This window comes from Drosophila yakuba, chromosome 2L, assembly GCF_016746365.2.
Source record: "Drosophila yakuba strain Tai18E2 chromosome 2L, Prin_Dyak_Tai18E2_2.1, whole genome shotgun sequence".
Taxonomy (NCBI): domain Eukaryota; kingdom Metazoa; phylum Arthropoda; class Insecta; order Diptera; family Drosophilidae; genus Drosophila; species Drosophila yakuba.
In genome coordinates this window covers 27,250,775-27,322,863 of record NC_052527.2, presented here as the reverse complement: position 1 = coordinate 27,322,863, position 72,089 = coordinate 27,250,775, and the positions used below count along the sequence as shown (strand labels likewise).

Sequence of the window (72,089 nt, the reverse complement as noted above, 5' to 3'; positions counted from 1 at the left end):
GTTTTCTCTAAAATGGTTATTAGTTTTGTTGCCAGTGTTGGGCTGACGATATTGAGAATTGGGGATTGAATAGTGATTTGGGTGTATAATGAGTTACGGTTGTTACGGTTTGTTCGGTGTTGTTTTGCGTTGGGGGGTATGGGTTTATGTTATGCTATCGAACCCTTTTTATCTGGCATAGCTCGTAGGCTGCTTCAAAAGTCTTGGGGTCTTTCAATCTGATGATAGTTTTAAGTGATTCTCAAATTCCTGAATAGAAGGCAATTAGACAAACTTCACCATATAGTGTCTCCTTGGCTTCAATATTGTGGCCGAGTGTTCATTATTGGAAATAGTGGATATAAGTTGACTTTTAATCTTCGATAAGCCGAAGAACAATTGTCCTAGGATTAGGTTATTCGGAAAGGATTGAGAGGCTTAAGAGGCTAGCTTCGCTTTTCTTGCTAGAATATAAACGTAGCAAGATACTCTTGATATAGTCCCATATAAGTTTTGTGTTGGCTAAGTTATAAGCTTCGACTGCTCTTCAAACTATTTTATTCCTTATTGCCCTGAGTGTCAGAAGTCCGTATGGTGTTTGCTCGGTTCCCTTAATAAGCATGATTATTTCCCAAAGGCTATTTCTATACTTGTCGAGTTTGCTTGGAGTGCCTTCGAATGTCAGCAGATCTTTAACGAAGGCTAAAATATCGGTGGCACTAAGTGCCGTAGCAATACTGCTAAAGCCATTAAAGCAATTACTTCCGGAGGCGTTGCCCGAATCCATATTTATAGGTTGGAGAGGGGGTACCTTTTCTAATTTTGGGAAGGGTGTTCGTTAGCAACTGATAGTGTGACTCTCTTTGGTAATGTGTGTTTTCCTAATACGGAACGAGTTGTTTGTTTTATAGTTTGGGTATGGGAATATGGACGCATGGTCAAATTTTTTATTATAATTTGTTTGCAATAAGGTGTGCAAGTTATATGTAATTTTGTCGTTTTGTACACGGCCTTAAAAATCAATACCTTCACTGTTTATATTATATTTATATACCCGTTACTCGTAGAGTAAAAGGGTATACTAGATTCGTTAAAAAGTATGTAACAGGCAGAAGGAAGCGTTTCCGACCATATATCTTGATCAGGTCAATAGCCGAGTCGATCTGGCCATGTCCGTCTGTCCGTCCGTATGAACGTCGAGATCTCAGGAACTACAAAAGCTAGAAAGTAGAGATTAAGCATACCGAATCCAGCCCAAAGCTGCCACGCCCAAACTTTTAAAAAATGTTTTGATATTTTTTCATTTTTGAATTGGTCTTGTAAATTTCTATCAATTTGCCAAAAAACTTTTTGCCACGCCCATTCTAACGCCCACATACCGCCAAAAACTGTCAGTGTTGAAATTTCTTGTTCGCACATCCACTGGCTGAGTAACGGGTATCAGATAGTCGGGGAACTCGACTATAGCGTTCTCTCTTGTTTGTATTTGGAATGTGTGTATGTTGCTTGGTTTGCATATACAGGGTCCGCCACGTTTTTTTTTTTTAATGCACTATAACATCATCCGATCATCAAATTTATTTTTTTTGATATTTTTTCATTTTTGAATTGGTCTTGTAAATTTCTATCAATTTGCCAAAAAACTTTTTGCCACGCCCATTCTAACGCCCACATACCGCCAAAAACTGTCAGTGTTGAAATTTCTTGTTCGCACATCCACTGGCTGAGTAACGGGTATCAGATAGTCGGGGAACTCGACTATAGCGTTCTCTCTTGTTTGTATTTGGAATGTGTGTATGTTGCTTGGTTTGCATATACAGGGTCCGCCACGTTTTTTTTTTTTTTAATGCACTAAAACATCATCCGATCATCAAATTTATTTTTTCATATTAAAGTACAATCCTTCGGGTTACTTATGGAATACAAGTTCGTTTAAATGGCTGCCTCGGACGTCCTTGCAGTACGCCATACGGCCGACCCAATTTTTAAGGAAATTTACGGTGATGTTTATGTTGCAACTTTGTTTGATGGTATGACAAAGCTTCCCGGTTCAATGTCTTCTCTGTGTGTGAGCATGGTGGGGAGGGGTTGTGTATGGTACCGATGGGTCCGTAACTTGCGCCTCCCAAATCCACGCCCACTCAACCTTTGCTGACGGCATTTCTCCGTGCGATTGTGGCCATCAGCAGCGTTCACTTTGAAATAGGGCACCATCGCTGCCTTTTCTTAAGTTTCGACAGTTGGCTGGAAGCTATGCCAACTGGCCGGACTTTTATTTTAGGTTTAAGATGATAAAAGATAGTCATCTCGCCACACAACCATTGAGTACAGAGGTTTTCAGTTTCAATGCTTCGCGAGCTGTCGGATAAATTCAACGCTTATATTTGTCCGCTAAATAGAACGGGTTCAACGAAACAAATCTGAGGACGCATTATGGGCCAAGTTCTTGTCTAGACGCTAAATCCGGGGAATCCAGCGAAATAGGAGGAGCATTTAGAGATCCAGTCTTTTAAAATGCATTTACTACGTGGGAATCAATGGAATGCGTAGGTCAGCGTTTCTTGCTACAAGTCTCAGCCCTTCGATTTTTGCGTTTGGCAATGATTCTAGCCACTCAATATATTGTTGCCAGAGCTTAATAAATCTGACCACAGCTAACCGATTCAGTGAAGAAAAAAGGCTCGCAGTTTGAATAAATTGCCTCAAGACTGGTCATCAACTGAGACAGTGCAATTAAAGCAATTGAGAATGAGCTTCGTGTGCTGCCCCTTTAGAATTCTGTTGAAAGCCACGCTTCCATTATATCGGGTCTCGCAGCTTTGCAATCAAGTCGCTCTGCTTTCAATCGTACCCCAAGCATGCACATCAAATATAACACAAGAAAAATAAAAATAAAAAATAAATAACACAAAATAAAATAAAATAAATCGCTTGATTTCGCTACCATAAAAATCATATTTCATTTTGCAAAAAAAGGCTAATAAAGAGGCTTATTAGCTCAACAATTGTATATACGTATCCAGCGTATATAAACATAATAGTACTAAAAGTATAAGCCTTTTTAAAGGCTTGCTCCTATAATACTATTAATATTCTACTATATTATTATACTTTTTTAAAATAATAATTATTTAAATCTTATTATTGTTGTTCTTATTGTTTTTTTTTCACATTTAATCATAGTCTATTACATAAACTGTTCCATTAATATAAATATTAAAATAATACTTTCTAAAAAAATTATATTTTTATACATTAATGAATATAATTTTAATAGAGCCACAAGCGTATGTCTTTTTAAAGATCTAATACTATTTATTTATTGATATTGATGGATTTCTTTGACTGATAATTAAAAAAAAAATTATATTATTTTTTAATCTTTTATTTTACTTATTCTTATCATATTATCAGCCGATACTCGGAGCCGTTTTATAAGACGGCGAATCAGCGAGAATTGTGCTGAGAATTACAATATCTCCAGGTGAGGGCCAAAAGCCTCTCGACGTAATCCACGAAGCCTATTTTGAAGAACTGGCATTCCCTATATATGCATATATGCTGGCATTAAAAGAACATCTTCAGAAAGTTACACAACCATAGTTAGATCTGAATTTAGGAATGTAGATAGACAAGGTTGTCGAACTGATAAGTTATTCTTTAATTCTACGAATTTAGCATTGATACAAATTCGAAATAATGTCAACTTGCTTACGTAAGCGGAGTGATGAATGGAGATTTTCCTTAGAGATATTCCTTAGAGATAGATACTGGAAAGAAAAAAGCTGTTAACTATTTTCATTACTCTATCGGCCGCTGTAACTAGGTGGATAGAGGTGCTAGTACTGATCAAATGCAATCTGGATAGCGTTAATATTAAGGAAGAAGAAACCTAAAATTTGCAGTTTAGGGAAAAGGCGCACCAAGACGGACGGACGGACAGACGGACATGGCCAGATGGACTCGGCTATTGATCCTGATCAAGAATATATATACCTTATATGGTCGGAAACGCTTCCTTCTGCTTGTTACATACCTTTCAACGAATCTAGCATACCCTTTTACTCTACGAGTAACGGGTATAAAAATCGAGACTTCCTACTTTTCAATCATGCAGATGATATGATAAGCCATTTAAGCATATTTGAAAATTTTCATTCTGACAACTATTTGAAGCTCAGTTACGAGGACTTCATAAATGCTTTCAGGTCTAGTTTGAAAAACAACAGATTTTTCTGAAGAGGCATTTGCAGAAATTCAAATTGGTGGCGCGCATACGAAAGATCCAATTGTCCATGACTCTGGCGCACAAATCGGGCTATATTTGATCGATTGCGTGGCGCATGTTGACTTTAAAAGTATCAATATGTTTGCGGCTTGTTGGCATAGTATGTTGACTTTGAAGGTATCAATATGTTTGCGGCTTGGTGGCATAGACAATTAAGAAATTGCTCGTGCAGAACATCCATCGTTGCGTGTGCTGTGTGACACTTAGTGCCGTCCCGTTAAAACCACATGTTGTCCAGATCCATATTCTCGATTTCAGGCTAAAAGACGTTGGTTATTATCTACCGGTATCGCTCACCATTGACGGTTATCGTTTTCGAAAAAATATGGACCAATCGCGCCTCCGCCCCAAAATCTTCACCAAACAGCCACTTTCTGCGGAGGCATTGCCACTTGGTAAACTTAGTGTGGATTGGTCTCGTCCCAAATACGGCAATTTTGCTTGTTGACATAGCCATTCATCTTAAAATGCGGATGATGAAGATCATTTTTTTGCCAAAATCGGCGTCAACTTCCAACTGCTGTAATGCCCAGTCAGCATTATTAGTTTTCTAAAAGCCATATAAGTATTCGCCAGAGGGCAAATAATGACGATGAAGCTGAAGAAGGGAATAAAATTTAGGAGATGTATATTTTCCGTTTCGATATGGAATCGGTTTTATAAGGGAAAGGCCATTTAATATTAATACAGATAGGATTTTAGATACTTAGATTTTTAGTAATTTTGTATTCTCCGTGGAGAAACGAAAAAGTGGAGTTACTTCTAAGAAATTGTGAAGATTTGTACAAGAATACTGAGGCTTTTTAAGTAAACTTTGAATATGCCATAAATGATAAAATGCCATAGAAAGTTTAGAAGACGCGTTTAGAAGGGCCATGAAGACAGATCCTAGAGAGGAAAATGAGGAAGAGGAGGGCGAACTTAATGAGGAGTTTATAGAAATATCCGGATAATAAATATAATAACCTTATATAACCTTTAAACTTAGCAAATTTATTTAGATCTTTAAATTTGGAGCGAAGAACACTTCTTACCCATGTCTGGCATAATGCAAGGACAAATGGAACCTTTTATAAGTTCGTAGGAGGCGGAGCAGGTGTCGGCAAACGTAGACTTATTATTCTTATTTCAGTCCCAATCCAACTTACTAATGGTAGAGTAGGATGCGAATTAATTTCTGATAAAATTTTATGGTGTGCTCCTACAGGCAAAGCAGCTTTCGGAATCGGAGGATCTAATCTTCATTCCATGTTTTGTCTCCCTGTAAAAGGCTGGGTCCGCATTTAAAAGTTTAAGCCCTGATTGGTTAAAAACCAATTTATTGATCTTCAAATTCTTACACCAGAGGAAATTTTTATGGTCGGTGCAACAATGTTTTCTCATTTGGAATAACTGCTTTCAGAGGTAGTTCGGTTATCGTGTTCAGCGACCTAGACAATTGCGGCCGTATGTGATCGATGGATCTTTCAAGACCCGTCTATGATCCAAGCGGTGCTATATTTGAATCATATGTATGGAGTCCTTTTAGGTTTTTTGCACTCACAGAAATAAAGCGACAGCGAGATGACCAAACTATGTCTGATTACGTTTGCTTGCATAGATCTAGAATTTCCGATGAAAGTCAAATTCCAAATGACATAATTCACCTTTTCACAAGTAATCAGGACACAGATCGGTATAAAAGGGAGAAGCTTAACTCGATCCCTACTGCTCAATTTCACTCGGGAGCTATAGTCCTCTCAAATAAGCAGAGGAACAGATGTCTGGAACAAGCTAAGGCCTTAAAAATCTCTGAAACACAAGGTTTGTATACTTCGCTGATTTTAAAAACCACTGCCAAATATACATATGATGATGAAGTGAATAGGTCTTTGGTTCTTGGGTAAGCTCTTTTCGAGTGTTGATGTCGGAAGTGAAAACTGAACGACGCAAACACCTGTCAATTTCACTGCATGCGCCAGTGTAATGGACAATGCCATTTGCTCCACACTCAGCGTATGGTCGTTACACATCTTGTTATTCTAATGTCTTTGGTGCAGCCAATATTGAAATTATGTATCACGGCCTGACTGATCCGTGACTACGCCAATGGAAGGCAACCTGGACATATCAAGAAGGGCAGATTGACCAGGACAGTTGCATTGCGATACCGATAGAGTAAAGACTTTTTAAGCTTTTAAAATATTATATTTGTTATCCACATAGATATAAACAAGTGTAACCGTGAAATCAAAAGTGTTATTAGAAGCCTCGTAATTTAATGGTATGCTGCAATAACACAATTTAACTGAAATAAAAACCTAATTTTCGGCTGAGATACACCAATACATAAATTCGTAAAAACAACATAAACTCAAACCGAAAATGCCAAAAACGTAAATTACCATTCAAGCTACAAAAACGTACAAAAAACTATACGAACAGTTTGGCAAAGTCAGTTTGGCTATCGATTTATTGGGCTATTTACTTAATTAGCAATTGATGGACTTTAATTTATTTTATTTACGCCAGGGGATAACTTGATTCTTACCTGGCTACTTAAAAAAGCTTGTATCCTACATATGAAATAATTTGCAAGTTGTTTTTAACTTCAAGCTTATCAGCTCTCCAGCTAAAGGCAATGCTTGCAGAGAAAAAAGTGTTTGCCACACCTACTCTAACGCCAACAAGCCTCCCAAAATTGCCACGCCCATAGTATTAATTGAAATTTTTTATTTTCTTATCTGTCTATCAAATTTTTATGTGTATGTCAACAATTTTTTTTTCCCCCACACCTACGTAGTGAATTTTTATTTGATGTTTTTAAATTTTATTTTATTTTTGGCCAATTTCTTTCGATATGCCATAAAGATTTTTAAATTTCCTCGTTCCTCGACATCACTTAAAATTTTTACGTATATACGTTAAAATTTCAAAAAAAAATATTTATTAACTTTTTTTTTTTAATCTCTGCAAATATATAAGATTCTTTTGAAGCGGTATAGTATAATGTTTAAGAATATCATCGGAGGGTGAGCCATTATTCAACTCCGTTTGAAGTTGTTTTTAGTGGTAACGTACATATATTCACAAAAACTAAATTTTTTTAATGCATTCCAAAACCAATGCATTATTAAAATTCACTGGGCTCGATACATCCTAGAATAAACAAAATAGACAATTTGGTACACGCCTAGACCCGCGAAATATTCCCAGAACGGTGGAGATCGAATGTCGTATTTCGTACGTTCATTTCTATCAAAGCTTTTAAGCGACTTTAGAAAATTTTAATTATGCTCCTTCTCTATTAGCCAAAAATGATTAAGGCCCTGTGTTCCATATTCAAACATTCCTCAAACACCGCCATGTTAATGACGCTAGCCTAACGCTCACTACTCATAGATTCATGAAAGCCTAACATTTTTACTTAATATGTTTCTCTGATCACTCTCTGTTTCTTTTAAACAACGATGTGTGGAATTTTATGTTCAGTCGTGGACAATGATCACTCCTTCAATATTTCGACCGCGCAAAAAGGAATTCTCAAAAACCGTGGACCTGATGTGCAAGATGAAATGGTTATCGATTATGGTTTCGGAAAAATTTTTTTTGCTGGCTGCGTGTTATGGCAACAAGGTGAAAGCGTGCAAAAGCAACCTGTGGTGGAGGACGATTTTATATTTCTTTTTAATGGAGATATATACAATACATCAAAGCCTGAATCTATATCTGACACGACTTGGTTGGCAGAGAGACTTGCTGAATGCCGATGTGAAGAACAAAATATTTTGAAGATGCTTAAGCGATTGGAGGGACCACATTGTTTGGTAATTTATGACAAACGAGATCAAATCCTTTATTTCAGTCGCGACGCACTGGGAAGAAACTCATTAATTATTGAACGCATTCCAAATGGATTTCAATTATTGAGCACATCACATTTTGAAAATGAAAAAATATCACTGGAATTACCCCCATTGGGTCTTTATCGAATTAAACTAAATGATCTGACTTCATGTGTATTGCATCCATGGCAGCATCTTAATAATTATGCTACTCAACTTGTACGCAATCTTGATCTTGCGATTGGGTGGAAGACTACAGTGGAAAGTCCAATATTGCCAGATTGGATATTAAATTGCAAACTCCAATTTAGTTATAACTTTTATCACTTTCCTTACGTTAAGAATAACGAGGACCTTTATAAAAACTTAATAGCTCAGTCAGAAATAAAGGAAACTCTTTCTATAATTCATACACTGCTATCGGATTCGATAAAAAATCGTGTTAAAAACACTGCTCCCCTTTGCAGACTCTGTTTACAACAATTAAATATATCACTTGCATGCAGACACGCCAAATTGTGTATTTTATTTTCGGGTGGCATAGACTGTACTATTTTGGCCTTGTTGGCAAACCAATATGTACCAGTAAATGAACCCATCGAACTTATTAATGTAGCTTTCGAAAGCGTTAAGGGCCAAAATATATCGGAGAAGCTATGGGATGTACCAGATCGAATAACGTCATTGGTGTCTGTTAATGAACTAAAACAGCTTTGTCCCGAAAGGCGCTGGAATCTGCTGGAAGTAAATGTAACTCGATTTGAATTGCAGCAGCATTTAACATCGCGTATAAAGCATCTTATTTATCCGCTAGATACGGTTTTAGACGAGAGTCTTGGATGTGCCTTCTGGTTTGCTTCGCATTGCTTTCAATCTACTGCAAGAGTAGCACTTATCGGAAGTGGGGCAGATGAGCTATTTGGAGGGTATACCCGCTATCGCAACAGTTTCAAGCGTTGCCTGGGCAACGATCTGGACCACCAACTTGCCGTGCAAAACGAACTAGAAGTGGACTGGCAACGTATTTCGGCTCGTAATTTAGCCAGAGATGACCGAGTCATTGCAGATAATGGTAAAACAGCAAGATCCCCGTTCATCGAAGAGAACTTTGTTAAGTTCATAAGATCTTTAGAAGTGTATCAAAAATGTTGCTTTGGTTTCCCCGAAGGAGTCGGTGATAAATTACTTCTGAGACTGTATGGCTATCAAATCGGTTTGCGAGATGTTGTATATCTAAGGAAACGGGCTATTCAATTTGGGTCCCGAATCGCAAACAAAAAGCAAAATGCTACCCATCAATCTGATTATCTTTAGGTTAAGCTTGTAAATGCTTTGTCTATGTCATGATATCAGTTCAACCAATAAAAAATTTAACCGCTGAGCCCGTTATCATTTTGATAATAATATAATATTTGACGGATAATGTGGCTACATAAAGTAATCATTTGATGATCAAAGTAAGCTAAAAGACAATTGCGTTTATTCAAATAGCAGTGCATGGGGAACTATGATATATAAAGTCCCTTTTCGTGAGCGTTTTTTTTTAACTGCAAGTTGCGCAGGATGCATGGCGCAGATTCCCCCAAATGTGGCCAGGCCTTTGTGGACTCCATGCCGCGCAGGTGTAAGACACTGATAAGCAACAAAGGATATAAGACCCCAATAAAAAAGTATGAAAAATAAAGATATTTCTAAGACAGGTGGAATTTTGTTGATATTTTTGACACTTATTTTAGTGAACATCAGAATTTAGGCATTTTATGTTTTTTTGTCCATATTTTCAAAACTATTAAAAAAAAAATTAAACATTTGTTGAATTGTTTAAAATTAAATACCTAATGATATTATAAATAAATGTTTTCCATTAAAAGTTTAAATCATAGATTAAACTAGCAGGTCATATGCATTGCTATTTCAATGAGCACAAAGGTATTGTAATTTTTTCAGCGTTTTGTGAGTTTGGTAATTTATGACAAACGAGATCAAATCCTTTATTTCAGTCGCGACGCACTGGGAAGAAACTCATTAATTATTATATAGATTTCAACTATTGAGCACATCACATTTTAAAAATGAAAAAAATATCACTGGAATTGCCACCATTGGGTTTTTATCGAATTAAACTAAATGACCTGACTTCATGTGTATTGCATCCATGGCAGCATCTAAATAATTTTGCTACTCAACTTGTACGCAATCTTGATCTTGCGATTGGGTGGAAAATTACAGTGGAAAGTCCAATATTGCCAGATTGGATATTAAATTGCGAACTCCAAGTTAGTTATAACTTTAGTGGGAACCTGTACCAAACAGCGACGCTACGGGAGCGGGAGAGACGTGGTGATGAGTGGGCAGCGAGAGAGGGAGACTCAGTCAATTGTGAACCACCGGATTGATAAGTCGTATTACCGAAGAACGAATAAAACAGATCAATAACAGAAGCTCAGCGTGTATCAATTGTGTATTTTCGGGGTCTTTACATTGGCGACGATGTAAATTATAACTATTATAAACGTCGTGTGCTAAATAAATAACAGGCAAATAAATGAAAATAGCAAACAGTGTAAACAGCAAGCGCATAAGACTCCTGTAAAAATACTCTTGTTGGTGGTTAAAATATAACTATATACAAATACATATATGGAAAACAGAAATTATATATATACATATGTGTTCAAAAAGTGTACAGTCGGAGGAACAAGAAGTTAAAATCTAAAGTCTAACATAAAATAAGTATGTTCATGCAAAAGAAAATGAAAAGAAACGAAGAAACCAAATAACGGTGAATAGATGCTGAGTCAAGAGAGAGAGTGAGATCTCTTGACAAGCTGCTATTACGAAAGGGTGAGTCAAGAGAGAGAGTGAGAGATCTCTTGACAAGCTACACTGACAAAAAGCAGCGTAAAGAGAGTTCACTTTACAAGTTGCATTAATGATAAAGAGCCGAGTAAAAGAGAATTCTCTTTTGCAAGCTATTAGAAAGAGGCTGTGCAGAAGAGTATTACTGCTGCAAGCTGGAAGGCTGCGTAAGTTATTCTTACAAGCCGTACTAATGAAAGGCCGTGCAAGAGAGAACTTCTTTTTGCAAGCTGTTGAAAATAAAAGACTGTGCGCGTGAAGAAAATTCTCTTGGCAATTTTTAATATATATATTTAATATTTTTATAATATTTTTAATTAATATTTAATTATATATATATTTTTTTTGAATTTTAGATTGCAAATGAAACATGGCTGAGCACAATTTGAAACCATTCTTATGTGAAGGCTTAGAGAAATCAATTCTGCGAACCGAATGGGGAAAATGGTTACGAGCGTTCGATATATTTCTCGAAGTCGAGAACGTAACATCGCCAAGGCAAAAGAGGAATAAACTGTTACATATTGGAGGAGTGCAATTGCAGACCAACGTAATGTATAAATGCTCATTTGGAGAATCTAAAACCGAGATAAAGCAGACTTGCCTCAAAGATAAAATAATAGACTCGTTGAAGAAAAAACTTCTGGCCAAAGAATATTTACTAGATGAAATAATTTAAGTATGCCAAGTCGAAGAGCAGATTAATAAACAGTCTGAGGTGATGGTGTCGAAATCCGATGTCGACGCAATCCGAAAAATTTCTACTCGGAAGACAAAGCCACAAGGTGAATGTTCAAGATGCGGACGTTTTGGTCACGCTAGTTATGACTCATCATGCCCAGCAAGGCAAGCAAAGTGCAACAAATGCTAAAAAATTGGTAATTTTTCACGAAAGTGTAGAACCATCCTTAAGAGACGGAATTCTCAGTCTAATTTTGAAAACGTTAAGAAACGTAAGACGAATGTTCGTTCTGTGGAGGGCGAGAACACAGAACCCAAATTGGAAAAGGATAACACAAACTGTTTCAAAATAGCAAGTGATGAGGAAGAAGAGCTTATATACTGCCGGGTAGGAGGCCAGAAAATTCCCCTAATTATTGACTCAGGATCAAGATTCAACCTCATCAGCAGTTCGGATTGGCAACTGCTACAAAAGAAAGGCACTATAATATTCAATGGAAGATCATATCAGAAAAACAGTTTCGAGGCTATGCTTCTGAACAATTGCTTGAGGTAATCTTGTTTTTGAGGCACCCATTTCGGCTGGAAGAGATAATGAAGTGAGCGCGACATTTTACGTTATAAAAAAATGGTCGACAATCATTACTAGGGCGAGACACAGCTATAAAACTTAATGTCCTTCGCCTGGGTTTGAATGTCAACCGCATTGAAGAGCCTACACCGTTCCCGAAGTGGAAAGACGTCAAAGTAAAGCTGTGCATAGATGACGAGATTAGACCGGTACAACAGCCGGTAAGAATTCCGGTAGCGTTAGAGGAGAAAGTTCATGCTAAGCTGGAAGAAGCCCTTAGACGTGACATAATCGAACCGGTTATGAGTCCAAGTTCATGGATCTCTCCCATCGTACTGGCATTTAAAGAAAATGGAGACATTCGGCTATGCGTGGATATGCGATTGGCAAATAGGGCAATTCAGCGAGAGAACTACCCTTTACCCATTTTTGAATAATTTATGACAAAGTTAAAAGACGCGAAGTTCTTCTCCCGCCTTCATCTTAAGGATGCCTATCACCAATTGGAATTGGAAGAGTATAGTAGGGAGATTACAACGTTTATAACGTCAAAGGGGCTCTTCCGATATAAAATATTGATGTTTGGGGTGAATTCGGCTCCTGAGATTTTTCAGCGCCGGCTGGAACAACTGCTAGCTGCAATATCGAATGCCATGAATAACATCGATGACGTGATAATTTTTGGGGCCAATGAATTCGAACAAGACGAAACAGTAAAATCAGTTTGCGAAGTGTTTAACGACAATAATGTTTTGTTAAACAAACAAAAGTGCACTTGGAAAACAATAAGTCTAAAATTCTTGGGACACATTTTGTCCGACTCGGGAATTGAAGTTGGCCCCGAGAAGATAGAGGTTATTAATTCTTTTAGAGTCCCCAAGTATAAGGAAGAAACCCGCAGTTTTCTCGGTCTCATTACCTATGTTGGGAAATTTATTCCTGATTTGGCCGAGAACACGGAACCCCTACGCCAATAATTACGAAAAGAAAAAATTTCAATGGGGCGATACCGAGAAAAAGGCTTTTCAAAACTTAAAATGTCATTTAGCACATGTTGCCTATTTTTTTTTTCTTTAATTTTTATTTATTTATTAAGGCATACGGGGAAACTTGGAGCCCCTTTGTGTCCTTATTTTCTATTAATTCAGCCCATTTGGGCGCGCCTGCTAACTACAGTTAGCTTTTTCTATTTTACAATGATTTTACTACAATTACATAACAATCACAGATAACATATAGGAATTAAGATAAGCGTCAGCTTCTGCTGACCCTTGTCACAGGAGATCGGGATATGAGATCCCTCGGTTGTCTTCTATTCAGCCTTCTTAGTGGGCGAGATCTATTTAGAGCGCTGGCCAGCCGATTTCTGTGGCGCTCCAACCTGTCATGGTATCTGCTCGAGTGCTGGTTTATCTCGTCAAATACCGTTACGAGTTTCAGGTCTCTGTGTAGGGTGGTGTTTCGCACAAACCACTCGCATCCGGTGATGAGTCTTGCGACCTTATTTTGTATAGCCTGGATCCTTTTGATTTGGCTGTCGCATGCCAAGCCCCAGATTTGGCACCCGTACTTCCAGTTTGGAGCTAAAATCTGCTTGTAGATTGTCAGCTTGTTGGAAAGCGACAATTTACTGCGCGGACAAAGTAGCCAGTAGTGCTTCGCCACCTTAGCACGTAGGCGCGTTCTAATGTCGGTCACATGCTTGGCAAATGTGAGTCTGCGATCCAGAAGCACTCCAAGGTATTTGGCTGCATTCGGCTGTGGTACAGGGGCTGCCTCGATGTAGACGGGCGGTGGCGTTCTCCGCTTTAAAGTATAGCAGACGTTGTTGGATTTACTGCTATTTATGCCAATGTTCCAACGTCTTGCCCATTCCGAGAATCGATCTGCAAAGTCCTGTATACCATCCGCTGCGTCGTGCTCGCATCGGGACCTGTAGGTGACGCACACGTCATCGGCAAATGTGGCCAACATTGAATTCCCGTAAAGGCTTACATCCGGCTGCGGCATGTCGTGGCTATATAGGCAGTAGAGCAGGGGGCCGAGGACACTTCCTTGTGGAACACCAGCTGCCACATTGTGCTCGGTGGAAATTGCTGAATGGAAGCGCACAGCGAACCTCCTACCTTCCAGGTACGATTTTAGCAACCCATAATATGGAGCAGGCAGCGTCTGCTTAATTTTTAGCTGAAGTCCAATGTGCCACACTCGATCAAACGCTTCTCGAATGTCCAAGAAGAGGCTGTTGCAATATTCCTTGCTGTCGTAGGCAGTCAGAATTTGCTCGACGACCCGATGGAGCTGCTCGACATTACAGTTGCCAGCACGAAAGCCGAACTGGTGCTCAGGGGTAATCCCCTGGGCTTCCATAATCCTTACAATCCGGACAGCAATCATTCTCTCAAACACCTTCGAAATTGAAGGGAGGAGACTGATCGGCCGGTAGGAGGCGGGCTCCCTTTCCGGCTTGCCAGGTTTGTGGATCATGGAGATTATCCCGAGCTTCCACTGATAAGGGAAGTATTGCAACCTCACAATAGCGTTGAAAACCAACGTTATGTAGAGGATCGCTTGACTGGGCAGGGCCTTCAATGTGGCGTTGCAGATGACGTCATGTCCTATGTTGGGAAATTTATTCCTGATTTGGCCGAGAACACGGAACCCCTACGCCAATAATTACGAAAAGAAAAAATTTCAATGGGGCGATACCGAGAAAAAGGCTTTTCAAAACTTAAAATGTCATTTAGCACATGTTCCTAATCTTGCCTATTTTAACCCGAAGAGCCGCACCCGCTTAATAGCGGACGCTAGTCCTGTAGCGCTTGGATCGTTCTGCAGTTTTATATGGATGGCGATCCGTGGATTATTTCATTTGCCAGCAAAGCCCTGTCTGAGGTTGAAAGGCGCTATTCTCAAACGGAGAAAGAGAGTTTAGCACTTGTCTGGGCAGTAAAGAAATTCTACTATTACCTAGCTGGTCTACATTTCGAGCTGGTAACAGATCATAAACCCTTAGAGGCTATCTTCAAGCCGACATCGAAGCCTCCGACTCGTATTGAGAGATGGTTACTACGCCTTCAATCATACAACTTTAAAGTAATTTATAAAATATATTGTCCCGACTTTGCCAATCATCGTCAAGTCCAGCTACCAATAGAATGGTGTATAGCATTTTGCGAGTAGTGGAAAGCGCTATTCCCAAGTCAATGACCATCTCCGAGATTGCTGAATCGTCATTGCGAGACGAAGAAGTTGTCGATGCTATACACAGAGAACGACTCCTAGAGAACGACTCCTGGGAACGAGAAACATCAACGAAATTAAATCCATTTCGATTTGAATTGTCGACCATAGGACCTCTCCTGCTGAGAGGAAATCGCATTGTAATCCCAACAACTCTTCGCAAACGGGTAGTTGAATTGGCACATGAAGAACACCCAGGAGAATCAGCTATGAAACGCCGCTTAAGATCCAAGGTATGATGGCCGTTGATCGACAGAGATGCGGAAGAATTTGTCAAAAAGTGCAAAGACTGCCTTCTGGTATCCCAGTCAATAAGACCAGACCCGATGTACAGGAATCCATTTCCTACGGGACCGTGGATATGGGTTGCGTCAGATCTGTTGGGACCCCTTGCATGACATGCGGCATAGAACAAGTAAAAACCCCACCATACTGGCCTCAGGCTAATGGGGAGTTGGAAAACATGAATAAATCCTTAGTCAAACGGCTGAAAATTGCCTACTCAAATTCAAAAAACTATAAGGAGGAGATACAAAAGTTTGTGCTGATGCATAATGTAACTCCCCATGGAACCACAGGCACTGCCCCAACCCAATTAATGTTTAATAGAATAATACGCGACAAAATACCAGGAATTGAAGAATTAAATGAACAGTTCACAGACTCTGCGGAAAGAGATAGAGATATCATGCAAAAAGAAAAAAGGAAAGGAAGCAGCGGTTATAAAGAGAGGAGCTAAGAAGATCGATATAAAGATTGGCGTGTTGTTAAAGTGTTGTTACCAAACGTAGTTTTTTCAAATAAACTAACACCGACTTTTGACCAAACTGAGTTTGAGATATTAGAGATATTAGAGAGAATAACATAGTAAAGATAGCAGGTGGCGGCAGAACATTAATGTGGAACGTTGCGCACCTAAAGAAGATTCCAGGCGACGTATCTGTCTAACCGGCGCCCGAGTTGGGTATTCTCCAAACCATTTCAGCATCTTTTCAGGAGGCCCTAGAAGACCAGCCGTCGCAAGCACCTGCTCAACCCTCTCCTTCGAAGGTGAAACCCCTGAAGCTCCATTTCATAAATAAAGGAGGGATGTGGGAACCTGTACCAAACAGCGACGCTACTGGAACAAGCAGCGACGTCACAGACGCGGGAGCGGGAGAGACGCGGTGATGAGTGGGCAGCGAGAGAGGGAGATTTATTCAATTGTGAACCACCGGATTGATAAGTCGTATTCCCGAAAAACGAATAAAACAGATCAATAACAGAAGCTCAGCGGATATCAATTGTGTATTTTCGGGGTCTTTACAACATTTATCACTTTTCTTACGTTATGAATAACATAAAGCCCCAACCCAACTAATGTTTAATAGAATAATACGCGACAAAATACCAGGAATTGAAGAATTAAATGAACAGTTCACAGACTCTGCGGAAAGAGATAGAGATATCATGCAAAAAGAAAAAAGGAAAGGAAGCAGCGTTTATAAAGAGAGGAGCTAAGAAGATCGATATAAAGATTGGCGTGTTGTTAAAGTGTTGTTACCAAACGTAGTTTTTTCAAATAAACTAACACCGACTTTTGACCAAACTGAGTTTGAGGTATTAGAGAGACATAATAACATAGTAAAGATAGCAGGTGGCGGCAGAACATTAATGTAGAACGTTGCGCACCTAAAGAAGATTCCAGGCGACGTATCTGTCGCACCGGCGCCCGAGTTGGGTATTCTCCAAACCATTTCAGCATCTTTCCAGGAGGCCCTAGAAGACCAGCCGTCGCAAGCACCTGTTCAACCCTCTCCTTCGAAGGTGAAACCCCTGAAGCTCCATTTCATAAATAAAGGAGGGATGTGGGAACCTGTACCAAACAGCGACGCTACTGGAACAAGCAGCGACGTCACAGACGCGGGAGCGGGAGAGACGCGGTGATGAGTGGGCAGCGAGAGAGGGAGATTTAGTCAATTGTGAACCACCGGATTGATAAGTCGTATTACCGAAGAACGAATAAAACAGATCAATAACAGAACCTCAGCGGATATCAATTGTGTATTTTCGGGGTCTTTAAAACATTTATCACTTTTCTTACGTTATGAATAACGAGGACCTTTATAAAAACTTAATAGCTCAGTCCGAAATAAAGGAAACTCTTTCTATAATTCATACACTGCTATCGGATTCGATAAAAAATCGTGTTAAAAACACTGCTCCACTTTGCAGACTCTGTTTACAACAATTAAATATATCACTTGCATGCACACACGCCAAATTGTGTATTTTATTTTCGGGTGGCATAGACTGTACTATTTTGGCCTTGTTGGCAAACCAATATGTACCAGTAAATGAACCCATCGAACTTATTAATGTAGCTTTCGAAAGCGTTAAGGGCCAAAATATATCGGAGAAGCTATGGGATGTACCATATCGAATAACGTCATTGGTGTCTGTTAATGAACTAAAACAGCTTTGTCCCGAAAGGCGCTGGAATCTGCTGGAAGTAAATGTAACTCGATCGCGTATAAAGCATCTTATTTATCCGCTAGATACGGTTTTAGACGAGAGTCTTGGATGTGCCTTCTGGTTTGCTTCGCATTGCTTTCAATCTACTGCAAGAGTAGCACTTATCGGAAGTGGGGCAGATGAGCTATTTGGAGGGTATACCCGCTATCGCAACAGTTTTAAGCGTTGCCTGGGCAACGATCTGGACCACCAACTTGCCGTGCAAAACGAACTAGAAGTGGACTGGCAACGTATTTCGGCTCGTAATTTAGCCAGAGATGACCGAGTCATTGCAGATAATGGTAAAACAGCAAGATCCCCGTTCATCGAAGAGAACTTTGTTAAGCTCATAAGATCTTTAGAAGTGTATCAAAAATGTTGCTTTGCTTTCCCCGAAGGAGTCGGTGATAAATTACTTCTGAGACTGTATGGCTATCAAATCGGTTTGCGAGATGTTGTATATCTAAGGAAACGGGCTATTCAATTTGGGTCCCGAATCGCAAGCAAAATGCTACCCATCAATCTGATTATCTATAGCTTAAGCTTGTTAATGCTTTGTCTATGTCATGATATCAGTTCAACCAATAAAAAATTTAACCGCTGATCCCGTTACCATTTTGATAATAATATAATATATGATGGATAATGTGGCTACATAAAGTAATCATTTGATGATCAAAGTAAGCTAAAAGACAATTCAATGAACATACAGCTGTGTTTATTCAAATAGCAGTGCATGGGGAACTATGATATATAAAGTCCCTTTTCGTGAGCGTTTTTTTTTACTGCAAGTTGCGCAGGATGCATGGTGCAGATTCCCCCAAATGTGGCCAGGCCTTTGTGGACTCCATGCCGCGCAGGTGTAAGACACTGATAAGCAACAAAGGATATAAGACCCCAATAAAAAAAGTATGAAAAATAAAGATATTTCTAAGACAGGTGGAATTTTGTTGATATTTTTGACACTTATTTTAGTGAACATCAGAATTTAGGCCTTTTATGTTTTTTTGTCCATATTTTCAAAACTATTGAAGAAAAAATTAAACATTTGTTGAATTTGTTTAAAATTAAATACCTAATGATATTATAAATAAATGTTTTCCATTAAAAGTTTAAATCATAGATTAAACATAGATTAAACTAGCAGGTCATATGCATTGCTATTTCAATGAGCACAAAGGTATTGTAATTTTTTCAGCGTTTTGTGAGTTTAAACATAAAATCACATAAATCATATAAAACACAATAGAGAACGCTATAGTCGAGTTCCCCGACTATCTGATACCCGTTACTCAGCTAGTGGAAGTGCGAAGGAGAGTCCACATTCTGTGGTAATTTATGACAAACGAGATCAAATCCTTTATTTCAGTCGCGACGCACTGGGAAGAAACTCATTAATTATTATATAGATTTCAACTATTGAGCACATCACATTTTAAAAATGAAAAAATATCACTGGAATTGCCCCCATTGGGTTTTTATCGAATTAAACTAAATGACCTGACTTCATGTGTATTGCATCCATGGCAGCATCTAAATAATTTTGCTACTCAACTTGTACGCAATCTTGATCTTGCGATTGGGTGGAAAATTACAGTGGAAAGTCCAATATTGCCAGATTGGATATTAAATTGCAAACTCCAAGTTAGTTATAACTTTAGTGGGAACCTGTACCAAACAGCGACGCTACGGGAGCGGGAGAGACGCGGTGATGAGTGGGCAGCGAGAGAGGGAGATTCAGTCAATTGTGAACCACCGGATTGATTAGTCGTATTACCGAAGAACGAATAAAACAGATCAATAACAGAAGCTCAGCGTGTATCAATTGGCGACGAGGTAAAGTATAACTATTATAAACGTCGTGTGCTAAATAAATAACAGGCAAATAAATGAAAATAGCAAACAGTGTAAACAGCAAGCGCATACGACTCCTGTAAAAATACTCTTGTTGGTGGTTAAAATCCAACTATATACACATACATATATGGAAAACAAAGTATATATATACATATGTGTATGTGTTCAAAAAGTGTACAGTCGGAGGAACAAGGAGTTAAAATCTAAAGTCTAACACAAAAGAAAGTGAAAAGAAACGAAGAAACCAAATAACGGTGAATAGATGCTGAGTCAAGAGAGAGAGTGAGATCTCTTGACAAGCTGCTATTACGAAAGGGTGAGTCAAGAGAGAGAGAGAGAGATCTCTTGACAAGCTACACTGACAAAAAGCAGCGTAAAGAGAGTTCACTTTACAAGTTGCATTAATGATAAAGAGCCGAGTAAAAGAGAATTCTCTTTTGCAAGCTATTAGAAAGAGGCTGTGCAGAAGAGTATTACTGCTGCAAGCTGGAAGGCTGCGTAAGTTATTCTTACAATCCGTACTAATGAAAGGCCGTGCAAGAGAGAACTTATTTTTGCAAGCTGTTGAAAATAAAAGACTGTGCGCGTGACGAAAATTCTCTTGGCAAGCTGTGTTGACATATTTAGAAAATATAAATGGCTGAGTAACTTATACATACATAGATGCTTATAAATAATACAAGCCAAAGCTAGATCAACAAAATGTTGGTCATAAAAAGGAAAAATTTAATTATATATATTTTTTTTTTTGAATTTTAGATTGCAAATGAAACATGGCTGAGCACAATTTGAAACCATTCTTATGTGAAGGCTTAGAGAAATTGTTGGAAAGTATGTATGTGTGCAAAAGTCACATAGCTTACATATACTCCTGCATAGCAGAGAGTAGGATAGAGAGAAGATGAATTGCTTATTGTAGCTTATCTTCATTCTGTCTTTTGTAGCTTTGTGGTATGTGGCTTTGTGTGTGTACTCATGATCTACGCGTCGTCAGTCGATTTATGAAAGCGAGCGTGTGCAGTTCTTACAATAAAGTGACACAGAAAATAAAACATCAAAGTGCCTATTTATTTCATGCTGGTCTGACAATATTTAAATATATAATTGAATTCCACAATAATATTAGCAAATTACCATAGGTTATGGGCCCAGACACAAAATAGCATTGAAATAATTAAGTCTTTGATTGTTAATAACAAGCTACAATAAAAAGTGAAGAATAATACATGTGTATATATATGTACATACATATATGCATTGAATTGCTAATATATGCATATACATATTTAATATAATTACATACATATAGTTGTATGGCAGTTTAATATGTGCGCGTCTTAAACGTTTATAATAATTTCACAATTTCGTCGCATACACATAAGCGTTTTTTTTTTTTTTTCGCGCGAAAAACCGCGACGCTGTAGCTGGTGTCGGTACCAAATTTTTTTTTCTCTTCTTTCTCTCTTCTTATTCATGCTGTCACCGCATTTCTAAGAAGACAAACGAATACAAGTTGTGTGTATTGAGTAAAAAGGAAGAATGGATAAAGGAAAGAGAAATATTAAACCTTTTGATGGGGAAAAATATTCAATTTGGAAGTATAGAGTGAGAGTGCTTTTAGAAGAAAATGATTTATTGAGTGTAATAGATGACGAACAAAATATAGTGAATGATGATATTAAAAAGGCACAAAGACAAGCAAAAAGCATAATTGTTGAATATCTGAGTGACTCGTTTTTGTTTCATGCAAATAATGCATGTACACCTAAGGAGATTTTTGCTAAATTAGACGAAATCTATGAAAGAAAAAGTTTAGCTTCACAACTCTCATTAAGAAAACAACTATTGGGGTTAAAGTTAAAGGGTGATACTTCGCTACAAAATCATTTCTATTTGTTTGATAATTTAATAACTGAGCTCATTGCGTCAGGTGCAAAAATAGATGAAATGGACAAAATTTCACACTTACTTCTAACTCTTCCCACATGCTACGATGGGGTCGTAACTGCAATAGAGACACTATCTGAAGCAAATCTGACTTTAGCATTTGTTAAAAATCGACTACTTGACCAAGAGACAAAACTAAAAAATACAAGCAAGGACACAAGCGCAAAAGTTCTTCAAGCGATAGGCAATAACCAAGTTAAAGAAAATAAATATAAAAACAAAGGAATGCACAAAAAACAATTGAAGAATAAATTTAAATCGAAGCCGAAATGTTTTCATTGTGGAAAACCAGGACATTTAAAGAGAGATTGTTTCTTATTGAAACGGCAGGCAGGAAATCTAAATGTTGGTAGTAATATTAGTGGACAAGAGAAGCAAGCTCAAATTGCAACAACCAATTCTCAACGAGGCTTTGCATTCATGATTAGAAAGGAAAACATAAATAAAAATATGGGGCTGATTGAATTCATCCTGGACTCCGGTGCATCAGATCATCTCATCAATGATATGTCGTTGTTTTCTGAACATGAAAACTTGCAAAATCATATTGCCATCGAAATTGCAAAGCGTGGAGAGTACATACATGCAACTGCAAAAGGAGTGGTTAACCTTACCAGTAGTGGAAGGAAAATAACGCTGAAGAATGTGCTGTACTGTAAAGAAATTCCACATAATCTATTATCAGTGAAGAAGATGCAAGATGCTGGAATGACGGTTGAGTTTAACCCGGATGGCATCAGAGTAACTAAAGATGGTAATCTAGCGTTTGATGGAACATGTGAGTACAATGTACCAATAATAAGATTTAACATGAATAGTAGAGTATACACATCAAAAGTTAGAAATAGTGCTGAGTATCGCTTGTGGCATGAAAGATTGGGTCATATAAGTGCAGGCAAATTCTTAGAGATAAAACAAAATGAACTATTTGAAGATATAAATATATTAAAAGACATAGAGCTAAATCAAGATCTATGTGAGGCTTGTATAAACGGCAAGCAATCTAGATTAAAATTTAATAAATTTAAAAACAAAGAAAATATCCAGAGACCTTTGTTTGTAGTCCATTCCGATGTCTGTGGGCCAATCACACCCTCTACTATTGATAATAAAAACTATTACGTTGTTTTTATTGATGAATACACACATTACTGTGTGACATATATAATTAAATATAAATCAGATGTTTTCTCTGTATATAAAGATTTTATCGCCAAGAGTGAGGCTCATTTCAATTTAAAATTAGTAAACCTTTATATAGATAACGGTAGGGAGTATCTTTCAAATGAAATGCGTGATTTCTGTGTTGAAAAAGGCATAAGCTATCATTTAACGATTCCTCATACTCCACAATTGAATGGTGTGTCAGAGCGGATGATTAGAACAATCACAGAAAAGGCTCGATCAATGATTAATAGCTCTAAGCTTAATAAATGTTTTTGGGGTGAAGCTGTTTTAACAGCAACATACTTAATTAACAGGTCCCCAAGTAGAGCGTTGAAAGAAAAGAAGACACCATATGAAATGTGGCATAATAAAAAGCCAATCTTAAAATATCTTAGGATATTTGGTTCAACAGTATATGCACTTAATAAAATGCATAAAAGAAAATTTGATGACAAGTCAATTAAAACAATACTTGTCGGTTATGAACCAAATGGGTACAAATTGTGGAATGAGAAATCGAGACAATTTATGACAGCTAGGGATGTTGTGGTGGATGAAATAAACATGTTAAAGTCTAAGTTGGTACATGAAGAAGACTCGGAGGTTCAACTTGAAAGTGTTGATGATTCTTTAAATGAAGAAAATGAAGAGTCAGATTTTCCAATGGTGGAAAATGATGAATCTGTTGATTCAAGGATGAATGTACAACATAGTGAAAATTCCACATGTCTAAAGAATGCCGATCCAGTTATAGAAACTGGTGATGAAATAAAAGATAACAAATGTGAGCAAGAAATCAGACGCAGTGAAAGAAATAAAGGTAAACCTAAACTATCGTATAGATTTTTAGAAAAATGTCTAATGAATACTCAAGTCTGTTTAAATGATATTCCCAGTACAATTGACGAAATTGAATTTCGTGATGACAGATCTTTTTGGGAAAAAGCCATACAAGATGAACTTGATTCACATTCAGAAAATAAAACATGGAGTTTGGTGCAGAAGCCTAATAATAAAAACATAGTAGATTGTAAATGGGTTTTTAGTATTAAACAAGATGAGTTTGGAAACTTAGTAAAGTATAAAGCAAGGCTAGTAGCACGAGGCTTTACACAAGAATATATGACTGATTATGATGAGACATTTGCACCAGTTGCACGAATTACCAGTTTTCGATTTTTGTTGGCCCTTTCAAACCAATACAATTTACAAGTCCATCATATGGATGTGAAAACAGCATTCTTAAATGGAACACTAAAAGATGAAATCTACATGAAGGTTCCAAAAGGGTTGCCATACTGCGATGAGAATGCAGTATGCAAGCTTAATAAAGCTATTTATGGCCTTAAACAAGCCGCAAGATGCTGGTTTGAAGTTTTTGAAAATGTGCTTAAAGATGTTGGATTTGAAAATCTAAAAGTTGATCGCTGTATCTATATTTTAGATAAAGGAAATTTCTTAGATAATATCTATATTTTATTATATGTGGACGATGTAATAATTGCCACTAGTAAATCCGAAACAATGTCTAAATTCAAATCATACCTTCTAAATAAATTTAAAATGACTGACTTAAAAGAAGTTCGATATTTTATCGGAATTAAAATTGATAGAAATAAAAGTCAGATATGTCTCAGTCAATCTGCATATATAAAGAATGTGTTAAGAAAGTTTAATATGGAAGACTGCAATGCAGTTAGTACACCTCTCCCAAGCAAACTAAACTATGAGGCTCTACAATCTGAAGAATCATATGAGGCACCATGTAGAAACTTGATTGGTTGTTTGATGTACATCATGTTATGTACTCGCCCAGACTTAAGTACATCAATAAGTATTCTAAGTCGATATACGAACAACAATAATAAGGAATTATGGCTATGTCTTAAAAGAGTTTTAAGGTATTTAAAAGGAACTGTTGATTTGAGATTGAAGTTTGAGAAAAATGTACAGTTTAGTAATATTCTTATTGGATATGTTGATTCTGATTGGGCAGGAAATGAGACAGACAGAAGAAGTACTACTGGTTATTTATTTAAAATGTTTGAAAGTTGTTTAATTTCATGGAGCACAATGAAACAAAAATCTGTTGCAGCTTCATCCACCGAAGCAGAGTACATGGCCTTATTTGAAGGTGTTAGAGAAGCCTTATGGCTGAAATCTTTATTGGTTGAAATTAAGCTAGAATTAAATAGTCCAATAGATATCTATGAAGATAATCAAGGTTGTATTAGTATTGCAAATAACCCAACTTGCCACAAGAGAACTAAGCACATAGACATTAAATATCATTTTACAAGAGAACAAGTTGAAAGTAAACTTATTTGTATTAAGTATATTTCTACAGATTTACAACTTGCTGATATACTTACTAAGCCGTTACCATCTGCAAGATTCATTACATTGAGAAGTGGACTTGGACTCTCAGAATGAATTAAAACATAATATTTTTGGATTAAACTACAGAGGAACCAGACTGAACTGGGGCTCGTGAAATAAAGTAACATTTAATTTAATTTAATAAATAAAACTGTTTATTTTATAATTTTGAATTTCTTACAAAGACGAAATAATGTTAATTTTTAGTTAAAATTGTTTGCAAAACTGAATTAATGTAAATAATATGTTCGATTGATCTGATTGGGTTTTACTGGGTTTCCCCAACTCCTCGCAGCGAATGCTGGATCAAAATTATTCCCCAGAAGGACATGCACAGTCTTGTTAGTAATAAAAGTACAGCAATGTAACTTTTGTGGTGGCGTGTTGGAAAGTATGTATGTGTGCAAAAGTCACATAGCTTACATATACTCCTGCATAGCAGAGAGTAGGATAGAGAGAAGATGAATTGCTTATTGTAGCTTATCTTCATTCTGTCTTTTGTAGCTTTGTGGTATGTGGCTTTGTGTGTGTACTCATGATCTACGCGTCGTCAGTCGATTTATGAAAGCGAGCGTGTGCAGTTCTTACAATAAAGTGACACAGAAAATAAAACATCAAAGTGCCTATTTATTTCATGCTGGTCTGACAATATTTAAATATATAATTGAATTCCACAATAATATTAGCAAATTACCATAGAAATCAATTCTGCGAACCGAATGGGGAAAATGGTTACGAGCGTTCGATATATTTCTCGAAGTCGAGAACGTAACATCGCCAAGGCAAAAGAGGAATAAACTGTTACATATTGGAGGAGTGCAATTGCAGACCAACGTAATGTATAAATGCTCATTTGGAGAATCTAAAACCGAGATAAAGCAGACTTGCCTCAAAGATAAAATAATAGACTCGTTAAAGAAAAAACTTCTGGCCAAAGAATATTTACTAGATGAAATAATTGAAGTATGCCAAGTGGAAGAGCAGATTAATAAACAGTCTGAGGTGATGGTGTCGAAATCCGATGTCGACGCAATTCTAAAAATTTCTACTCGGAAGATAAAGCCGCAAGGTGAATGTTCAAGATGCGGACGTTTTGGTCACGCTAGTTATGACTCATCATGCCCAGCAAGGCAAGCAAAGTGCAACAAATGTTAAAAAATTGGTAATTTTTCACGAAAGTGTAGAACCATCCTTAAGAGACGGAATTCTCAGTCTAATTTTGAAAACGTTAAGAAACGTAAGACGAATGTTCGTTCTGTGGAGGGCGAGAACACAGAACCCAAATTGGAAAAGGATAACACAAACTGTTTCAAAATAGCAAGTGATGAGGAAGAAGAGCTTATATACTGCCGGGTAGGAGGCCAGAAAATTCCCCTAATTATTGACTCAGGATCAAGATTCAACCTCATCAGCAGTTCGGATTGGCAACTGCTACAAAAGAAAGGCACTATAATATTCAATGAAAGATCACATTCTGAAAAACAGTTTCGAGGCTATGCTTCTGAACAATTGCTTGAGGTAATCTGGTTTTTGAGGCACCCATTTCGGCTGGAAGAGATAATGAAGTGAGCGCGACATTTTACGTTATAAAAAAATGGTCGACAATCATTACTGGGGCGAGACACAGCTATAAAACTTAATGTCCTTCGCCTGGGTTTGAATGTCAACCGCATTGAAGAGCCTACACCGTTCCCGAAGTGGAAAGGCGTCAAAGTAAAGCTGTGCATAGATGACGAGATTAGACCGGTACAACAGCCGGTAAGAATTCCGGTAGCGTTAGAGGAGAAAGTTCATGCTAAGCTGGAGGAAGCCCTTAAACGTGACATAATCGAACCGGTTATGAGTCCAAGTTCATGGATCTCTCCCATCGTACTGGCATTTAAAAAAAATGGAGACATTCGGCTATGCGTGAATATGCGATTGGCAAATAGGGCAATTCAGCGAGAGAACTACCCTTTACCCATTTTTGAATACTTTATGACAAAGTTAAAAGACGCGAAGTTCTTCTCCCGCCTTCATCTTAAGGATGCCTATCACCAATTGGAAGAGTATAGTAGGGAGATTACAACGTTTATAACGTCAAAGGGGCTCTTCCGAGATTGATGTTTGGGGTGAATTCGGCTCCTGAGATTTTTCAGCGCCGGCTGGAACAACTGCTAGCTGCAATCCCGAATGCCATGAATAACATCGATGACGTGATAATTTTTGGGGTCAATGAATTCGAACAAGACGAAACAGTAAAATCTGTTTGCGAAGTGTTTAACGACAATAATGTTTTGTTAAACAAACAAAAGTGCACTTGGAAAACAATAAGTCTAAAATTCTTGGGACACATTTTATCCGACTCGGGAATTGAAGTTGGCCCCGAGAAGATAGAGGTTATTAATTCTTTTAGAGTCCCCAAGTGTAAGGAAGAAACCCGCAGTTTTCTCGGTCTCATTACCTATGTTGGGAAATTTATTCCTGATTTGGCCGAGAACACGGAACCCCTACGCCAATAATTACGAAAAGAAAAAATTTCAATGGGGCGATACCGAGGAAAAGGCTTTTCAAAACTTAAAATGTCATTTAGCACATGTTCCTAATCTTGCCTATTTTAACCCGAAGAGCCGCACCCGCTTAATAGCGGACGCTAGTCCTGTAGCGCTTGGATCGTTCTGCAGTTTTATATGGATGGCGATCCGTGGATTATTTCATTTGCCAGCAAAGCCCTGTCTGAGGTTGAAAGGCGCTATTCTCAAACGGAGAAAGAGAGTTTAGCACTTGTCTGGGCAGTAAAGAAATTCTACTATTACCTAGCTGGTCTACATTTCGAGCTGGTAACAGATCATAAACCCTTAGAGGCTATCTTCAAGCCGACATCGAAGCCTCCGACTCGTATTGAGAGATGGTTACTACGCCTTCAATCATACAACTTTAAAGTAATTTATAAAATATATTGTCCCGACTTTGCCAATCATCGTCAAGTCCAGCTACCAATAGAATGGTGTATAGCATTTTGCGAGTAGTGGAAAGCGCTATTCCCAAGTCAATGACCATCTCCGAGATTGCTGAATCGTCATTGCGAGACGAAGAAGTTGTCGATGCTATACACAGTCTAGAGAACGACTCCTAGAGAACGACTCCTGGGAACGAGAAACATCAACGAAATTAAATCCATTTCGATTTGAATTGTCGACCATAGGACCTCTCCTGCTGAGAGGAAATCGCATTGTAATCCCAACAACTCTTCGCAAACGGGTAGTTGAATTGGCACATGAAGAACACCCGCTTAAGATCCAAGGTATGATGGCCGTTGATCGACAGAGATGCGGAAGAATTTGTCAAAAAGTGCAAAGACTGCCTCCTGGTATCCCAGTCAATAAGACCAGACCCGATGTACAGGAATCCATTTCCTACGGGACCGTGGATATGGGTTGCGTCAGATCTGTTGGGACCCCTTGCATGACATGCGGCATAGAACAAGTAAAAACCCCACAATACTGGCCTCAGGCTAATGGGGAGTTGGAAAACATGAATAAATCCTTAGTCAAACGGCTGAAAATTGCCTACTCAAATTCAAAAAACTATAAGGAGGAGATACAAAAGTTTGTGCTGTTGCATAATGTAACTCCCCATGAAACCACAGGCACTGCCCCAACCCAATTAATGTTTAATAGAATAATACGCGACAAAATACCAGGAATTGAAGAATTAAATGAACAGTTCACAGACTCTGCGGAAAGAGATAGAGATATCATGCAAAAAGAAAAAAGGAAAGGAAGCAGCGGTTATAAAGAGAGGAGCTAAGAAGATCGATATAAAGATTGGCGTGTTGTTAAAGTGTTGTTACCAAACGTAGTTTTTTCAAATAAACTAACACCGACTTTGGACCAAACTGAGTTTGAGGTATTAGAGAGACATAATAACATAGTAAAGATAGCAGGTGGCGGCAGAACATTAATGTGGAACGTTGCGCACCTAAAAAAGATTCCAGGCGACGTATCTGTCGCACCGGCGCCCGAGTTGGGTATTCTCCAAACCATTTCAGCATCTTTTCAGGAGGCCCTAGAAGACCAGCCGTCGCAAGCACCTGCTCAACCCTCTCCTTCGAAGGTGAAACCCCTGAAGCTCCATTTCATAAATAAAGGAGGGATGTGGGAACCTGTACCAAACAGCGACGCTACTGGAACAAGCAGCGACGTCACAGACGCGGGAGCGGGAGAGACGCGGTGATGAGTGGGCAGCGAGAGAGGGAGATTTAGTCAATTGTGAACCACCGGATTGATAAGTCGTATTCCCGAAGAACGAATAAAACAGATCAATAACAGAAGCTCAGCGGATATCAATTGTGTATTTTCGGGGTCTTTACAACATTTATCACTTTTCTTACGTTATGAATAACATAAAGCCCCAACCCAACTAATGTTTAATAGAATAATACGCGACAAAATACCAGGAATTGAAGAATTAAATGAACAGTTCACAGACTCTGCGGAAAGAGATAGAGATATCATGCAAAAAGAAAAAAGGAAAGGAAGCAGCGTTTATAAAGAGAGGAGCTAAGAAGATCGATATAAAGATTGGCGTGTTGTTAAAGTGTTGTTACCAAACGTAGTTTTTTCAAATAAACTAACACCGACTTTTGACCAAACTGAGTTTGGGGTATTAGAGAGACATAATAACATAGTAAAGATAGCAGGTGGCGGCAGAACATTAATGTAGAACGTTGCGCACCTAAAGAAGATTCCAGGCGACGTATCTGTCGCACCGGCGCCCGAGTTGGGTATTCTCCAAACCATTTCAGCATCTTTCCAGGAGGCCCTAGAAGACCAGCCGTCGCAAGCACCTGCTCAACCCTCTCCTTCGAAGGTGAAACCCCTGAAGCTCCATTTCATAAATAAAGGAGGGATGTGGGAACCTGTACCAAACAGCGACGCTACTGGAACAAGCAGCGACGTCACAGACGCGGGAGCGGGAGAGACGCGGTGATGAGTGGGCAGCGAGAGAGGGAGATTTAGTCAATTGTGAACCACCGGATTGATAAGTCGTATTACCGAAGAACGAATAAAACAGATCAATAACAGAAGCTCAGCGGATATCAATTGTGTATTTTCGGGGTCTTTAAAACATTTATCACTTTTCTTACGTTATGAATAACGAGGACCTTTATAAAAACTTAATAGCTCAGTCAGAAATAAAGGAAACTCTTTCTATAATTCATACACTGCTATCGGATTCGATAAAAAATCGTGTTAAAAACACTGCTCCACTTTGCAGACTCTGTTTACAACAATTAAATATATCACTTGCATGCAGACACGCCAAATTGTGTATTTTATTTTCGGGTGGCATAGACTGTACTATTCTGGCCTTGTTGGCAAACCAAAATGTACCAGTAAATGAACCCATCGAACTTATTAATGTAGCTTTCGAAAGCGTTAAGGGCCAAAATATATCGGAGAAGCTATGGGATGTACCATATCGAATAACGTCATTGGTGTCTGTTAATGAACTAAAACAGCTTTGTCCCGAAAGGCACTGGAATCTGCTGGAAGTAAATGTAACTCGATCGCGTATAAAGCATCTTATTTATCCGCTAGATACGGTTTTAGACGAGAGTCTTGGATGTGCCTTCTGGTTTGCTTCGCATTGCTTTCAATCTACTGCAAGAGTAGCACTTAACGGAAGTGGGGCAGATGAGCTATTTGTAGGGTATACCCGCTATCGCAACAGTTTCAAGCGATGCCTGGGCAACGATCTGGACCACCAACTTGCCGTGCAAAACGAACTAGAAGTGGACTGGCAACGTATTTCGGCTCGTAATTTAGCCAGAGATGACCGAGTCATTGCAGATAATGGTAAAACAGCAAGATCCCCGTTCATCGAAGAGAACTTTGTTAAGTTCATAAGATCTTTAGAAGTGTATCAAAAATGTTGCTTTGGTTTCCCCGAAGGAGTCGGTGATAAATTACTTCTGAGACTGTATGGCTATCAAATCGGTTTGCGAGATGTTGTATATCTAAGGAAACGGGCTATTCAATTTGGGTCCCGAATCGCAAACAAAAAGCAAAATGCTACCCATCAATCTGATTATCTTTAGCTTAAGCTTGTAAATGCTTTGTCTATGTCATGATATCAGTTCAACCAATAAAAAATTTAACCGCTGAGCCCGTTATCATTTTGATAATAATATAATATTTGATGGATAATGTGGCTACATAAAGTAATCATTTGATGATCAAAGTAAGCTAAAAGACAATTCAATGAACATACAGCTGTGTTTATTCAAATAGCAGTGCATGGGGAACTATGATATATAAAGTCCCTTTTCGTGAGCGTTTTTTTTAACTGCAAGTTGCGCAGGATGCATGGCGCAGATTCCCCCAAATGTGGCCAGGCCTTTGTGGACTCCATGCCGCGCAGGTGTAAGACACTGATAAGCAACAAAGGATATAAGACCCCAATAAAAAAAGTATGAAAAATAAAGATATCTCTAAGACAGGTGGAATTTTGTTGATATTTTTGACACTTATTTTAGTGAACATCAGAATTTAGGCATTTTATGTTTTTTGTCCATATTTTCAAAACTATTAAAAAAAAAATTAAACATTTGTTGAATTGTTTAAAATTAAATACCTAATGATATTATAAATAAATGAATTGACAAACTTGCGCTTCGTCTATGTCTCTGAAGTCTGTATGCTTAATCTGAACTTTCTAGCTTTGTAGATCCTGAGATCTCGACTGTCATACGGACGGAGTGACGGACGGACAGACGGACAAGGCCAGATCGACTCGGCTATTAATCCTGATCAAGAATATATATACTTTATTTGGTCGGAAACGCTTCCTTCTGCCTGTTACATACTTTTCAACGAATCTAGTATACCCTTTTACTCTACGAGTAACGGGTATAAAAATTCTCTATATATATGTATATAGTTGTAGCAAAATGTAGTAGAACTGGCTTTTTCGTTTCTTGCAGCTGACAACAGATCGACAATTTATTTGTTAACACATGCCTTTAACACATACCTTGGAATTAATTATGCTCCACCATAGCTGTGTAATTATATCGTTCCATATCTACTTAATTATGTAGAGGAGCATCTAATTTCATTTTTTTTTATCTCATGTATTCTCATGTTTTCACTTTTGGCTTAGCGTTTTGCAATAAAGGGTCTTGTCCGCTTTCGTATTGGTTACAAAAGCATACATACGCAAACCGATGGTCCATTCTTGTTACCAACCAAAAATTAACTAAGATCATTGATAAATAACTACACATGAATAATTAAAAAATAAAAAAAAAATCTTTTTAGCTCAGCACTCTGATTTGTTTTGTGCATGGGCAATGCCTAGTGCAAATCATAAAAATTGATTTAAAGTTACAAATTTGATTAATTTGCTTTTGTTGTACTCAGCTGGGCTTTCTTTCAGACAAATTTGATGTTAACTTTTAGATAAGGATTAAATGCAATCAACATTACAAATGACTTCTGTTGATCACGCAAGATATATATGTCGGATATTAAGTTCTCTGAAGTATTATTATTTGAAAATAACCGAAATTGTTATTATTAAGACTTGTTAGGAATAAAGAACTGGATACATCTATAAGGAGAGCGTTCCGTTATTGAGAGAGCATCAATTGATGGTATACTCAAATGAGCATGGCGCCTGTGGTTGCAGCTTTGTAGAGTTGTGGTAACGTAAAAAGAAAGATGAAATTATTAAGAAGTGGCGATATCGAAGAAAAGCTTTGAGAGAGAGCGACGCTCACATATGATCTGGTGATAACGCTCGAAAGGAGGCAGGCGACTTGCTGTGCTAATCAAAAAAAAGAAAACCGTACCCAAGATCTGACATCAGAAATGCGATCGGCCTACTCCCAATATTTCTCGAACGAACAGTGGCGTGCATTATTTGAATATCAATACAAAACTTTCATGGAGTTATTCAAATCCATGCCGGCCTCCAAAATGAAGGCGCAACCCAACAAAGTGACGCTTCCGAAGCTTAACCCAGACGATAAATTTATGGCAGAAAATATGTTGGAAGGTTGGTTATGGCACTAAGCAGCTCGTTAGAAGGAGGAGCATCCCAATGGTTATCCCAGATTTGCTACGTTGGAATAAAGTGACCAGAATTCAGAGAATTATTTACTCAAAGATATGATAGTGCAGAGACGCCGGCAGCGATCTTGTTAAACATGTTTCATAGTGGCTAAGAGACGAGTGGATATTTGCGCCGTTGTTAATCCAAGAGGGAATTTGTATCAATTGGGTGAGCCCGTTCCATACTTTTTTGACTCGGGGGCTGAGTGTTCCCTATTAAAAGAAAAATTAGCAGATAAGTTCATGGGAAAGATAAGTGCCGTATTATCAATTCTAAGTGGTATAGGTGAAGGCTCCGTGACAAGTACAATGCAAATTCTAGCTACCGTGAATATTTGTAATTTTTCCTTACAAATCCTTTTCCATGTAGTCATGGACAAATATTTGAAGTACGATGTGTTGATTGGCCGTGAAATTCTAGGTCAAGGCTTTGGTGTGACAATAAGTGCCAGCGAGTTTGTTTTATATAAAATTAATACCGTTAATACACTGACTAGCGTTGCCAATATGAATTATATGGATTCCATAAATAGAGATGATAAACTAAGTCAAACCGACAAAGCTGAACTTGCAAAAATATTGAAACCCTAAGCTCCAAAATTTATAAGTATTATGCCAAGTAGCCGTTTTACCACAGGTGAATTAGAGATCCGTCTTATTGATGCCGATTAAACCGTAATGAGACGTCCATATAGGTTAAGTAAGGAAGAGAAGTTGTTAGTGAGAAGTAAAATTCAGGAACTTTTAGCTACAAATGTTATTCGCCCAAGTTGCTACCCGTTTGCAAGCCTATGTTGTTGGTAAAGAAAAAGGATGGCAGTGATCGTTTGTGCATTGATTACCGCGAACTAAACTCAAATACGATCTCCGACAAGTATCCTTTGCCCTTGATATCAGACCAAATTGATAGATTGTGTGGAAGCAAGTATTTTACAAGCCTCGATATGCCGAGCGGTTTCTATCAGATACCAATAAAGCAAAATCGATAGAACGCACAGCCTTCGTCACAACAGAAGGACAGTATGAGTTTATAGCCATGCCCTTTGGCTTAAAGAACGCCTCATCTGTGTTTCAGCGAGCCATAATAAAAGCCTTAGGTGAGGAGGCATACTCATATGCTGTAGTGTATATAGATGATGTTCTGATCGTAGCTGGCACAAAGGAGGAGGCTTTTGTTAGATTAAAAGACGTGCTGCAAAAGTTATCAAGTGCGAAATTTTCGTTTAGCATGAGCAAGTGCTCATTTCTGAAAACGAGCGTTGAGTACCTTGGTTACAAGTTTGGTAATGGCGAAATAAGCCCAAATCCAAACAAAATTCAAGCATTGGCTGCATTGTCGCCGCCACAAACAGTTACACAACTGAGACAGTTCATTGGCTTATCGTCATATTTCCGACAACTTGTGCCACGCTTTTCCGAGCTAATGAAGCCATTATACTTACTTACGTCGAAAAATAGCCAATTTAAATGGCTATGAAACATTTCCGCCGGTATCTACATGGCCGCCCATTTGTGATTTACACAGACTGCAATTCGCTGAAAGCTACGCGCCATAAGGTAGATTTGTCACCAAGAGTTGACGCTCTGATGTCACCAAGGTAACTGAAGCACGTGTAGAATTGGCCGACATAACTGTCAACCGGTTGCTTGCGGAACAGCACAGGGATGAAGAAATTTTCTGAACTAGTAACAAAACTGCAAATTAACGAATTGTAACACGAACTAGCAAAGACGTACGAACTTAGATCGGGCATGTTGCATAGAAAGATACAGAGAAATGGCCGAAATAGGTGTCTACCAGCAATGCCAAGAGCACTTAGGTGGTCCGTAATTAACCATGTCCTTAAAGCCATTATGCACTTGCGATGGGAAAAGACCTTGGATAAGGTATACACGCAGTATTGGTTTCAAAATATGTCCAAATATATGCGAAAGTTTGTAGAGAATTGTATTACATGCAAATTGTCCAAGTCAACATCGGGCAAACCCCAAATAGAATTGCACTCCATACCTAAAGTCTCCATACCTTGGCATACAGTGCACATAAACATTAGTGGCAAGTTAAGTGCTAAAAATGATATCAAGGAATTTGTGATAGTTTTAATAGACTCTTTCACTAAATATGTTCATTTGCATAACGCATTAAGCCTTGACACTAACAGCTGCATTTAGGCGTTAAAATCTGCTATGTGCATGCTCGGTGTACCAAGTCGTTTAATAGCTGATCAGGGCCGTAGTTTTACCAGTAGTGACTTTAAACAAATCTGTTCATTCCAAAAAATTGATTTACATTTTTTTTTTTTTTTTTTTTTTTTTTTTTTTTTTTTTTTTTTTTTTTTTTTTTTTTTTTTTTTTTTTTTTTTTTTTTTTTTTTTTTTTTTTTTTTTTTTTTTTTTTTTTTTTTTTTTTTTTTACTCTGTTGCATTTCCTATAACAATTTTTTTCGCAAATCGGTCGTTTCTGCTTCAAATCAATATCGAATCTGTCCAAAAGCTCTGAATAATATTCGCCGGTGATCGTTTTACCCTTTTCAAGGTAATCGATGTGAATGATACCTTGTGCATCCCAAAAAACTGTGGCCATGACCTTGTTGGCCGACAGACCCACCTTGGCCTTCTTTGGTGCACGTTCACCCGGAGAAACCCACTGTCTTGATTGTTCTTTGGTCTCTGGTGTGGTGTGGTGGATCCATGTTTCGTCTACGGTAACGAAACGGCGCAAAAATTCGTTTGGATTGCGGTTGAACATCGCCAAACACTCCTTTGAAATGGTCACACGGTTGCGCTTATGGTCGTGTGTGAGCAATCGCGGCACCCATCGCGCGGAAAGCTTTTTCATGTCCAAATATTCATGTAAAATGTGATGTACCCGTTCAGTTGAGATGCCTACAGCCTCAGCTACCTCACGCACTTTCATTCTCCGATCATCCAATATCATTCCATGGATTTTGTCGACGATTTCTGGCATGACGACCTCTTTTGGGCGACCTGAACGTTCGGCATCACTTGTACTGGTACGACCACAACGGAACTCAGTAAACCATTTCTTAACCATTGAAATTGATGGTGCAGAGTCCCCATAATATTTATCAAGTCTTTCCTTGGTTTCGGTGATGGATTTTTTACGCAAAAAATAATGCTTAATTAGCACACGAAATTCACTTTTTTCCATTTTCGTTAAAATTCACGAGATCGTCTGCTTTCAATGCCTATAAAACGCAAACCAAAAAACGCAGCTTTCTCAAAATTTTACAGTCAGCTGTTAATCGATAACTGCTGACAGGAGCAGTGTTGTATTTAGAGCAGGTGCGCGGCAAATACAAAAAGTCACGGACTTATCAAACGACCCTCGTATTATTGCAACGGGTGCTAGTCGCGCAAACGACCAGGTTGAGCGCGTAGTGAGCACTCTGAAGGCTACGCTTACAGCTGTTGAGACGAGTAAGAGATCATGGCAGGAAGCGTTAAAGGAAGTTCAATTGGCTATGAATTGCACGGCTAATCGAGTCACAAAAATGAGTCCTTTGGAACTACTGATTGGCAAAGAAGCTAGACCAATGGGTATGATGCCAATAATAGCAGAAGAAAAAGTTGATGTAGAATGTGTTAGGGATACGGCCTTGCAAAACATGAAAAGAAATGCTGAATATGATAAGTGTAGACTTGATGAAAATAAAGCCAAAGTGGTGCTCTATGGCGAAGAACGGCACCAAACACAGCTAGACCCTAGTCTTAGAACTCCCCACAAATCCTGGTGCAGGAGATCGGCGTAGCAACAGCAAAGACGGCTGGAATGCGATAGGAGTCAAGAGCGGTCAGGTCAAACGGGAAATAATGGACCTTGGATCCCGGCAAAGCGGAGAGACCGTGAAATAACGGTACCGCGCTGGACCTTGGACCCAAACCCGCTGAGGGCGTAGAGGTCATACGGTAACGGTGCGGACTTTGGACAAGCACAAAGAGGACGCACCGTGAACTAACGGGACATGTTTGGACCTTGTACCCGAGCGAGCCGTGTGCAAAAGGGGAAATAACGGGATTCCCGCAACCGATATAAGGGACGGCGCCGGCGCAGCTCGGGACAGTCAACAAGAAGTACGCGAAAGGCCATACAGCCCCATAGTCGATCAGAAAAGTTACGCGAAGTACACGGAAAGTCAGTGAAAGTACGCCAGGCAGACAGTCCATACCGAGAGACAGTGAAGCAGCGAAAACAGAAGTGCGTCAAGCGAGCCTCCAGAGAGGATATCCGCAAGTAAAGACCAGCGAAGGACGAGCGAGCACCAGGACCTAACGTGGTTAGAAAGGGACGGTGGAGTCAGTGGTCGCAACGGTGGCTCGGAGAGAAGCGCTTGCTTATCTCACGGACGATACACCCTGCCCCATAACATCCTAAGTACCGGTCGAGCCCGCAGGTTATCCTTCGGCAAGGGCGACAAGTGCCTGGCGTACGCAGGAAGGGACGGTGGCGAGCCGGTACGGATCCGCCATCGGAAGCGAAGCAGGACGGCGAAGGAAGGATGGCGAAGGAGCAACGACGCGCATCCGACGGCGATGGTCACTGGATTCTTTTCAGCAAGTGACACTGAATAAAGGTGGTTTAAATCTGAAACTCTGTCTTCTTCTTGGTCGGGCAATCAGACAAATCATAAATTTGGTGGGACGAACAAACAAACTCTCTGAGCTAGCCGTTGCAATTCGTAGCGAGCAGAAACTAGGAAATCAGTTCGTTACATCAGGCGCCCAACCGTGATTGTCCTGGCCAAAATAACAGAGAAGAAGATGGGGAAATCGTGGCTTCAAAGATTATATGGTGGACATGCAGACCCTAATGCGACCTTTGGGGATGTCCCAGAAAGAGACCTTGGAAAGGATAAGAGAGAACAGCACTCCAGCACTCTACGAGTGCCGACACCTGGATGCTCTGATGGCCCTGGCCGACGAATTCGAGGAACTTGACTCCCAAAAGGGATCGGTTCGAGTCAGAGCGGACCCACAGAGAGGGAACAGCACGCGGTGTGCTAAGCGGAACCCACAGGACCATCGAGGCACGAAACGAATGACGAGGGCCATCCCCGGTGCGGCGGGGGCTTGTGTTAAACCCAGCACAAGCCTGCCATAGGTGCGGAGGCCAGGACCACTGGATGCGGGAATGTCGGAACCGACCGATCACCTTTTGCTGGACGAGCGGGAGAATCGGCCCGAAGACCGCAGAGTGCTGCCCAAGATCGGGAAACGCCACGCGACCGCAGCCTCAGAGGGGCAACCAGGGTTCGCAAGGTGCTGCCCCTCAATGGGCAAGCTAAAGGCGGAAGAAAGGCAACTGTCCGCCACAGTGCTCATAGACGGAATGGAAATTACGGCCACGATGAACACCGGAGCCACAGCGAGCTTTATTAGCAAAGAGTTCGCGGACAGGTTGCGGACAGTGGGAGAGGTCGTATCCACGAGAAGAGAAGTGCGGATGGCTGATGGACGGTATGAAGAGGTCACATCGCTGCTCGAAGTGGACGTAGGACTGGGAGAGGGGACCGTAAGAATGCAACTGCTAATCCTCCATACCATCATCGACGCCCTAGTAGTGGGATGGGATTTCTTAACAAAGTTGGAGCCAGGATAGAGTGCGCGGGTCTAAGCACAGCGATACCAGCGGGACAGGTGTTTCGAAGCAGTGGACGCGAGAAGGTGCCAGTGGCAATCGTGGAGAGGACGACAGACTTTGCGGAGAAAGATATTGACGGCTTCCTGAAGGCAGAGCTAGCAGAGTTGGGAAGAGTCCAAGGGACGTTAACGGTGGCGGTGCACAGAATCACGATGAAAGACGATCAACCGGTCAAACAGCGCTACTACCCGAAGAACCCGAAGATGCAGGTGGAGATCAACGCCAAGGTCGACGAGTTGTTACAGAAAGGGTGCATCAAGCCGTCTAGGAGCCCGTACAGCTCTCCCATAGTGATGGTGAAAAAGAAGACGGGGCAGTGGCGGTTGTGCGTGGATTTCCGCCAAATAAACGCGAAGTCCGTGAAGGAGGCGTACCCAATGCCAATGATTAGTTACATTCTGGATCGCAGTCTGGATTTGAAGGACGGGTACTGGCAGATTCCGTTGGCAGCGGCAAGTCGGCAATATACGGCATTTACGGTGCCGGAAAAGGCCCTATTTCAGTGGAAAGTAATGCCTTTCGGACTGCACTCCGCATCGGCAACGTTCCAGCGGGCGTTGGACCAGGTGATAGGACCCCAGATAATGCCACACGCATTTGCGTACCAGGACGACATAATCGTGATCCGACGGACACTACAAGAACACAAGCGCAACTTGAAAGAGGTTTTCCGGAGGCTAAGGGCGGCAAATCTAAAAGTTAACGCAGATAAGTGCAAGTTCTTTCGAAAGGAGCTACAATACCTGGGCCACCGAGTGACGGATCAGGGCATAGGAACGGATCCGGAGAAAGTAGCGGCAATAGCTCAGCTTAAGCCCCCGGGAAACGTGAAGGAGTTGCGACAGTACCTAGGAGCGGCGTCGTGTTACAGACGTTTTGTACCGGTTTTTGCGACGTTGGTACAACCGCTGAACGCACTTCTCAAGAAACAGGCAAGGTGGGAATGGACAGACGCCCACCAAGAAGCATTCGAGGCCGTCAAAACAAGGTTGGTCGCCGACGCGATCCTGGCATGCCCCGACTTCACAAGGACCTTTGTGCTACAGACGGACGCCTGCGACTACGGGCTGGGCGCTATCCTCACACAGCACTCCGAGCAAGGCGAGCGGGTCATATCCTATTCCAGCCGAGCTCTGAACGGAGCGGAAAAGAATTATTCTGCCACAGAGAAGGAGTGTTTAGCGATAGTGTGGGCTCTCAGGAAATTAAGGCCGTACCTGAAAGGCTACCATTTCAAAGTGATAACAGATCACATGGCCCTGAAGTGGCTGAACAGCATCGAGAGCCCGTCCGAAAGGATCGCGAGGTGGGCGTTGGAGCTCCAACAATTCGACTTCGAAATCAAAGGGCCAGCTGAATATCGTCGCGGACGCCCTGTCGAGAAAGCCGCTGCGAGGGTGGCAGCCAGGTACCACTGGTCAGGAATGCACCGAGACATCAGAAGGTACGTGCGAAACTGCGACAGCTGCATGAAGTACAAGCCCAACCAGCTGCAAGCAGCCGGAAAAATGCTGACCCAGGTCCCGGAAGAACCATGGGCCACCGTGTGTGCGGACTTTGTGGGCCCCTTGCGAGGTCAAAGCACGGTAATTCGATGCTGCTGGTCCTGGTGGACAGGTTCTCCAAGTGGACCGAAATCGTCCCGATGCGTAGGGCGACCACCGAGACGCCACGAAAGGCCGTGCGAGAGCGAATAGTGGCCAGATACGGGGTGGCAAAAGTCATGATCACGGACAACGGAGTCTAACTCACGAGCAGGGCGTTCAAGAGGTTTTTGGAGGAGCTGGGTGTGAAACACCAGCTCACGGCTTCATATACTCCACAAACACGACAGAGATGGCCAACAGGACCGTGAACACAATGAACGCGCAGTCCACAGGGGCCGATCAGTGGACATGGGACGAGAACTGGCCGGAGCAGCAACTGGCACGAGCGTGGCGGAGACCACCGGATACTCGCCGGCATTTATAACGCAGGGAAAAGAACCAAGGCTGCCGAATGTGTTGTTCGACGAACAGACGGCCGGAACGGGCAGATGTCCCGGCAACTTGAAGCCGGGAAGCGCGGGCGCCGGCGGGCCAGAGGACATCGAGAGCGAAAAACAACAATAAAAACCTTTCACGTAGAAGGGGGGAAGACGGTACAGGGTATCGAAAAGTCGCAAGTCGAGTGTCACTCAGATAAACACACACACACACAAAAGGCCTGTTGGAGCGCGAGAGCGGGACAGGGTGGGTACACAGCCGGAAAACCGCTAACGCCTAACGCACACAGTTGCGAATTCCGTGGGAGGCAGGTACACGGAGGAGAATCCCGTTACCGGTACAGGCCCCGCGGAATAACGGCGGAAAGGAGCAAAGTGAAAAACGAGGTTTCGTCGTGCCGGAAAAAGCGAAAGTCGGTCTTTTGAAATCAAGTCGGCAGGATGGCAACACGCAACACGCAAAACAACCGGAGGTGAGGGAGACAGGCACTGGGGAACAGCCCGGAGCGATATGGAGGGCGGATGTTGAGTCCTATCTCCAGCTTCTGTTCAGGAGGATACGGAGGAAGTGCCCGACTTGGAGCTGTCGGAGGAAGAGACGGTGGCCGAAGGGCCAGTCGCGTATTTGTCCCTCTCTTCGGAGAGTGAGGAGGACGACGGGGGTGAGACCGTCACCCCGGTGGTGTCCTCGAAAGAGGACGAAGGATGCCGGAGCGAGAGGGCGAGGGACGCCATGCCGTCGGAAGACCTGCAGGAGTTGCGCGAGTTCGCGGACGCGCGGAACGCCACGCTGCGACAGTTTGAGCGGATGGTGGTGGAGCGGAAGGCAGCCGCTGCCAAGGCCGCGTGGCAGAAACGCCTGTCAGAGTGGCAGAAGGAGGAGAAGGCGCTGTGGGTACCACACCCACCGTCGTCGTTGCCATCCCGGCAGCCACCGACACCACCGCCGCCGTCGCAGCCACCGTCACCACCGATGCAGCAGCGACAGGAGCAACCGCAGCCGCCGACTCCGGAGCCGCAACACCGAGAGCTGCCGCAGCCACCGACGCCGATGCCGCAGCCGCAACCACAGCCGCCGTTGCCGCCGACGCCGCCGCCAGCACCACCGACGCCGCCGCCACCGCGCACACTGACACCGCCACCCTAGGATGAGGAGGGGCCCCGGTGCGAGAGGCAACAGTCCTGGGACGTGGACCAGGCGCACGTCGCACAGACGCTGCGCACGTCGCACAGACGCTGCGCACGATAGGCATGGGCGGCCGCCGGTGGCACCAGCAGACGGTGACGTGGACATGGCCCGCGGCCCAGGCGGGCAGACGACATAAGGACCGCTGGGCCAAGCTTTTTATACTGGACGTTTCCGTTTAAAAGTGCGTCGCGCCGCGGCGGCGAGGTAAGGGTCTATGTGCCCCAATAAAGGAAGAAAAACCAAAGCGAGAAACGAGTTGTTTGGGACAGGAGAGGGCGAGGGCACACACATTGCTCACATAAAAAAAAGACGATGTGAAGTCATCCGCAGCAGCAAACAGGCACGCGGGCCAGCAAACGGACGCGGGCCAGCAAACGGACGAGGGGCCAGGCACGCGGGCCGGCAAGTCGACGCGAGGCTGCCGCAGGCGCGGAAACGAGAAAGAAGGCCTCCAGGGCGCTTGGGGGCCAGGGACAGCCGCCCGGACCATGCAGGCGCAGTCATCATTGGATGCCCGCAGAAGCGCCTAAAGGGCGCCTGGGTCCAGGACCAGCAACCCCGGAGCATAAAGGGGCATCGCATCGAGTGGGAGTAGCTAAAAACAAAAGACAGGATTAGTAAACACGGCGATTTTTACGCAAAAATCCGCAACTTACCTCCATTGAGCTGCAACTCCGAAATACACGTGCTTAGAGAAAATCCCTACGATAATAGCGGTCGATCGATAGTGAGATCGATAGGGAACAAAAAATACTGGATTTTATATTGATTTTCAACACGCTGTCACACTATTGAAAGCAATCGGCACGACATCGGAACATCGGAATATCGGAACATAAAGCGGCAACGCCGGTCGCCATTATCGATAGCTCGATCGCGTAATCAGCGATGGGACAACATCGATAGGAATATGTAGTGGCAACGCCGGTCGCCAACATCGATAACTCGATCATGGTGAGTATCGGTGGAGTTGCCAGAGATGAGAAGCGATGAGAAGGCGGGAAATTTGAATGCGGAGTTGGTGACCAGAAGCAGACGGCAACAAATACAGGAAACTGGAGATCGAGATGTCGAACGACAGGGTCTACTAGGCTGAGTCTGCCGAGCTGAGATCAATGAGGCGCAGGTCGACGTGAGGAGTAAGGAACGACACAGTTCGAGGATCAAGATGCCACATCGAGATGCTGAAAGACAGGGTCGAATAGGCTAAGACGTAAAGGTTGCGATCAGGAAGGCGCAAGGATGTTAAAGATGCCAAGTCAAGACGCTGAACGACGGGGTTCAATAAGCTGCGACTGCCAGGCTGAGAACGAAAGGCGCAGGGTCGACTAGAGGAGATCGAGAAAGTTGCCTATGCAAGGAGGAACCCAAGCAGAGGACCGCCGGAAGCATCATCTTTTTCAGAAATCATAAATTTGGTGGGACGAAAAAACAAACTCTCTGAGCTAGCCGTTGCAATTCGTAGCGAGCAGAAACTAAGAAATCAGTTCGTTACACTTTATACTTTAACATCGTCTGCGTACTTGAGTACACGCGAATGTTGTATTACTAGGGAGCGGAGCAAGGTGGCTCCCTTGTTGAACACCGGATGTGACTCGGAGATTACAAGAAAAAGAATTTTTAAATAGGACCCGTTGCGTCCTGCCATTCAGATCCATGAAATCATTTAAGTCCCACTTAGAAGATCAACAGGGAAACCTATTAAATCAAGTTTTCTTATTAGAAGAGAATGAATAACAAAGTCAAATGTTTTACTAAAGTCAGTGTAAAAAGATTTCTGGACTTATGTTTGATAAAGTGAACCTTGTAAATTGTGCAGCCTATGTGGTTTTCTGTGTGATTGCCACCACAGCTTCCGCACCTTTGCCTGAGGGGTATGTTCTTGCAGTGTGCAGAGACGTGGAGATCTCTACAAACTATGCATATTGTGCGTAGTGAACAGTAAGAATAGACGTATTCCAGACTGTTTGTACATTGTACAGGAGTCTTGCGCTTATGCGTCTCTTCTAGTGTGATTCTACGATGCAGAATAGACTGTAGCTTGTAGATTGAATGAATCACGTATCTTTTTAGGGGCTTGGTTTCAGGTGCGATCTTAAAAAGTAGTTGCGGCTACTTGTTCAGAATATTAAAAACTGAGATAGCGGAAAGCCCCTTTTCCTGTAGCGCCTCCATAATTTCTTAGGGCGTCACCTCGGGCTCAATGCCCTTAAAAGCATCTTGTTTAGCTGCTCTTAAACTGGTTGGTGTAATAATTATATCCGTTACTCGTAGAGTAACAGGCAGAAGGAAGTGTTTTCGACCATATAAAGTATATATATTCTTAATCAGGATCAATAGCCGTGACGATCTGGCCATGTCCGTCTGTCCGTCCGTCTGTCCGTCCGTCTGTCCGTCCGTCTGTCCGTCCGTCTGTCCGTCCGTCTGCCCGTCCGTCTGCCCGTCCGTCTGTCCGTCCGTCTGTTCGTCCGTATAAACGTCGAGATCTCAGGAACTACAAAAGTTAGAAAGTTAAGATTAAGCATGCAGACTCCAGAGACATAGACGCAGCGCAAGTTGCCTCATGTTGCCACGCCCACTCTAACGCCAACAAACCGCCCAAAACTCACACGCCCACACTTTTGAAAAGTGTTTTCATATTTTTATTATTTTTTTATTAGTCTGATACATTTTTTGTCGATTTGCATTTGTTGACCCACGGTTCCACGCCCAATCTAACGCCCACAAACCGCCCAAAACTGCCACGTCCACAATTTTTAAAAATTTTATTATATCTTTTAATTTTTTTATTAGTCTGGTAAATTTCTATTGATTTGCCAAAAAACGTTTTGCCACGCGCACTCCAACGCCTACAAGCCGCCCAAAACTGCCACGCCCACACTTTTGAATAAGGTTTTAATATTATTTTATTATTTTATTTATCATGTAAATTTCTATCGATTGTAAATTTCTATCGGTGTTGAAGTTTCTGCTTCGCACTTCCAATAGCTGAGTAACGGGTATCAGATAGTCGGGGAACTCGCCTATAGCGGTCTTTCTTGTTGTAACTGCAGTTACGGTAGTTATAGAGGTCACTATACTTGGCAGTGTCGGTAAGCGTAGTGCAATGTTCAGCGTGGAATGTTCGGCAAAGTTGTTGAAGTAGCTTTGAGTTGCTGTAATTGGATACTCAACGGTACTGAGGGCGCGCACTTTCTTGCTTTGTTGGTAGAAGTGCATTTGCGGGCTTAGGTTCAATGACCACTCGCTAACTGCATTTGTAACAGTTGCGGGTTTTGTTGATATAAATAGGAAGTAAGCGTTATATTTTTGATCTTAGCTGATCTTACGGACGATACACCCTGCCCCATAACATCCTAAGCCCCGGCCAAGCCCGCAGGTTGGTCCTTTCGCAAAAGCAGGAAGGGACGGTGGAGTCCGTGGTCGCAAAGGTGGTTCGGGGAGAAGCTCTATCTCATCTTACGGATGATACACCCTGCCCCATAACATCCTAAGTCTAGTCGAGCCAGGGGCAGTCATCATTGGATCCCCGCAGAAGCGCCTAAAGGGCGCCTGGGTCCAGGGCCAGCAACCCCGGAGCATCAAGGGGCATCGCATCGAGTGGGAGGAGCTAAAAACAAAAGAGAGGATGAGTAACCATGGCGATTTTTACGCAAGAATCCGCAACTTACCTCCATTGAGCTGCAACTCCGAAATACACGTGCTTAGAAAAAATCGCTACGATAATAGCGGTCGATCAATAGTGAGATCGATAGGGAACAAAGGAATAGGTAGTTGCAACGCCGGTCGCCAACATCGATAACTCGATCATGGTGAGTATCGGTGGAGTTGCCATAGATAAGAAGCGATGAAAAGGCGGGAAATTTGAATGCGGAGTTGGTGACCAGAAGCAGACGGCAACAAATACAGGAAACTGGAGATCGAGATGTCGAACGACAGGGTCTACTAGGCTGAGTCTGCCGAGCTGAGATCAATGAGGCGCAGGTCGACGTGAGGAGTAAGGAACGACACAGTTCTGATTAGTCTGATACATTTTTGTCGATTTGCATTTGTTGACCCACGGTTCCACGCCCAATCTAACGCCCACAAACCGCCCAAAACTGCCACGTCCACAATTTTTAAAAATTTTATAATATTTTTTCATTTTTTTATTTGTCTGGTAAATTTCTATTGATTTGCCAAAAACGTTTTGCCATGCGCACTCTAACGCCTACAAGCCGCCCAAAACTGCCACGCCCACACTTTTGAAAAAGGTTTTGATATTATTTTATTATTTTATTTATCATGTAAATTTCTATCGATTGTAAATTTCTATCGGTGTTGAAGTTTCTGCTTCGCACTTCCAATAGCTGAGTAACGGGTATCAGATAGTCGGGGAACTCGCCTATAGCGGTCTTTCTTGTTGTAACTGCAGTTACGGTAGTTATAGAGGTCACTATACTTGGCAGTGTCGGTAAGCGTAGTGCAATGTTCAGCGTGGAATGTTCGGCAAAGTTGTTGAAGTAGCTTTGAGTTGCTGTAATTGGATACTCAACGGTACTGAGGGCGCGCACTTTCTTGCTTTGTTGGTAGAAGTGCATTTGCGGGCTTAGGTTCAATGACCGCTCGCTAACTGCATTTGTAACAGTTGCGGGTTGTGTTGATATAAATAGGAAGTAAGCGTTATATTTTTGATCTTAGCTGATCTTACGGACGATACACCCTGCCCCATAACATCCTAAACCCCGGCCAAGCCCGCAGGTTGGTCCTTTCGCAAAAGCAGGAAGGGACGGTGGAGTCCGTGGTCGCAAAGGTGGTTCGGGGAGAAGCTCTATCTCATCTTACGGATGATACACCCTGCCCCATAACATCCTAAGTCCAGTCGAGCCAGGGGCAGTCATCATTGGATCCCCGCAGAAGCGCCTAAAGGGCGCCTGGGTCCAGGGCCAGCAACCCCGGAGCATCAAGGGGCATCGCATCGAGTGGGAGGAGCTAAAAACAAAAGACAGGATTAGTAAACACGGCGATTTTTACGCAAAAATCCGCAACTTACCTCCATTGAGCTGCAACTCCGAAATACACGTGCTTAGAGAAAATCCCTACGATAATAGCGGTCGATCGATAGTGAGATCGATAGGGAACAAAAAATACTGGATTTTATATTGATTTTCAACACGCTGTCACACTATTGAAAGCAATCGGCACGACATCGGAACATCGGAATATCGGAACATAAAGTGGCAACGCCGGTCGCCATTATCGATAGCTCGATCGCGTAATCAGCGATGGGACAACATCGATAGGAATATGTAGTGGCAACGCCGGTCGCCAACATCGATAACTCGATCATGGTGAGTATCGGTGGAGTTGCCAGAGATGAGAAGCGATGAGAAGGCGGGAAATTTGAATGCGGAGTTGGTGACCAGAAGCAGACGGCAACAAATACAGGAAACTGGAGATCGAGATGTCGAACGACAGGGTCTACTAGGCTGAGGCTGCCGAGCTGAGATCAATGAGGCGCAGGTCGACGTGAGGAGTAAGGAACGACACAGTTCGAGGATCAAGATGCCACATCGAGATGCTGAAAGACAGGGTCGAATAGGCTAAGACGTAAAGGTTGCGATTAGGAAGGCGCAAGGATGGTCAAGATACCAAGTCGAGACGCTGAACGACGGGGTCCAATAAGCTGCGACTGCCAGGCTGAGAACGAAAGGCGCAGGGTCGACTAGAGGAGATCGAGAAAGTTGCCTATGCAAGGAGGAACCCAAGCAGAGGACCGCCGGAAGCATCATCTTTTTCAGAAATCATAAATTTGGTGGGACGAAAAAACAAACTCTCTGAGCTAGCCGTTGCAATTCGTAGCGAGCAGAAACTAAGAAATCAGTTCGTTACACTTTATACTTTAACATCGTCTGCGTACTTGAGTACACGCGAATGTTGTATTACTAGGGAGCGGAGCAAGGTGGCTCCCTTGTTGAACACCGGATGTGACTCGAAGATTACAAGAAAAAGAATTTTTAAATAGGACCCGTTGCGTCCTGCCATTCAGATCCATGAAATCATTTAAGTCCCACTTAGAAGATCAACAGGGAAACCTATTAAATCAAGTTTTCTTATTAGAAGAGAATGAATAACAAAGTCAAATGTTTTACTAAAGTCAGTGTAAAAAGATTTCTGGACTTATGTTTGATAAAGTGAACCTTGTAAATTGTGCAGCCTATGTGGTTTTCTGTGTGATTGCCACCACAGCTTCCACACCTTTGCCTGAGGGGTATGTTCTTGCAGTGTGCAGAGACGTGGAGATCTCTACAAACTATGCATATTGTGCGTAGTGAACAGTAAGAATAGACGTATTCCAGACTGTTTGTACATTGTACAGGAGTCTTGCGCTTATGCGTCTCTTCTAGTGTGATTCTACGATGCAGAATAGACTGTAGCTTGTAGATTGAATGAATCACGTATCTTTTTAGGGGCTTGGTTTCAGGTGCGATCTTAAAAAGTAGTTGCGGCTACTTGTTCAGAATATTAAAAACTGAGATAGCGGAAAGCCCCTTTTCCTGTAGCGCCTCCATAATTTCTTAGGGCTCGGGCTCAATGCCCTTAAAAGCATCTTGTTTAGCTGCTCTTAAACTGGTTGGTGTAATAATTATATCCGTTACTCGTAGAGTAACAGGCAGAAGGAAGTGTTTCCGACCATATAAAGTATATGTATTCTTAATCAGGATCAATAGCCGTGACGATCTGGCCATGTCCGTCTGTCCGTCCGTCTGTCCGTCCGTCTGCCCGTCCGTCTGTCCGTCCGTATAAACGTCGAGATCTCAGGAACTACAAAAGTTAGAAAGTTAAGATTAAGCATGCAGACTCCAGAGACATAGACGCAGCGCAAGTTGCCTCATGTTGCCACGCCCACTCTAACGCCAACAAACCGCGCAAAACTCACACGCCCACACTTTTGAAAAGTGTTTTCATATTTTTATTATTTTTTTATTAGTCTGATACATTTTTTGTCGATTTGCATTTGTTGACCCACGGTTCCACGCCCAATCTAACGCCCACAAACCGCCCAAAACTGCCACGTCCACAATTTTTAAAAATTTTATTATATCTTTTAATTTTTTTATTAGTCTGGTAAATTTCTATTGATTTGTCAAAAAACGTTTTGCCACGCGCACTCTAACGCCTACAAGCCGCCCAAAACTGCCACGCCCACACTTTTGAAAAAGGTTTTAATATTATTTTATTATTTTATTTATCATGTAAATTTCTATCGATTGTAAATTTCTATCGGTGTTGAAGTTTCTGCTTCGCACTTCCAATAGCTGAGTAACGGGTATCAGATAGTCGGGGAACTCGCCTATAGCGGTCTTTCTTGTTGTAACTGCAGTTACGGTAGTTATAGAGGTCACTATACTTGGCAGTGTCGGTAAGCGTAGTGCAATGTTCAGCGTGGAATGTTCGGCAAAGTTGTTGAAGTAGCTTTGAGTTGCTGTAATTGGATACTCAACGGTACTGAGGGCGCGCACTTTCTTGCTTTGTTGGTAGAAGTGCATTTGCGGGCTTAGGTTCAATGACCGCTCGCTAACTGCATTTGTAACAGTTGCGGGTTGTGTTGATATAAATAGGAAGTAAGCGTTATATTTTTGATCTTAGCTGATCTTACGGACGATACACCCTGCCCCATAACATCCTAAACCCCGGCCAAGCCCGCAGGTTGGTCCTTTCGCAAAAGCAGGAAGGGACGGTGGAGTCCGTGGTCGCAAAGGTGGTTCGGGGAGAAGCTCTATCTCATCTTACGGATGATACACCCTGCCCCATAACATCCTAAGTCCAGTCGAGCCAGGGGCAGTCATCATTGGATCCCCGCAGAAGCGCCTAAAGGGCGCCTGGGTCCAGGACCAGCAACCCCGGAGCATAAAGGGGCATCGCATCGAGTGGGAGTAGCTAAAAACAAAAGACAGGATTAGTAAACATGGCAATTTTTACGCAAAAATCCGCAACTTACCTCCATTGAGCTGCAACTCCGAAATACACGTGCTTAGAAAAAATCGCTACGATAATAGCGGTCGATCGATAGTGAGATCGATAGGGAACAAAGGAATAGGTAGTTGCAACGCCGGTCGCCAACATCGATTACTCGATCATGGTGAGTATCGGTGGAGTTGCCATAGATGAGAAGCGATGAGAAGGCGGGAAATTTGAATGCCGAGTTGGTGACCAGAAGCAGACGGCAACAAATACAGGAAACTGGAGATCGAGATGTCGAACGACAGGGTCTACTAGGCTGAGGCTGCCGAGCTGAGATCAATGAGGCGCAGGTCGACGTGAGGAGTAAGGAACGACACAGTTCGAGGATCAAGATGCCACATCGAGATGCTGAAAGACAGTGTCGAATAGGCTAAGACGTAAAGGTTGCGATCAGGAAGGTGCAAGGATGTTCAAGATGCCAAGTCAAGACGCTGAACGACGGGGTTCAATAAGCTGCGACTGCCAGGCTGAGAACGAAAGGCGCAGGGTCGACGAGAGGAGATCGAGAAAGTTGCCTATGCGGGGAGGAACCCAAGCAGAGGACCGCCGGAAGCATCAACTTTTTCACAAATCATAAATTTGGTGGGACGAAAAAACAAACTCTCTGAGCTAGCCGTTGCAATTCGTAGCGAGCAGAAACTAAGAAATCAGTTCGTTACACTTTATACTTTAACATCGTCAGCGTACTTGAGTACACGCGAATGTTGTATTACTAGGGAGCGGAGCAAGGTGGCTCCCTTGTTGAACACTGGATGTGACTCGGAGATTACAAGAAAAAGAATTTTTAAATAGGACCCGTTGCGTCCTGCCATTCAGATTCATGAAATCATTTAAGTCCCACTTAGAAGATAAACAGGGAAACCTATTAAATCAAGTTTTCTTATTAGAAGAGAATGAATTACAAAGTCAAATGTTTTACTAAAGTCAGTGTAAAAAGATTTCTGGACTTATGTTTGATAAAGTGAACCTTGTAAATTGGGCAGCCTATGTGGTTTGCTGTGTGATTGCCACCACAGCTTCCGCACCTTTGGTTGAGGGGTATGTTCTTGTTTGCTGGGCAGTGTGCAGAGACGTGGAGATCTCTACAAAGTATGCATATTGTGCGTAGTGAACAGGAAGAGTGGACGTGGCCATATTCCAGACTGTTTGTACATTGTACAGGAGTCTTGCGCTTATGCGTCTCTTCCACTGTGATTCTACGATGCAGAATAGACTGTAGCTTGTAGATTGAATGAATCACGTATCTTTTTAGGGGCTTGGTTTCAGGTGCGATCTTAAAAAGTAGTTGCGGCTACTTGTTCAGAATTTTAAAAACTGAGTTAGCGGAAAGCCCCTTTTCCTGTAGCGCCTCCATAATTTTTTAGGGCGTCACCTCGGGCTCAATGCCCTTGAAAGCATCTTGTTTAGCAGAAGGAAGTGTTTCCGACCATATAAAGTATATATATTCTTAATCAGGATCAATAGTCGTGACGATCTGGCCATGTCCGCCTGTCCGTCCGTCTGCCCGTCCGTCTGTCCGTCCGTCTGTTCGTCCGTATGAACGTCGTGATCTCAGGAACTACAAAAGTTAGAAAGTTAAGACTAAGCATGCAGACTCCAGAGACATAGACGCAGCGCAAGTTGCCTCATGTTGCCACGCCCACTGTAACGCCAACAAACCGCCCAAAACTCACACGCCCACACGTTTGAAAATTGTTTTCATATTTGTATTATTTTACCCGTTACTCGTAGATTCGTTGAAAAGTATGTAACAGGCAGAAGGAAGCTTTTCCGACCATATAAAGTATATATATTCTTGATCAGGATTAATAGCCGAGTCGATCTGGCCATGTCCGTCTGTCCGTCCGTCCCTCCATCCGACTGTCTGTCTGTCTGTCTGTCCGTCCGTATGAACGCTGAGATCTCAGGAACTACAAAAGCTAGAAAGTTTAGATTAGGCATACAGACTCCAGAGACATAGACGCAGCGCAAGTTTGTCGATTCATGTTGCCACGCCCACTCTAACGCCCACAAACCGCCCAAAACTGCCACGCTCACACTTTTGAAAAATGTTTTGATATTTTTTCATTTTCGTATTGGTCTTGTAAATGTCTATCGATTTGTTAAAAAACGTTTTGCCACGCCCACTCTAACGCCCACAAACCGACCGAAGCTGCCACGCCCACACTTTTGAGACATGTTTAGATATTTTTTCATTTTTTTATTAGTTTTGTAAATTTATATTGATTTGTTAAAAAACTTTTTGCCACGCCCACAAACCGCCAAAAACTGTCAGTGTTGAAGACTCTCCTTCGCACTTCCACTAGCTGAGTAACGGGTATCAGATAATCGGGGAACTCGACTATAGTGTTCTCTCTTGTTTTTTTATTAGTCTGATAAATTTTTGTCGATTTGCATTTGTTGAACCATGTTTCCACGCCCAATCTAACGCCCACAAACCGCCCAAAACTGTCACGCCCACAATTTTTAAAAATTTTATAATATTTTTTCATTTTTTTATTAGTCTGGTAAATTTCTATTGATTTGCCAAAAAACGTTTTGCCACGCGCATTCTATCGCCCACAAGCCGCCCAAAAATGCTACGCCCACACTTTTGAAAAAGGTTTTGAAATTATTTTATTATTGTATTTATCATGTAAATTTCTATCGATTGCCACGCCCACAAACCGCCAAAAACTTTCAGTGTTGAAGTTTCGCCGCTGAGTAAAACATCTAAGTCCAGTCGAGAGCGACGCGGGACCAGCGAAGAAGGACGACGAAGGAGCGACGACACGCATCCGAAGGCGAGGATCACAGGATTCTCTTTATCAAGCCACTGAATAAAGGTGGTTTAAATCTGAAACTCTTTCTTCTCGTTGGTCGGGCAATCACACAAATCATAAATTTGGTGGGACGAACAAACAAACTCTCTGAGCTAGCCGTTCCAATTCGTAGCGAGCAGAAACTAAAAAATCAGTTCTGGCGCCCAACCGTGATTGTCCCGGCCAAAAGAACAGAGGGGAAGATGATGAAATCGTGGAATTAGAAGTCGGAGTCACCAACGTGAGTGTCCTGATCAAGGAGCCAGCATGGAGGAGACCGACGTTATGCCCAAGGAGCAGAAGGAGCCTCGGGTCGAAGACACGGGAAGCGCGGGGTTGGATGCAGAGCTTAAGGACAGTCTCTAAAAGTGGAAGGGGGAAGACGATACAGGGTATCATAACGCCCAACCGACGTACAGAAGGAGTTAATCCAGATCCTTGGCTGAGATTCCTAGTAGACGAAAGCCGATGACGAGTGGGTATGGACAGCATGAACGAGGCAGGGTTGCAAAGCGGCGGACCCAACATCAGGATGCAATGATGACACCATAAAGCTTCTTTAAAGGGAAACAAACCATATCAGGATGGGGCGCTACGATAACAGCGGTCAATCGATAGTGAGATCGATAGGGAACGATAAAAAATACTGGGTTTACAATGATTTTCAACACGCTTTCACTCTATTGACAGCAATCGGTACTACATCGGAATATCGATAGGAACATGAAGTGGCAACGCCGGTCGCCAATAGCTCGATCGCGCAATTGGCGACGGGACAACAGCGATGATAATAAGAAGTGGCAACGCCGATCGCCAACATCGATAACTCGATCGTGGTGCGTATCGGTGGAGTTGCCAGAGATGAAAAGCGATGAGAAGGCGGGAAGTTTGAATACCGAGCGGGTGACCAGAAGCAGACGGCAACAGATGCAGGAAGCTGGAGAAGGGCGCGAGGATCGAGATACCGAGCCGAGATGTCGAACGACAGGGTCTACTAGGCTGAGGCTGCCGAGCTGAGATTAAGGAGGCGCAAGTCGACGAGAGCAGGGAGGAACGACACAGTTCGAGAATCAAGATGCCACATCGAGATGCTGAAAGACAGGGTCGAATAGGCTGAGACGTAAAGACTGCGATCAGGAAGGCGCAGGGATGTTCGAGATGCCAAGTCAAGACGCTGAACGACGGAGTCTAATAAGCTGCGACTGCCAGGGTGAGAACGAAGGGCGCAGGGTCGACGAGAGGAGATCGAGGAAGTTACCCATGCGAGGAGGAACCAAAGAAGAGGACCGCTGGAAGCAACATCCTTTTCAAACGGGAAATAATGGACCTTGTACCCCGGCAAAGCGGAGAGACCGTGAAATAACTTTATCGCGCAGGACCTTGGACTCAAACCCGCTAAGGGCGTAGAGGTCATACGGTAAAGGTGCGGAATGTGGACAAGCACAAAGAGGACGCACCGTGAACTAAAGGGACATGTTTGGACCTTGTACCCGAGCGAGCCGTGTGCAAAAGGGGAAATAACGGGATTCCCGCAGCCGATATAAGGGACGGCGCCGGCGCAGCTCGGGACAGTAAACAAGAAGTACGCGAACGGCCATACAGCCCCATAGTCGATCGGAAAAGTTACACAAAGTACACGGAAAGTCAGTGCAAGTGGCTATACAGCCTGAAGAGGGATGACTTTCCCGCAAAGCTGGATGAGTTAGTCGAGGCTATGCGGAAGACGCTATCCGAATTCATCCAGCAGACCACAGACGATCCCGAAACGGTCGCCATACTTGAGCCGTTGGAAAGGGGTGCGCAAGGAGACCGGTCCCGGAAGTTAAGGTCACCGGCGTGGAAGGTCTGATGAGGAGCCTCGATGTCCACAGCATGATGGAGGCCAGCGGGAGCAGACCCGAAAGGCAGGAAACCGGGAGTCAACTGCGGGAAAGCAGCCGCTAGAGAAGGGAGAGGCGGGTGTCCAGCTGCGATCGGCGAGATATCGCAAGAGTTGCCCCTCCGAATTACGCGAAGGCGGCGAAACAGGTGCGGGAGTGGATCTTCCGGTACGACGGTCACGACAAGCCATTGGAGTTCCTGGAGCAGGTGGAGTGGTCAGCAATGACGTATGGTCTGGATATCAACCAAGTCCCATGAGCGATGCCGGAACTGCTGAAGGGCAGGGCCTTAAAGTGGTTCATCGACAACAACAGATTCTGGGAGACATGGGCAGAGTTTATCCACAGCTTTCAGGAATTTTTCCTGCCCAGGGGCTTCATGACGAAGCTGGCAAACCAGGTCAGGCAGAGGAAGCAGCGGCATGGCGAGTATTTCAAAGATTATATGGTGGACATGCAGACCCTAATGCAGCCTTTGGGTATGTCCCAGAAAGAGACCTTGGAAAGGATAAGAGAGAACAGCACTCCAGCACTCTACGAGTGCCGACACCTGGATGCTCTGATGGCCCTGGCCGACGAATTCGAGGAACTTGACTCCCAAAAGGGATCGGTTCGAGTCAGAGCGGACCCACAGAGAGGGAACAGCACGCGGTGTGCTAAGCGGAACCCACAGGACCATCGAGGCACGAAACGAATGACGAGGGCCATCCCCGGTGCGGCGGGGCCTTGTGTTAAACCCAGCACAAGCCTGCCATAGGTGCGGAGGCCAGGACCACTGGATGCGGGAATGTCGGAACCGACCGATCACCTTTTGCTGGACGAGCGGGAGAATCGGCCCGAAGACCGCAGTGTGCTGCCCAAGATCGGGAAACGCCACGCGACCGCAGCCTCAGAGGGGCAACCAGGGTTCGCAAGGTGCTGCCCCTCAAAATTAATGGGCAAGCTAAAGGCGGAAGAAAGGCAACTGTCCGCCACAGTGCTCATAGACGGAATGGAAATTACGGCCACGATGAACACCGGAGCCACAGCGAGCTTTATTAGCAAAGAGTTCGCGGACAGGTTGCGGACAGTGGGAGAGGTCGTATCCACGAGAAGAGAAGTGCGGATGGCTGATGGACGGTATGAAGAGGTCACATCGCTGATCGAAGTGGACGTAGGACTGGGAGAGGGGACCGTAAGAATGCAACTGCTAATCCTCCATAACATCATCGACGCCCTAGTAGTGGGATGGGATTTCCTAACAAAAGTTGGAGCCAGGATAGAGTGCGCGGGTCTAAGCACAGCGATACCAGCGGGACAGGTGTTTCGTGGACGCGAGAAGGTGCCAGTGGCAATCGTGGAGAGGACGACAGACTTTGCGGAGAAAGATATTGACGGCTTCCTGAAGGCAGAGCTAGCAGAGTTGGGAAGAGTCCAAGGGACGTTAACGGTGGCGGTGCACAGAATCACGATGAAAGACGATCAACCGGTCAAACAGCGCTACTACCCGAAGAACCCGAAGATGCAGGTGGAGATCAACGCCAAGGTCGACGAGTTGTTACAGAAAGGGTGCATCAAGCCGTCTAGGAGCCCGTACAGCTCTCCCATAGTGATGGTGAAAAAGAAGACGGGGCAGTGGCGGTTGTGCGTGGATTTCCGCCAAATAAACGCGAAGTCCGTGAAGGAGGCGTACCCAATGCCAATGATTAGTTACATTCTGGATCGCAGTCTGGATTTGAAGGACGGGTACTGGCAGATTCCGTTGGCAGCGGCAAGTCGGCAATATACGGCATTTACGGTGCCGGAAAAGGCCCTATTTCAGTGGAAAGTAATGCCTTTCGGACTGCACTCCGCATCGGCAACGTTCCAGCGGGCGTTGGACCAGGTGATAGGACCCCAGATAATGCCACACGCATTTGCGTACCAGGACGACATAATCGTGATCCGACGGACACTACAAGAACACAAGCGCAACTTAAAAGAGGTTTTCCGGAGGCTAAGGGCGGCAAATCTAAATATTAACGCAGATAAGTGCAAGTTCTTTCGAAAGGAGCTACAATACCTGGGCCACCGAGTGACGGATCAGGGCATAGAAACGGATCCGGAGAAAGGAGCGGCAATAGCTCAGCTTAAGCCCCAGGGAAACGTAAAGGAGTTGCGACAGTACCTAGGAGCGGCGTCGTGTTAAAGACGTTTTGTACCGGTTTTTGCGACGTTGGTACAACCGCTGAACGCACTTCTCAAGAAACAGGCAAGGTGGGAATGGACAGACGCCCACCAAGAAGCATTCGAGGCCGTCAAAACAAGGTTGGTCGCCGACGCGATCCTGGCATGCCCCGACTTCACAAGGACCTTTGTGCTACAGACGGACGCCAGCGACTACGGGCTGGGCGCTATCCTCACACAGCACTCCGAGCAAGGCGAGCGGGTCATATCCTATTCCAGCCGAGCTCTGAACGGAGCGGAAAAGAATTATTCTGCCACAGAGAAGGAGTGTTTAGCGATAGTGTGGGCTCTCAGGAAATTAAGACCGTACCTGAAAGGCTACCATTTCAAAGTGTTAACAGATCACATGGCCCTGAAGTGGCTGAACAGCATCGAGAGCCCGTCCGAAAGGATCGCGAGGTGGGCGATGTGATCTGTTATCACTTTGAAATGGTAGCCTTTCAGGTACGGTCTTAATTTCCTGAGAGCCCACACTATCGCTAAACACTCCTTCTCTGTGGCAGAATAATTCTTTTCCGCTCCGTTCAGAGCTCGGCTGGAATAGGATATGACCCGCTCGCCTTGCTCGGAGTTCTGTGTGAGGATAGCGCCCAGCCCAGTCGCTGGCGTCCGTCTGTAGCACGAAGGTCCTTGTGAAGTCCCCGACTTCCCCCGACATGCCAGGATCGGGGCGGCAACCAACCTGGTTTTGACGGCCTCAAATGCTTCTTGGTGGGCGTCTGTCCATTCCCACCTTGCCTTTTTCTTGCGAAGTGCGTTCAGCGGTTGTACCAACGTCGCTAAATCCGGTAGAAAACGTCTGTAACACGACGCCGCTCCTAGGTACCTTCGCAACTCATTCACGTTTCCTGGTGGCTTTAGCTAAGCTATTGCTGCTACTTTTTCCGGATCCGTTCCGATGCGCTGGTCCGTCACTCGGTAGCCCAAGTATTGTAGCTCCTTTCGAAAAAACTTGCACTTATCTGCGTTAACTTTCAGGTTTGCCGCCCTAAGCCTCCGGAAAACCTCTTTCAGGTTGCGCTTGTGTTCTTGTAGTGTCCGTCCGATTACAATTATGTCATCCTGATACGCAAAGGCGTGTGGCATCATCTCGGGTCCTATCGCATGGTCCAACGCCCGCTGGAACGTTGCCGATGCGGAGTGCAGTCCGAATGGCATTACTTTCCACTGAATTGGGCTTTTCCCGGCACCGTAAATGCCGTATATTGCCGACTTGCCGCTGCCAACGGAATCTGCCAGTACCCGTCCTTCAAATCCAGGCTGCTTATGTACTACGGCACCCTTAATTGATCCAGAATGTAACTAATCATTGGCATTTGGTACGCGTCCGGGCTCCTAGGCGGCTCGATGCACCCTTTCTGTAACAACTCGTCGACCTTGTCGTTGATCTCCACCTGCATCTTCGGGTTCTTCGGGTAGTAGCGCTGTTTGACCGGTTGATCGTCTTTCATCGTGATTCTGTGCACCGCCACCGTTGACGTCCCTTGTACTCTTCCCAACTCTGCTGGCTCTGCCTTCAGGAAGCCGTCAATATCTTCCTCCGCAAAATCTGTCGTCCTCTCCACGACTGCCACTGACAGCTTCTCGCGTGCACTGCTTCGAACCGCCTGTCCCGCTGGTATGTTACGCTTAGACCCTCGCATTCTATCCTGGCTCCAACTTTCGTTAGGAAATCCCTAATCCCAGTACTAGAGCGTCGATGACGTCCACTTCGAGCAGCTATGTGACCTTCTCATACCGTCCATCAGCCATCCGCACTTCTCTTCTCGTGGATACGACCTCTCCCACTGCCCGCAACGTGTCCGCCAACTCTTCGCTAATAAAACTTGCTGTGGCTCCGGTGTCCATCGTGGCCTTAATTTCCATTCCGTCTATGAGCACTGTGGCGGCCAGTTGCCTTTCTTCCGCCTTCAGCTTGCCCATTAATTTTGAGGGGCAGCACCTTGCCAACCCTGGTTGGATCTCGGGCAGCACTTTGCGGTCCTCGGGGCGATTCTCCCGCAATTCCAGCAAAAAGTAATCGGTCGGTTCCGAAATTCCCGCATCCAGTGATCCTGGCTTCCGCACCTATGGCAGGCTTGTGCTGGGTTTAACACAAGCTCCCGCCGCACCGGGGATGGCCCTCGTTCATTCGTTTCGTGCCTCGATGGTCCTGTGGACTCCTCTTGGCACCTTCTGCACACCACGTTCTGTTCCCCTCTTGGGAAATCCCGCTGGTGGCGGGCTCTGTGGGTCCGCTCTAACTCGAACCGCTCCCTTTGGGTGTCCAGTTCCTCGAATTCGTCGGGCAGGGCCATCAGAGCTTTCAGGTGTCGGCACTCGTACGGGCGGAAAAACATTCGTAGAGCTGGATTGCTGTTCTCCCTTATCCTTTCCAAGGTCTCTTTCTGGGACATCCCCAAAGGCCGCATTAGGGTCTGCATGTCCACCATATAATCTTTGAAACACTCGGCATGCCGCTGCTTCCTCTGCCTGACCTGGTCTGCCAGCTTCGTCATGAAGCCCCTGGGCAGGAAAAATTCCTGGAACCTGTGAATAAACTCTGCCCATGTCTCCCAGAATCGGTTGTTTGCGATGAAACACTTTAAGGCCCTACCCTTCAGCAGTTCTGGCATCGCTCGTGGGATTTGGTTGATATCCAGACCGTACGTTATTGCTGACCACTCCACCTGCTCCAGGAACTCCAATGGCTTGTCGTGACCGTCGTACCGGAAGATCCACTCCCGCACCTGTTTCGCCACCTTCGCGTAATCCGGAGGGGCAACTCTTGCGATGTCTCGCCGATCGCGGCTGGACTCCCGCCTCTCCCTTCTCTAGCGGCTGCTTTCCCAACGGCTAGCTCAGAGAGTTTGTTTGTTCGTCCCACCAAATTTATGATTTGCGTGATTGCCCGACCAAGAAGAAGACAGAGTTTCAGATTTAAACCACCTTTATTCAGTGTCACTTGCTGAAGAGAATCCAGTGACCCTCGCCGTCGGATGCGCGTCGTTGCTCCTTCGCGGTCCGATGGCGGATCCGTACCGACCTTCCTGGGGCTTAGGATGTTACGGTGACAGGGTGTATCGTCCGTGAGACAAGCTAGTGCTCCTCCCCGAACCACCTTTGCCGAACACTGACTCCACCGTCCCTTCCTGCGTATGCCAGGCACTCGTCGCCCTTGCCGAAGGATGACCTGCGGGCTCGACCGGGGCATCGGATGTTATGGGGCAGGGTGTATCGTCCGTGAGACAAGCTAGCGCTCCTCCCCGAACCACCTTTGTGACCACTGATTCCACCGTCCCTTTCTGACCACGCTAGGTCCTGGTGTTCGTTAATCATTCGCTGGTCCTTGCTTGCGGAGATCCTCTCTGGATGCTCGCTTGACGCACTTGTACTTTCGCTGCTTCACTGTCACTCGGTATAGACTGTCTGGTCGTGTGGCGTATTTTCTCGCTGACTTTCCGTGTACTCCGCGTATCTTTCCCGATGGCTTGAGTCCAAGGTCCAGCGCGGTACCGTTATTTCACGTTCTCTCCGCTTTGCCGGGGTCCAAGGGGCATTATTTCCCGTTTGACCTGATCGCCCTTGACTCCTCTCGCATTCCAGCCGTCTTCTCTGTTGCTATGCCGATCTCCTGCACCCGTATTTGTGGGGAGTTTTAAGACTCCTCACAATAATACAAATAAATCAAATCCAAACACTAATTCAAGACCCTCCGAAATAAATCCGAGGTTACCAAATGAATTCAAACAAAACCTAAATACAGGTAAAGTCTAGAATCATTGAAATGTTCAACAACGAAGTATTAGTGCACCAAAGCCTCCCGTCAATAACTCTCAATTGCCTTGTAGACACTGGTTCTTTATTTTCCCAATCAAACCTTCTAAAGTAAAAGTCCACACTATAAATGGCATTATTATATTGAACCAAATCGTTTCAGTCAAACGTTGTCCCAATAAACAAACATTTTATATTCACAATTTTTCAGAAAAATATGACTTACTATTAGGCAGAAACTATTTAGAGCCAACCAACACTCAAGTTAATTATTCAACACAAACAGTCACTTTAAATGCCTATACATTCAAAATGTGATACGACCACATCCAAACCCTCCGGAAAATTAAGCGAAAACTCCACTTAAAACCAGATGACCCAAAGGTTACTAACTAGTACCCCAAATCATATAATTCAGAAGAGTCCAAGACTACCTATGAGTGGCCCAAGTCTTCTTAATCCTCTAACTACGCCTTAGACGACGAGTTAAGAGAATCTAACGTAATCAGATTAGAACATCTAAATACAGAAGAAAGGGAACAGTTTTCCTACGTCTTGCTTTAATACAGTGATATTCAGTACAAAGGTAAAAATTTGACTCACAAGTACGATGCTATTCACAAGTAAACATGCTATCCATACAATACAGGAAGACCCTATCTATAAAAAAACAATATATGTTCCCGAAAACGTTTGATCAAGAAGTCAACAAGCAAATTAATGAACAACAAATAATTAGAAAATCTAAATCCCCCTATGGTTCACCAGTTTGGATCGTCACAAAGAAAAGCGATGTTTCTGGTAAACCAAAATTTCGATTAGTCATAGACTAATCGTATTCTAATCGAGACTACACATGGACATTATGAATATACTCGTATGTCTTGGTTTAAGAAATGCACCAGCAACATTTCAACGCTGCATGAACTATCTTCTAAAAGACATAATTTATAAAGATTGTTTAGTTTACTCAGATGATATTGTCAATTATTCCACTTCATTGGAGGATCACATAATGTCATTGAAAAAAGTATTTGATATATTACGATCAGCAAATCTTGCTACTTGATAAATGTGAATTTCTGAAGAAAGAAACAGAATTTCTCATTCACATTATCACAACAATACCAAACCCTATAAAACTAAACCCTAATAATAACTATTCGGCAATAGAAATAGAACTATTAGCTATAGTACGGGCAATAAAATATTTCTACCTGTTCGGTAGAAAGTTCGACATATTAAGCGATCATAGGCCACTTGTATGGCTAAGTAACATAAAAGATCCCAATATTAAATTACAGAGATGGAAGATAAAACTCAACGAATACGATTATAATATTTAATATCTACCCTGTAAAGAAAATCATTTCGCTGATGCTCTATCTAGAGTCCAAATTCAAGAAAACTTTCTACTGTGCATAGTGCACCAGAAGACAACCAAAGTCACATATCAATAACAAAAAGACCTCTTAATTATTATAACAGGCAATTCCAACTCCGATGTCCAAATAATAAAATATTTCCATAAAACTAGAATAAAACTCAGTTATAAAGAATTGACTAATTCCCTTGCTAAAGATCTAATTAACGAATACTTCTGCACTAAGAAAAGTGTTATTTACTTCCCTAATGAATTCGATTTTCAAATCTTTCAAAATGCGTATATTCAAACCATAAGTCCCGACAGTACAGACATTCAAACATACGCCCAATTCAAGGAAATTATTACACCCTGGTATAGAAAAACTCACACTTCAGTTCAAAGAACTTTATTATTATTGCCCTGATTAAAACAAACATATCCAAAACATCATAATGGACAAGAATGTCATGGATTTTTACTTAATAAACATAATAAAAAAAGTAACATGTAAACCGAAACAATATATGACAAATATTTTTCACATATTGTAGCGAACTACGAGTATAACTTTCCCGAGCAGATGGTAAATTGCAGTTGGGCGATCAAGCACGCGCTGGTTCCGGCTACTAATTCTCGGTAGACTAAAGGGGGGAATATTTGACATCGCGTCTACTTGCTCGTCTCGTATCACACTCTTATTTATTTCGCGTGCTTTGGAATTGATCTCCACAAGAAACACTAAAGGACTTTCGAACGACAGGACTAAGGACAAACAAGGACATAGCACACTCGTACGACAGCAGCTGTTAAGCTGTCGACCACCTTGACCACCTTGACCACCACTAACCATTTGACATAACCGGTGATCCCTACAAGTATGCTACATTTTACACGACATACACCTTCCGACGCCGCATGGCACCCCTAGAGAGATTTAATCGGATTTAAACATTATAAAATTTAATTTTTAACATGGAATAAACTTAAAAACTGACAATGTTTTAATTGGCACAGGTTTAGACAACATATCCTAAATGATTACCCTAACTTACAAATTTTAAACATCTAGATTTAAATTGTTAAACGAAATTTTGGACTGTGGCGTTCATGTAGATATTATCGCAACATATATGTAGGTACAAATGTAAAGTTTTTTTGTTTGCTTAAAAAAAGGAATATTTACGCTCGGCAGGGCATTAAGAATAGGGAAAGTAGGGTATATAGGGATGTGTATTTTAATTTTTAAATTTTTTTTTTGTTTTTATTCTTTTAAGATTTTAGAAAAGCGAATATTGGGGTACATTTTAAACATGAGCAATTTTCATTTCCATTTTAAATTTCTTTTTTTTTTTTAATTTATTTTTGGTAAACAATGGACTTGGAAACAAGTAGCGCCGCAGTAGCTAATTATTTGATTTTTCTTCCGGCAGCTGCTTTCTCATTTAAATAAAAACATTTATATTACTCACTTGGATTTCCCACGATGAAGCGCTTCAAGTGGTTGCCTGTGAAAGAGAAATCAGCTTACACCGCCTTTTAATCCTAAGAGAGCTATTTCTTGTTGATCTGCTCTTTTGAGCCGCTCTCCTACTGCGGTACTCTTTCTTCTCTTTTTACTTCATTCTTGTGCTCACGCCAGTTTAGGCGGGCTTTTGCTTATGTGGGAAGAGGAAGGAAAATGGGATAAAGGAAGAAGGAAAGAAAAGAAAGGAATTGCCCTAAATGAATACTATTTCTCTTACAAAATAACTTAAATTAATTTTCTAACATAAGGCGGAATTTATTTTTCCGATCGGAATAACTTTCTGATCTGCTTGTCTGTTTGCCGATCTGCTTAACAAGCAGTCGGTCAGTTGTGAAGCGGTAAAGCGGTGTAAAGTAGAATATGTATAGATGTAGATAATGTAAATATAGTGAATTCAATTAAATCATGTTTTTGCGCTTAACGGTGGCGCTGCTGACTGATGAACTCCAGAAATAGACCTTCTGGTCGGCAATTTATGCTTCCCTCACTGGTCTCACTGGCCTCAATGGTTATTTATTTTTGAAATATAATATTCTTCTAGGTGCCACCTGTAATTTGATGCCCTTAACAAAAAATTCTAAACCACAACACACGCACAAAACTTACCCTTTAGGGGTTGGCACTAAAGTTAACGAAATATAAATTTGCCGATTCACTGGGTTTTCTTCTCGATCGAAATTTGTGAGTTTTGGTTGAATTGTCAATTTCTCTTTGCAAATCTTGCAACTTGATAAATGTGAATTTCTGAAGAAAGAAACAGAATTTCTCATTCACATTATCACGACAATACCAAGCCCTAAAAAAATAAACCCTAATAATAACTATTCGGCAATAGAAATAGAACTATTAGCTATAGTATGGGCAATAAAATATTTCAGGTCCCACCTATTCGGTAGAAAGTTCGACATATTAAGCGATCATAGGCCACTTGTATGGCTAAGTAACATAAAAGATCCCAATATTAAATTACAGAGATGGAAGATAAAACTCAACGAATACGATTTGTAGTAGGCTGACCCTCTGGGCACACTCATATATCGATACTTACACTACACGATAACCTATGTTAAGATAATGTTAAGCTGATGTGATTAACATGAAGAGTCAATCTGTTTCTGCGAGTAAAATAAAGAAGAAGGATAGAAAGAAATAAAACTGTCGCGTGTGTAATCTTTGCCGCCTTCCACAAATTCACGTCACCCAATTAAAAAGGTGGCTTTCGGCGTTGGGTTTACCAACCCAAGGTATTAAATCGTTAATGGCTCGCCTAGGGCAAGTACCGCTTGTACAGCGAGGAAATATGCCAGAAGAAGATCAGCCCGGCACCTCCGGCACCGGACCGCAAAGCATCATCGATCCTGAAAATGAAACAAATTCGTCACAGGAAGGCGTTTCCGAGAATGTTCCAGAACAAAATGAACTTCTCGGAATTATCACACAGCTACGAGCAACGCTTATTACGCAGGAAAATGCGTTGCATCAAGCAGAGACGCGTAGCGCATTGCAACAACAACGGCTAGAGCTGCTTAGCGCCGCCATACATACACAACAGCAGAACGAGACACGCGCCGGCACACATACACAACAGCAAGAGACGCGCGCCGCCATACACATACAACAGCAAGAGGAGACGCGCGCCGCCACACACACACAACAGCAAGGGACGCGCGCCGCCACTCACACACAACAGCAAAAAGAGACGCGTGCCGCCACACACACACAGTTACAACAAGAGCAGACAGTTTCCAACATGTACGATTTGCGCCCTACCAGCCTAATTGGAAATTTTCCAGGTGGCAACGCTGACAATTCAAACATCTCAACGAACACAATAGACTATGGATCAAGTGGCAACGTCAACATTTCGAATGCCCCAACAATCGCTATTGGAAATAGATTGGGTGGCAACCCTGATGGCAACCAGGGAGAGAGGCCATTTACCAGGGCTGGATCAACAGTTTCACTTTCTCATGCCAAAGAAGCTGCCATCGATTTCGAAGGGAACACTTGCGCACGCAACTGGGTGGAGCACCTCAAAAATATAGGACTGATCTACAATCTAACAGATGACTGCCTACGAATGCTGTTCGTTACCAAACTTAAAGGTAACGCACAGCGTTGGCTACACGTCAACCCAACTCGGATGCTAGAAACTTTCGAAAGGCTGTGTAAGCAGCTGATCGTAGCATTTGGAGAAACAGCGTCGAAATCAGAGCTGCGCCGAAGATTTGAACAGCGAAAATGGCAAAGGAACGAGCGTTTTACCATGTACTTCGAGGAAAAGAAAATGATGTCCCAAACCGTCAACATGGACATGGAAGAACTGCTCGAGCATCTCATTGAGGGGATCCCATCGGCGAGCTTACGCGATCAAGCTCGCATCCAAAGATTCGCCAATCCGGAGCAAATGCTGCTAGCATTTGCCAATGTACGCCTCCCGCAACAAGCTGGGAGCTACGTACCAAAGAAGTCAACATCGGAGGCGGTGGTCAACAACCTGCGTTGCAGGAACTGCAACTCCAAGGGCCATTTCGCCAAAGACTGCCGCAAACCATCAAGGGCACCTGGATCTTGCTTCGCTTGTGGAGAAATGGGCGATTTTGTGGGAGAATGTCGTCTAAGGAAAAGCAACATCAACAGCAACACTAACCACTATGTAAGAAGGTTAAAAATTTTCTTTGTTTATTTCACTAATTTACCCATTATTGAAGAGTGTCTCATAGATTCAGGGAGCGCGATATCATTCATTAAAGAATCCAAAATTCCAGTTGAAGTAGCTTTGAAAGCAGTTAACCAAGTGTATCATGGAATAAACAAGAGCCAGCTTAAAATATTTGGAAAAACTTTATGTTTCGTATTAAAAGAAAAAATAAAAATTCAATTCGAAATGGTTGTCGTCGCTAATGAATCAATGAGATACGAGTAGTCCTGGGAAGGGATTTTATGAATCAATATGGTTTGAGCATCAATCTAAACACCCTTGGCGTTAATGAAGATATTAATAATATGATTAAAATATTTGGGGAAAATGATCAACAACTGGCAAATGCCGCAGTAGCCAATTGCGATGTCAGCGAAACTGTTAGGGAAAATGAAACTCTTGAGGAAAAACTGTTAGGAAATGAAACAGTTACGGAAAATGAGATTGTTAGGGAAAAACTGTTAGGAAATAAAACTGTTACGGAAAATGAGATCATTAAGGAAAAATCGTTAAGAAATGCATCTTTTAAGGAAAAATTTTTAAAAAATGAAACGGTTACGGAAAAATGTGTAGAAAATGAAACTCTTAAGAGAAAATTGTTAGAGAATGAAACTTTTAGGAAAAAAATGTCAGAGGATACAACTGGTGAGATACAACGAAGTGAAAGAATAGAAATTTTAGGAGACAACTTTGAAACTGAAATGCTGAACATCAATGTTGTTCATGATCAGTTTTTAGACTATAACTGCGGGTGTGATGTAAGTTATGAAACGAAATGCAAATTTGTTAAAATGTTGGAAGAATCTTACGTCAATGCGAAGAGACCAGATAGTCCATTTACCAGATGCGAAATAAAAATTAGTTTAGAAAAATCCAAACCATTCAGTTGCTCGCCTAGGCGACTTTCATTTAGTGAAAAGGAGCAGCTACAAAAATTATTAGACGAATATTTAGACAAAGGCATAATAAGAAACAGTGATTCAGAATATGCTTCCCCCATTGTCCTAGTGAAGAAAAAGACAGGAGACTTGCGTTTATGTATAGACTATAGAAAATTGAACAAAAGTTTAATAAAAGACAATTATCCGTTACCTTTGATAGATGATCTTCTAGACAAGTTAGTGAATAAAAGTGTGTTTTTAAAGCTCGATTTAAAGAATGGATATTTTCACGTATTCGTTGACAATGATTCAATTAAATACACATCGTTCGTGACTCCGTTAGGACAATTTGAATTTTTAAGGATGCCTATGGGCATCAAGAACGCATCAGCAGTATTCCAACGCTTTGTAAACAAAATTTTTGCCGATTTGATACGCGAAAACAAAGTTATCGTATACATGGATGACATAATGATAGCCAGTGCAAACATTGAAGAACATTTAAGAACATTAAAGGATGTGTTCATAAGACTAGTCAATAACAAATTAGAACTTCGTATGGACAAATGCGAGTTTATGCAATCTAGTTGTTTGGGAACGAGACACCGCGCGAACAAGTCACCCTTTATCTTTGTTTACATTTACATTTGCATTTGTCTGCAGCTGCAGCGGAGCTTATCAGCGGAATCAATGTAATTGTCCGCGAGCTTGCCCAGTACTTTTCCAAACTTCTAACTTCTACTAACTGTAACTTGTTTACGTCTTATGCTAGTTTAATCGTATGGCGTGAGTACAGCCAAAGCTTAAGTCAGTCACATTTTTGATCTGCGAGAAAACGTACGCATCGGTGTCGAAATAATTAATATTAAGTGTCTGAAAGTAACAAATAAATCAAACTAAACTGTAACACTGGCGGTTTATTTATGAACATAAAAAATTGGTCCTTCGAGAGCCGGATTACCGGAACTGCGTTTCTTTCGGGCATTTGAGTTTGATTATTGGCCTTTTGGCAAACGGTGATCTATAGATTCCTACATCGTATAGAATCGTTTCCTTCTTTCGACCACCACGCGGAGTGTGATTCAGCAACGAGGCTTCTGCAAAAGCCAAATTACTCGTGCGCATAATAATGCCTTAAAATTTGTTGATGACATTCATTCAGTGCAAACAATAGTTGTCCGCCTGGCGCAACTACAGGAAAATTATTTGCGGTTCGTACGGCTCTCGGAAGAGCTGTATGCATTTAAATCGGAAGCCGATTGGGAGGACCCTGACGAGGATTTTGACGCATATGAGGACAAACATTATGCTACACACGCTATTCTCAGCAATACTTTGGAGGAGTTGAGACGGGATGTCACCTCAAACAGTGTTGATGCCACAGTTCAAGCCGCAGGCACATCCCAGAGAAGTCATGTCGATTTTCAGTTCGAGCGAATTAAACTTCCGACTTTTTCTGGAAATTATGACTGGAAACATTTTTCGGACATGTTTATTGGATCGATTGCTTCCAATTCGAGCCTGACGGATTGCCAACGATTTCACTATTTAAAATCGTACCTTGCCGGAGACGCGCTTGCATTAGTTAAACATATTCCAGTTACTAATGACAACTATCGGGAAGCATGGGATCGGCTGGAACAGCGATATAACAAACAATCGCTAATTGTTCGATCGTTCTTAAACAGTTTCATGAGCCTTCCGAGTGCTATAAATTCAAATATCGGCACAGTGCGGAAAATTGCCGATGGTGCAGACGAAGTTATTCGTGGTCTACGAGCTCTTAATTGCGAAGAGAGGGATCCCTGGCTAATCTTCATTTTACTTTCAAAATTGGATAGCGATACCCGCCAAGCCTGGGCTCAGTGCGCAGAATCCGAGGAAAAAGGTGTGACCATCAACCGATTCCTGAAATTTCTCACATCACGCTGCGATACGTTGGAGGCTTTTAACTTAACTCAATCAACCCAAGCTCGACGCGCAGCTACCACGCAGACACGCATCCAAGACGGGAAGAGCTGAAGTGCACATCGTGCCAGCAGAATCACCAACTGCTTAAGTGTCCTCAATTCATCGCACTCGACATTGCATCTCGCCGAGACTTTCTCAAATCAAGAAAGCTCTGTTTCAATTGCCTCAGCCCGGCTCATATGGTGGGCAACTGTACATCGAGGCATACTTGTCGGATCTGCCGCCGCAAGCATCATACTTTAGTTCATGGCTCGTCGCAGCCAATTCAAAATGGCAACAACATTGACACGGCAAGTGTTGGCAGCCGCGATCGACCAGCAGTCTCACATGCGGGATCTACAATTGGCCGCAATCAACCGCTAGCTCGAGAAGGTCATCGCTTGGGAAGCGAGACTCCCGCGGAAAACAACTTTACGCATCATACTCTGGAGAATATTCCGGCGGCTGGTTCTCAGACTCTGTTGCCAACCATCCTTGCTGACGTCATCGACGCCTGGGGAAATACTACAACCTGCAGGCTGCTCCTGGACACTGGATCTACAATAACCTTGGCATCGGAATCATTTGTTCAGCGAATAGGCGTGCGTCGAACGCACGCACGGATTTCTATTCTCGGTCTCGCCACCAACAGCGCGGGCGTTACCCGAGGACGCGCACATATCAAGCTGCGCTCTCGTCATTCGGGCCAAACTGTCGAATTGGTCTCGTTCATTCTCAACTCGCTGACGTCATCACTTCCTGCCCAAGTTATTGACACCTCATCCTCTACGTGGAGGCAAATCTGCGAACTTCCTTTGGCAGACCCAACGTTCTGCACACCTGGAGCAATCGATGTCATTGTTGGATCGGATCAACTTTGGTCTCTATACACAGGAGATCGGAAACATTTTGGTAACGACTTTCCTATCGATCTCAATACTGTATTTGGTTGGATTCTTGCAGGCTCTTACTCTGCATTCGATGATCACCCTACTTCTGCGGTTACTCATCACGCGGACCTAGACACGATGGTTCGTTCATTCATGGAGATGGACAGCATTCAGCCTAACCAGGCTCTCCTGGACGCCAGCGATCCCACAGAGCGTCATTTTGCTGCCACACACAAGCGCTCGACGGACGGGGTGTACGTCGTCGAGTATCCCTTCAAGGAGAAGGCACCGCCTATTGATTCGACCTTGCCACAGGCCATCAATCGCTTCTTCTCGCTGGAACGCAAATTTCGTCGGTATCCAGAATTGAAACAGCAGTACGAAGCTTTCCTGGACGACTACTTGCAACGTGGACATATGGAACAACTGACCTCGGCTCAGGTTGAGGAGTCCCCAGACACCTGCTTTTATTTGCCGCACCACGCTGTCATCAAACTGGACAGTCTGACTACCATATGTCGTGTTATTTTTTGGATGGATCAGGAAAGGACAGCTCTGGAGTATCGCTCAATGACAGACTACATATTGGTCCACCGATTCAACGCGATCTTCTTGGCGTTTGTCTACGCTTCCGGCAGCACCAATATGTTTTATGCGCAGATGTTGAAAAGATGTTTCGAGGCATTAGAATCTTTAAGCCACACACCAATTTTCAGCGCATTGTTTGGCGCAAGACTGAGATTGAACCTCTGCTTCATTTTCTCCTGCTGACGGTTACCTACGGATTGGCACCGTCACCATTTCTGGCTGTTCGAGTTCGAGCAACTTGCCGACGATCATGGCCATGAATACCCTGCAGCAGCTCACGCTCTTCTGCACGATGCCTATGTGGACGATATCCCTAATGGCGCCAACACACTCGAGGAGCTTATGATTCTCAAGGACGAGCTTATAGCCCTCTTGGATAAGGCAAAATTCAAGCTACGCAAATGGAGTTCTAATAGTTGGCGTCTTCTGAAATCATTACCAGAGGAAGATAGATGTTTTGAACCTATCCAGCTCCTCAACAAATCAGCTGCGGATTCACCTGTCAAAGTTCTTGGTATCCAATAGAAGCCTGGGAAGGACGTTCTGTATCTCAACCTAAAGGGATGCGATGCGACCATTTCTCCGACGAAAAGAGAACTCTTGTCTCAGCTATCAAGAATTTATGATCCGCTTGGACTGGTAGCGCCGGTCACAGTTCTACTCAAGCTAATCTTCCAAGAAAGCTGGACAAGTGTCCTGCAGTGGGACGACCCCATTCCAAGTACCACGGTATATTGCGTCACCATTTCGAGATGTTCAACTACACGGATTCGCCGACGCATCCTCACACGCCTACGGTGCGGTAGTTTACGCTCGAGTTGCAGTTGGATGCAGCTTTCAAGTAACTCTAGTTGCCGCCAAAACACGGGTGGCCCCGATCAAGCCCGTATCAATTCCACGTTTGGAGCTAAACGCTGCGTTACTTCTATCTCGATTGCTGTCTATTGTCAAAGCATCACTAACAATTCCTCTTTTCAGCACGAGCTGCTGGACAGATTCAGAAATTGTGCTAGCGTATCTTCAAGTTTCGATGTCAACACCGAAGAACGAGCCATAAAGCCCACGACTCTACATAACTTTCCTGATGAAAGTATACACGAGTTACTCATCCACAAATTCTCAACCTGGACGCGTCTTATAAGGGTATCTAGCTACTGTCATCGCTTTATTCACACTCTTCGATCTCATCATAGGAATTCGTCAACATTCCTTACGTCTGAAGAGTTGCTGGACGCACAGCGCCGACTTATTCGACATGTGCAACAAAAATCCTTTGCCAGAGAATATGCGCAGCTAGAGAATCGACGCCAGCTTAACGCTA

The 72,089-nt window shown here is 42.8% G+C and overlaps 5 protein-coding genes across 5 annotated transcripts; all 5 read left to right on the top strand.

The window, feature by feature from the left end:
• The first annotated feature begins 7,681 nt into the window (after nt 1-7,681).
• On the top strand, nt 7,682-9,136 carry LOC26535583 (asparagine synthetase domain-containing protein CG17486). Its single transcript, XM_039371684.2, has 2 exons — nt 7,682-8,841; nt 8,906-9,136. Exons 1-2 carry the CDS (start codon nt 7,717-7,719, stop codon nt 8,915-8,917), a joined length of 1,137 nt encoding a protein of 378 aa, XP_039227618.1. The 5' UTR covers nt 7,682-7,716; the 3' UTR covers nt 8,918-9,136.
• An 8,395-nt stretch (nt 9,137-17,531) lies between these two features.
• On the top strand, nt 17,532-18,629 carry LOC26535361 (asparagine synthetase domain-containing protein CG17486). Its single transcript, XM_039371685.2, has one exon. The coding sequence runs from the start codon at nt 17,532-17,534 to the stop codon at nt 18,540-18,542; it is 1,011 nt and encodes a 336-aa protein (XP_039227619.1). The 3' UTR covers nt 18,543-18,629.
• A 21,843-nt stretch (nt 18,630-40,472) lies between these two features.
• LOC122319481 (histone-lysine N-methyltransferase SETD1B-like) lies at nt 40,473-42,816 on the top strand. The gene is made up of 3 exons (XM_043206809.1): nt 40,473-40,634; nt 41,586-42,109; nt 42,552-42,816. Exons 1-3 carry the CDS (start codon nt 40,473-40,475, stop codon nt 42,814-42,816), a joined length of 951 nt encoding a protein of 316 aa, XP_043062744.1.
• Nucleotides 42,817-55,897: 13,081 nt separating this feature from the next.
• LOC122319480 lies at nt 55,898-57,073 on the top strand. The gene is made up of 2 exons (XM_043206808.1): nt 55,898-56,242; nt 56,708-57,073. Exons 1-2 carry the CDS (start codon nt 55,898-55,900, stop codon nt 57,071-57,073), a joined length of 711 nt encoding a protein of 236 aa, XP_043062743.1.
• A 7,812-nt stretch (nt 57,074-64,885) lies between these two features.
• Nucleotides 64,886-66,670, top strand: LOC120320682. The gene is made up of 2 exons (XM_039371057.1): nt 64,886-66,414; nt 66,470-66,670. The coding sequence occupies exons 1-2, from the start codon at nt 65,017-65,019 to the stop codon at nt 66,479-66,481; spliced, it is 1,410 nt and encodes a 469-aa protein (XP_039226991.1). The 5' UTR covers nt 64,886-65,016; the 3' UTR covers nt 66,482-66,670.
• The last annotated feature ends 5,419 nt before the right edge of the window (nt 66,671-72,089 follow it).

Bases quoted from the DNA above. Each gene is read 5' to 3' on its own strand.
- LOC26535361 (XM_039371685.2), top strand. From the start codon at position 17,532: ATGAATAACGAGGACCTTTATAAAAACTTAATAGCTCAGTCCGAAATA.
- LOC120320682 (XM_039371057.1), top strand. From the start codon at position 65,017: ATGGCTCGCCTAGGGCAAGTACCGCTTGTACAGCGAGGAAATATGCCA.
- LOC26535583 (XM_039371684.2), top strand. From the start codon at position 7,717: ATGTGTGGAATTTTATGTTCAGTCGTGGACAATGATCACTCCTTCAAT.
- LOC122319481 (XM_043206809.1), top strand. From the start codon at position 40,473: ATGCACCGAGACATCAGAAGGTACGTGCGAAACTGCGACAGCTGCATG. The intron at 40,635-41,585 runs GTAATTCGATGC...GCTTCTGTTCAG, and splicing joins CCTTGCGAGGTCAAAGCACG to GAGGATACGGAGGAAGTGCC. The intron at 42,110-42,551 runs GTTGCCGCCGAC...AGTCATCCGCAG, and splicing joins CAGCCGCAACCACAGCCGCC to CAGCAAACAGGCACGCGGGC.
- LOC122319480 (XM_043206808.1), top strand. From the start codon at position 55,898: ATGGAAATTACGGCCACGATGAACACCGGAGCCACAGCGAGCTTTATT. The intron at 56,243-56,707 runs GTGGAGAGGACG...GCCCTATTTCAG, and splicing joins AGAAGGTGCCAGTGGCAATC to TGGAAAGTAATGCCTTTCGG.